General features: G+C 34.4%; 5 protein-coding genes across 8 annotated transcripts; 3 read left to right on the top strand and 2 right to left on the bottom strand.

Annotated features, from left to right (window-relative positions):
• The first annotated feature begins 30,198 nt into the window (after positions 1–30,198).
• Positions 30,199–32,102, top strand: LOC139872447 (uncharacterized). Its single transcript, XM_071860327.1, has 3 exons — positions 30,199–30,735; positions 31,034–31,140; positions 31,691–32,102. The coding sequence occupies exons 1-3, from the start codon at positions 30,497–30,499 to the stop codon at positions 31,861–31,863; spliced, it is 519 nt and encodes a 172-aa protein (XP_071716428.1). The 5' UTR covers positions 30,199–30,496; the 3' UTR covers positions 31,864–32,102.
• A 1,774-nt stretch (positions 32,103–33,876) lies between these two features.
• LOC139872419 (probable starch synthase 4, chloroplastic/amyloplastic) lies at positions 33,877–43,933 on the top strand. 4 transcript variants are annotated; one of them, XM_071860296.1, is made up of 16 exons: positions 33,877–34,063; positions 36,286–36,490; positions 37,127–37,208; positions 38,124–39,165; positions 39,240–39,291; positions 40,436–40,558; positions 40,646–40,721; positions 40,984–41,168; positions 41,249–41,443; positions 41,535–41,606; positions 41,717–41,926; positions 42,456–42,581; positions 42,759–42,908; positions 42,991–43,052; positions 43,133–43,208; positions 43,382–43,933. In XM_071860296.1, the coding sequence occupies exons 1-16, from the start codon at positions 33,915–33,917 to the stop codon at positions 43,562–43,564; spliced, it is 2,988 nt and encodes a 995-aa protein (XP_071716397.1). In that variant the 5' UTR covers positions 33,877–33,914; the 3' UTR covers positions 43,565–43,933. The 4 variants fall into 4 exon arrangements, with proteins under 4 accessions (XP_071716397.1, XP_071716416.1, XP_071716403.1 ...); XM_071860315.1 differs by lacking the exon at positions 33,877–34,063 and having other exon boundaries at positions 36,395–36,531; positions 37,140–37,208; XM_071860302.1 differs by lacking the exon at positions 33,877–34,063 and having other exon boundaries at positions 36,397–36,531.
• A 518-nt stretch (positions 43,934–44,451) lies between these two features.
• LOC139872412 (chlorophyll a-b binding protein 16, chloroplastic) lies at positions 44,452–45,347 on the bottom strand. Its single transcript, XM_071860286.1, has one exon. The coding sequence runs from the start codon at positions 45,314–45,316 to the stop codon at positions 44,516–44,518; it is 801 nt and encodes a 266-aa protein (XP_071716387.1). The 5' UTR covers positions 45,317–45,347; the 3' UTR covers positions 44,452–44,515.
• A 2,715-nt stretch (positions 45,348–48,062) lies between these two features.
• On the top strand, positions 48,063–49,036 carry LOC139886596 (chlorophyll a-b binding protein 3C, chloroplastic-like). The gene has a single exon (XM_071870452.1). It carries the CDS (start codon positions 48,121–48,123, stop codon positions 48,919–48,921), a length of 801 nt encoding a protein of 266 aa, XP_071726553.1. The 5' UTR covers positions 48,063–48,120; the 3' UTR covers positions 48,922–49,036.
• Positions 49,037–49,104: 68 nt separating this feature from the next.
• Positions 49,105–54,917, bottom strand: LOC139886597 (uncharacterized). Its single transcript, XM_071870453.1, has 4 exons — positions 53,981–54,917; positions 52,703–53,059; positions 50,153–52,135; positions 49,105–49,540 (listed from the first exon to the last, which is right to left on the bottom strand). The coding sequence occupies exons 1-4, from the start codon at positions 54,915–54,917 to the stop codon at positions 49,200–49,202; spliced, it is 3,618 nt and encodes a 1,205-aa protein (XP_071726554.1). The 3' UTR covers positions 49,105–49,199.
• Between the last annotated feature and the right edge of the window lie 17,172 nt (positions 54,918–72,089).

Raw genomic sequence — 72,089 nt, 5'->3', positions numbered from 1 at the left:
GTTGTTTCTGATTAAATATGTGTTGAAAACTTTTGTGGTCGGTATATATAATACTTTTGACCCCATATAAGTAGTGCCTCCAAGTCTTTAATGCAAAAACAACCGCGCCTAATTCCAAATCATGCGTCGTATAATTCTGCTCGTAAATCTTCAACTGTCTAGACGCATAAGCAATTACTTTCGTTCGTTGCATTAATACACAACCGAGACCTTGCTTTGAGGCGTCACAATAAGGTAATGACAATAGAGGTGTCGTAGTTAACTTTTTCTTTAACAATTGAAACGCTTTCTCTTGTTCATCCTTCCATTCAAATTTTTCTCCCTTTATGCGTTAATGCAGTCAAGGGTTTTGCTATTTTGGAAAAATCTTGGATGAATCTTCTGTAGTAACCAGCTAGTCCTAAAAATTGGCGTATATGTTTCAGAGTTTTCGGGGTTTCCCATTTTTCAACGGTTTCAATCTTTGTTGGATCCGCCTGAATACCTTCTTTGTTCACTATGTGACCGAGGAATTGAACTTCTTCCAACCAAAATGCACACTTTGAAAACTTAGCGTACAGTTTTTCTTTCCTTAATAACTCTAGCACTTTTCTCAAATGTTCTTCGTGCTCTTGGCCATTCTTTGAGTAAATAAGTATGTCATCGATGAAAACAATGACAAACTTGTCAAGGTATGGTCCACACACTCAGTTCATGAGGTCCATGAACACAGCTGGTGCATTAGTCAACCCAAACGGCATAACCATAAACTCGTAATGACTGTAACGCATCCTAAAAGTAGTTTTTGGAATATCATCCTCCTTCACCCGCATTTGATGATACCCAGAACTTAAATCAATCTTCGAATAAACCGACGAGTCTTGTAGTTGATCAAATAAGTCGCCGATTCTCGGTAGTGGGTAGCGGTTCTTGATGGTAAGTTTGTTCAACTCTCGGTAGTCGATACACAACCTAAATGTACCATCCTTCTTCTTGACAAACAAAGCAGGAGCTACCCACGGTGATGTGCTTGGTCGAATGAAATCACGCTCTAAAAGTTCTTGTAATTGGCTCTGAAGTTCCTTCATTTCGCTGGGTGGAGTCTGTATGGAGCACGAGCTATTGATGTAGCTCCCGGTACAAGGTCTATTTGAAATTCAACGGATCTGTGTGGAGGTAGTCCCGGTAATTCTTTCGGAAATACATCGAGAAATTCTTTTACGATGGGAACATCATTGATGTTCTTTTCTTCGGAATTAACTTTCTCGACGTGTGCTAGCACAGCATAGCAACCTTTTCTTATTAGTTTTTGTGCCTTCAGGTTACTAATAAGATTTAACTTCGCGTTGCTCTTTTCTCCGTACACCATTAAGGGTTTTCCTTTTTCTCGTATAATGCGAATTGCATTTTTGTAACAAACGATCTCTGCTTTTACTTCTTTCAACCAGTCCATACCGATTATCACATCAAAACTCCCTAACTCTACTGGTATCAAGTCAATCTTAAATGTTTCGCTAACCAGTTTAATTTCTCAATTTCGACATATATTATCTTCTGTAATTAATTTACCGTTTGCTAATTCGAGTAAAAATTTATTATCCAAGGGCGTCGGTGAACAACTTAGTTTAGCCCAAAAATCTCTACTCATATAGCTTCTATCCGCACCCGAATCATAAGCAGATTTATTGTCAATGAGAAACGTACCCGTAACAAGCTCCGGGTCTTCCTGCGCTTCTGCCGTATTAATATTGAAAACTCTTCCGCGGCCCTGCCCATTAGTATTACCCTGAGTTGGGCAATTTCTACTAAAGTGGCCCGGTTTTCTACATCCAAAACAAACTATGGCGGTGTTATTGGTTCCGACATTATTTGTTCCTTTAGTTCTGTTATGCATTGGTCCGTAGATTTCGCACTTCTTCGCGCTATGACCATTTCTTTTACACCTGTTTCAAAATATCGTGCAGAACCCCAGGTGATGCTCTTTACATCTTTGGCATGGCTGTTTTTGGTTTTTGTTGCCATTGTTGTTATTGAGATTGTTGTTGGGATTGTTATTATTAAGGTTGTTGTTGTTGTTATTGTTGTTGGGATGGTTATTGTAGTTGTTGTTGGGACGTTTGTTGAAGTTGTTGTTGCGATTGATGTTGCGGTTATTGGGATAGTTATTGCGCTTGTGGTTGTGATTGTTGTTGTTGTTGTATTGGTGACTCTTGTCATTGGTTTCTTCCCACTTTCTTTTGACTTGTTTCATGTTAGCCTCTTCGGTTGCCTGCTCTTTAATCCTTCCTTCGATCTGGTTCACTAATTTGTGAGCCATTCGACTTGCCTTTTGTATGGAGGCGGGCTCGTGTGAACTCACATCTTCTTGAATTTTTTCCGGTAACCCTTTTACAAATGCGTCGATCTTCTCTTCTTCGTCTTCGAACGTTCTGGGACACAATAGGCACAATTTTCTGAATCGTCGTTCGTACATGGTGATATCGAAACCTTGTGTTCGTAATCCTCTAAGCTCTACCTTGAGCTTATTGACCTCGTTTCTGGGACGATACTGCTCGTTCATCAATTGCTTGAATGATGACCATGGTAGTGCGTAAGCAGCATCTTGTCCTACCTGCTCGAGATAGGTATTCCACCATGTTAACGCCATACCTGTGAAGGTATGCGTAGCGTACTTAACTTTTTCCTCTTCAGTACACTTACTTATGGCAAACACCGATTCGACCTTCTCGGTCCACCGTTTCAATCCAATTGGTCCTTCGGTTCCATCAAATTCCAAAGGTTTGCAGGTAGTGAATTCTTTGTAGGAGCATCCTATACGATTTCTTGCGGAATTAGTTCCACTGCTAGATCCAGAGTTATTGTTATTTTGCATTGCAGCCTGCACTGTGGCTATGTTCGCAGCAAGGAAAACACGGAAGTCTTCCTCACTCATGTTCAAGTTCTGACGAGTCGCCGGTGCCATTTCCTTCAAAAATAGCCAAAAGAATTGAGTTAATCATATAGAATTTAAGAGTAGTCAATAGTATTTCATAGCATAATATGAACTTATTATAAAAGCTTTTTCTTCATATTAGTATTTTATAGTTTTAATTCGGGTAGTACCTACCCGTTAAGTTCATACTTAGTAGCTATTATACAATTCAACTACTACGATTCTATATGAAAAACTTATTACAATAATATTTCGCGTTCAAACTTTATACAATATTTTACAAACTTACAATACCGCTATTATACATATAGGATGAAATATAGCACATCATAACTTTGCTACTCGGCAGCTATGAAGGCTGATAGTGCTCCAAATGAACATATATTTAGTAGCAATATCCTTCCAATATGTAAAGTTTCCAGTTGCAATTGTTCTATTTTCAAGTAATATTCGTTTAATTAAATAAGTGCGAAGACAAAAGGCGAAAACGAAGATTCGAAGACAAAACCGTCCAAAAAGCTCAAATGTACAAGATACAATTCAAGTGGTTCAAATTATTGATGAGAAACGTCTAAAAATGACAAGAGTACAAGTTGCGGAACGCAAAGTACAAGATATTAAATTATACGAAAGGACGTTCAAAAATCCGGAACCGGGACCTGAGCCAACTATCAACGCCCGACGCAACGGACTAAAAATTATGAGTCAACTATGCACAAGAATATAATATAATATTTAAATAATTATATAAATTATTTATATATTATATATATAATAAATATAAATATGTCGACAAAGCTAGGATCCAAAATTTTGTGAGCTGGATTCTGAAGCTCCGCACTCACGGAGCTCTGAAGGCTTAAACCTCCACGATCGCGGAGCACACCAAGATCAAAATTTCCTATAAAAGGCACGAGCTTGCTGCCGAGTTCAACACCCAAAAAAAAACAATAATAATAATAGTACTCCTCTGTAATAATAAATATATATATATTATATATATATATATATATATATATATATATATATATATATATATATATATATATATATATATTATATATAGTATAGTATAGTTTTATATTAGATTAGTTTTGGGTTATGCAAAGGTTATTTTACGGATTTTAAAGTCGGAGCGCTGTCCGTGTAACACTACGCGATAAATAATCAATGTAAGCTATGTTCTCCTTTTTAAATTAATGTCTCATACTTAAGTTATTATTATGTTTATTTGAGCCGAAGTAATCATGATGTTAGACTAAATATTAAAGACGGGGTAATTGGGCTTTGGACCATAATTGGGGTTTGGACAAAAGAACGACACTTGTGGAAATTAGACTATCGGCTATTAATGGGCTTTATATTTGTTTAACTAAATGATAGTTTGTTAATTTTAATATAAAGATTTACAATTGGACATACCTATAAATAACCATATACACTCAATCGGACACGATGGGCGGGATATTTATATGTACGAATAATCGTTCATTTAACCGGACACGGGAATGGATTAATAGTTAATAGATTTATTAAAACAAGGGTGAAATTATGTACAAGGACACTTGGCATAATTGATAACAAAGTATTAAAACCTTGGGTTACACGCAGTCGATATCCTGGTGTAATTATTAAACAAAGTATTAAGACCTTGTTACAGTTTAAGTCCCCAATTAGTTGGAATATTTGACTTCGGATATAATAATAATTTGACGAGGACACTCGCACTTTATATTTATGACTGATGGACTGTTATGGACAAAAATCAGACGGACATATTGAATAATCCAGGACAAAGGACAATTAACCCATGAGAATAAACTAAAAATCAACACGTCAAATATCATGATTACGGAAGTTTAAATAAGCATAATTCCTTTATTTCATATTTAATTGCACTTTTAATTATCGCATTTTTATTTACTATCATTTTATTTATTGCACTTTTAATTATCGCACTTAAATTATCGTCATTTATATTTTTTATTAGGTTTTAATTGTGACTTAAAATATAAAATCGACAAACCGGTCATTAAACGGTAAACCCCTTTTATATTATTATTATATATAAAAATATATATTTTGTACAAATATAGTTGTTTAAAATATAGTGTGAAATAAGCCAGCTCCCTGTGGAACGAACCAGACTTACTAAAAACTATACTACTCTATGATTAGGTACACTGCCTATAGTGTTGTAGCAAGGTTTAGGTATATCTAATCTGTAAATAAATAATTAAAACTTGTGTAATTTGTAACGTATTTCGTATTAAAAATAATAACTATTTTGTATACACCTCACATCACATCAAGTTTTTGGCGCCGCTGCCGGGGACTCGGCGAAATGCTATAATTTTTAATATATATTTGTATAAATATTTGTATATAATTTTTAGAAAAACAATATAAATTTAAAAAAAAAACGTTTTAGCCTACATCTGAATCTGAATTTGCATTACTCCGCACTCGCGGAGTTCGTCTGTTAGGTAATACCGCACTCGCGGAGCAGTCTGTGACTGCAACATAGGATTGCATTAAATACGATTAGGGTTTAATATATTTATTATTATTATTAGGGTTTAATTATTATATAGTTTTAATATAATTTGTATTTTAAGTTTTAATTATTATTATTTACATATTTATATTAATACTTTTAAATAAATAATATTTTTATAAAAAAATTATATTTTTATAACTCTAATTTTCTTTTTATATTTTGTATCTTTTTATTCATTTAAATTCGTAGTTTTTAATATTTGTCTTTCGTAATTAGTTTTAAAATTAGTATTTTGCCGTAGTTACTTTATTTTTAGCTTTTAAGACTTTGCCGTAAAATCCCTTAAGTGCCTTTTCTTTAGACTAAGATTTAGGTGCTTTAGAATTTTGCGACACCATTTTAAAATTTCAGTACTTTTTAAGTTATTACCGTTTTGGATATAGAATTCCTTTTAAGCTTTAATACCTTTAGACTTAACTTTAAATATTTAGTTTTTAGAATAATAAGTTTCGACGCTTTATTTTCTTATTTTTATTTTTCGACTGTTTGTTTTTCGACATTTATTTTTCGACCTTTTATTTTTTTTCAACGTTTTTCGACGCGCTCTTTTTCTTTCATATTTCTCAACGCTCTAGTTTTTAGGACTTAGAATTTTTTCTATTTCTTCTCTAAAATTTCAAAATGAAAAATTATTTTAAGCGGTTAAATTGATAGACATCCAAATTTTCTGCTTCATAGTAATAGTTGGATTTGTTAGTGGCTGAGTTGTGAGCTTCCGATTTAAAGAGTTCTGGCTCCCTGCTGCATCTATTAGCTATTCGAAACGTGGGCAAAAGCAGAAAAGTCTATTAATTTGATAACTTATATAATTTTTAGTTTTATAACTAATAGGATAATTAGTAAATGCACCACATTGTAGCTAAAATTTGGTAATAAGCGCATTATGGAAAACCTCGATAATATTTTGGAAACTCTTTATGATATCCGAAATCAATTTAATCAATACTCTCAAATGGGTGTTGATGACAATTCGTTCGGTCAATCTTGGATCACGAATGACGAAACAATAACTGGTTGTGAAATCTGTGGAGATTATCACTCAACATGGGAATATTATTATTACGTTCCTATGGAAAATTATGCACCCATAGAACCTGAATGGAATGATTATGAGGAATACAATTCAAATTGGAATTATTCCCAAGAATATATCCAAACTCAACAACCAGAAGACGAGGAAAATTATGTGCCTGAAAATTCTTTAGATTATATGAAAATCAAACTCGAAGAACTTGATGCTCAAAATGAACAAATGAGAGAGTTTGTAAATCTGCAACCTGAAACTCTATCAGATTACACACCTGTTGATCTGAGGAGTATTGTGCAAGAAAATATCATATCATTGAATTTTGTTGAATTCGAGAGCTCCGAAATCACCAACTATCCCGATGATACTTTTTATTCAGTTTTACCAATTTCACAACATATCGACACATTAGCCTCTACCGACGAAATCATCGATCAATCAATAAATGAAGAAGAAGTAAGGGTGACAAATTGGTACGCTTGGGAAAACGATAACGTTGAAAACTTTACCCCCGAGACCAAAGTGGTGGGACCGATAAGTACTGTTAATGAAAAAGAATCTACTTCGATCTCGAAATTCACCATTCCACAACCTTCCAACCCAATATTCTCAATAGACGAGTCATCCATCGAAGATGAACTACGAGCTGTAATAGATATTGACACCTCGAATTTCACCCAATTGGATAATAAAGGTGAAACCTTTGATCCCGAGAATGAACGGAAGGAAATGTTAGGAATTGTCCACCCTATAGTATGTATGTCGGTGTATAACGATCCATTTGACCAAGAACCAGAAAAGAAACATATCCATTTACTAAAAGCTACACTTAAAAAAGAATTAAGTAGTGACAATCGGGTGATTCTAAACTTTAAACCCATTGATATATTATACACCACCCGAGATGTAAATAACTGGCTCGCTATTTTAATTCGTGGAACTTATTCTACCGACTTCAAATGTCGTCAGCTAAGTGTGGTGAAGTCTAACCCCACTTAACGTTAAATTAGGGGTTCGGGTTAGTGCATAACTCGTTAATAAACATGCATGATGAGTAAGGGTAAAAGACGCATTTGCAAAAATTAGCAAACAGTTCAGAAAAGCAACTGTTTTTGAAGAAAAACATGTGTGATAAAACAAGAAGGAATGAACGATGAGGCGCGCCATCTATCATTCGACGAGCTTTGTAATTATAAACTGGGTATTTTCAATCACTTTTCTACACTAATCACCCTCATGAATTTATAATTAGAGTCTGATTTCATGCAAATGAGGGCATTGCATGATCTCAAGTGTGGGGAAGGGGTATAAATTCTCTCGGGTTTATACTTGGGTTATTTTCTAAATATTGTGAAAATTTTAAAATTTTTCAACTAAATGAATTCAAAAGCATGTTTATACATATTTATGAACGATAAAACTAGGTGTTAATGCCGAAATTATTGTTACCTCGGAAAGGACATAAATTGAGAAACAACTAAAACGCTTGAATTTATTTATTAAAATATAAAAAGACGCATGAAAAAAGCCAAGTGTGGGGAGAATGTACCAAGTTATTCAATTAAAAACTATCTATCACATGTTTCTGTAAAGTTATTGCAGGTGCTTTTGTTTTGGACTAAATTAACTATTTTACCCGGTTTACTGTAATATATTTGAAAGAGAGATGGATCTACACGATGAATCAATTCCATCAATAAAAGGAAGTAAAGTCTTCCTAAAAAGACACGCGCTTCTTGATTTAGGTCAAGAAGTTGTCGTCCAGACCAGCTATAGGTTGACGAAAAATCTAGAAAAGTCATCTCTAAAATCAGCAGGAAATCCACGGACCACAGCATCAAATAGGGTCACCATGTGGTCAGACTTATCCTAACCATGAGAGGATCTGTCTCGTAAAATGGGGAGGGCGCCGTGCAAATTACCTTGATAAGACTAATGAATCAGACTCCCAGAAAGGATAATCTCCTTAAAGATTAAAAATCAGATTCTAAGCCTGATATTACTCAATCCTTGAGATTGACATTAAAGATTGAGAATTACAAACTCATGGAATTCAATGATATCTAAACTCGAGCTTGAACGAAAAAATATTTTGATCAAAATTAAAACCGATTTGTTTTCTAAAAACCTATTTTCAATGCGTTCATTACCATTGAACGTAAAATCCTAGAAATTCACCTGGAATTCATTAGGTCACCTGAACCAAATCGGGTGTCAACCGTAAGAACGGTGGTTGCATAGCATGGTCGAAGACAGGACCTTGTGCCAGACTGAAAAATCATAGGATGATCTTTACTATTGCTCCTACAAAGGATAGTAATAGCATCCGGCACGTTTTTGGACCATAATCAAATGCATGTCATTAGATATTGCCTTAACAGTTGCTTGTTCATCGCTTTCCTTTACAACTGGACGGTAGTTTGCCGAAAGGTAATATACGGGACAAGTAAACTGGACGTGTTGCTTTCCTAAATACAAGGTTAGCAAGTGGATAACACAAAACCGCAAGTGTTGAGCTAAAATTTTCAAATCTGAAACCCACAAAACCCACAAAAATATTTTGCAAACACCGGTGAAGGGTTATTCCGGAAAACTTATCTAGGGTAAAAGCTAGATTGAATTTTCAAAAGATCAAATGTTTTCATAAAGATCCAATTTCCTTAAAGGATCTAAATTTTTAATAGTCATGTGGGACTGCAAACCACACCGTTACTATCATTGTTTATATCGCCGTATCAAAATCACTGATGTATAAAGTGTGAAGAATAAAGAAGTGATTCGTGTGATTTAATTTCAAGTTCTGTATTGCTTGAGGACAAGCAACGTTCAAGTGTGGGGATATTTGATAGTGCTCCAAATGAACATATATTTAGTAGCAATATCCTTCCAATATGTAAAGTTTTCAGTTGCAATTGTTCTATTTTCAAGTAATATTCGTTTAATTAAATAAATGCGAAGACAAAAGGCGAAAACGAAGATTCGAAGACAAAACCGTCCAAAAAGCTCAAATGTACAAGATACAATTCAAGTGGTTCAAATTATTGATGAGAAACGTCTAAAAATGACAAGAGTACAAGTTGCGGAACGCAAAGTACAAGATATTAAATTATACGAAATGACGTTCGAAAATACTATCAACGCCCGACGCAACGGACTAAAAATTATGAGTCAACTATGCACAAGAATATAATATAATATTTAAATAATTATATAAATTATTTATATATTATATATATATATATAATAAATATGTCGACAAAGATAGGATCCAAAATTTGGTGAGCTGGATTCTGAAGCTCCGCACTCGCGGAGCTCTGAAGGCTTAAACCTCCACGATCGCGGAGCACACCAGGATCAAAATTTCCTATAAAAGGCACGAGCTTGCTGCCGAGTTCAACACCAAAAAAAAACAATAATAATAATAATACTCCTCTGTAATAAACTAATAATAAATATATATATATATATATATATATATATATATATATATATATATATATATATATATATATATATATATATATATAGTGTAGTGTAGTTTTATATTAGATTAGTTTTGGTTCTGCAAAGGTTATTTTACGGGTTTTAAAGTCGGAGCTCTGTCCGTGTAACACTACGCGATAAATAATCAATGTAAGCTATGTTCTCCTTTTTAAATTAATGTCTCGTACTTAAGTTATTATTATGCTTATTTGAGCCGAAGTAATCATGATGTTAGACTAAATATTAAAGACGGGGTAATTGGGCTTTGGACCATAATTGGGGTTTGGACAAAAGAACGACACTTGTGGAAATTAGACTATCGGCTATTAATAGGCTTTATATTTGTTTAACTAAATGATAGTTTGTTAAATTTAATATAAAGATTTACAATTGAACATACCTATAAACAACCATATACACTCAATCGGACAAGATGGGTGGGATATTTATATGTATGAATAATCGTTCATTTAACCGGACACGGGAATGGATTAATAGTTAATAGATTTATTAAAACAAGGGTGAAATTATGTACAAGGACACTTGGCATAATTGATAACAAAGTATTAAAACCTTGGGTTACACGCAGTCGATATAATGGTGTAATTATTAAACAAAGTATTAAGACCTTGTTACAGTTTAAGTCCCCAATTAGTTAGAATATTTGACTTTGGATATAATAATAATTTGACGAGGACACTCGCACTTTATATTTATGACTGATGGACTGTTATGGACAAAAACCAGACGGACATATTGAATAATCCAGGACAAAGGACAATTAACCCATGGGAATAAACTAAAAATCAACACGTCAAACATCATGATTACGAAAGTTTAAATAAGCATAATTCCTTTATTTCATATTTAATTGCACTTTTAATTATCGCATTTTTATTTACTATCATTTTATTTATTGCACTTTTAATTATCGCACTTAAATTATCGTCATTTATATTTTTTATTAGGTTTTAATTGTGACTTAAAATATAAAATCGACAAGCCGGTCATTAAACGGTAAACCCCCTTTTATATTATTATTATATATAAAAATATATTTTTTGTACAAATATAGTTGTTTAAAATATAGTGTGAAATAAGCCAGCTCCCTGTGGAACGAACCGGACTTACTAAAAACTATACTACTCTACGATTAGGTACACTGCCTATAGTGTTGTAGCAAGGTTTAGGTATATCCCATCTGTAAATAAATAATTAAAACTTGTGTAATTTGTAACGTATTTCGTATTAAAAATAATAACTATTTCGTATACACCTCACATCACATCAAAGGCAATTCTAGTTAATACGCAAGTTGTTCAGCAAAAGAAATAAAGACACATAATTCATAAGTCCAGAAACAAGTCATGCATTCAGGTTTTACTAAGACGACTTCCCATCCTTGATCTTGTGGAAAGTAACCGTTATGACCATTGGCTAGGCATCATGTTGTAATGTCATCAAAAGGACGAGGGTTTTGTAATGTCCAACAGCCCCGTAATAATCTAAAAACCTTGTTTCTCACCCCAACTACTGAATCCGTCACTTGTGGGAAGGTTTTATTTAAAAGTTGTAATCCGATGTTCCTTTTATCACTTTGGTAAGAAGCGAACATCACTAACCCGTAAGTATAACATGCTTCTTTATGTTGCATGTTAGAAGCTCTTTCTAACTCACGAAATCCTATGTTGGGATATGTTGAGTCAAAATAGGTTCTTAACCCGTAGCGTAAAATTGCATTTAGGTTCCCCGCATTTAACGCTTTAAAGAAAACATGGCGTAACTTACGGTCTTCCCAATGTGATATAACCCACCTATCAAAGGAAAGCCTTTTATAAACTAAGGCATTTCTGGAAAGTCTTTCAAATGTTTGACAAGTTAATTTCGCCATAACTAAATGTGCTGATGAATTCTGACCGACTCTAGACAAGATTTCCTCAATCGTATCCCCTGGTAGGTCTTCTAAAATATTCGGTTGTCTACCCTTACCGTCCATTTTGTTTTTATACTGTAAAATAGACAAGGATTAGATTCGTAAAAGATAATTAACAAACAATACAAGCAATTTTTACATAGAACATAAAAGGACAAGCACACTACAATACATATAATACACAACATGATTACAACCCTCTAATCTAAATCACTGGTTTCTTCTTCTTCGGACTTGGTTCATTTTCCTAATTTTCTAGGGATATATGGTGTTCCTCTGATACGAGCCGTTGTTTTCCACAATGGTTTAGAAAAACCTGGTGGTTTAGAGGTTCCCGGGTTATTGTTACAATTTAGGAAATACGGACGTTGCCGATACATATAAAGTTCATCGGGGTTGGAATCAGATTTCTCTATTTTTATACCTTTTCCCTTATTATTTTCTTTTGCTTTATTAAATTGGGTCGAGGTAATTTCTATAACATCATCGGAATCCTCATCGAGATCCGATTCATCGGAAAATTGGTAATCTTCCCAATATTTTGCTTCCTCGGTGGAAACACCATTGACCATTATTGACTTTGGTCCGTTGGTTGGGGATTTTCTTTTATTTAATCGATTTACAGTAGGTATCAATATTTCTTCCTCCGAAACCTCTTCTTCTTCGGGTTCCTCCTCTTCTGGTTCCTCCTCTTCTGGTTCCTCTTCTTCTGGTTCCTCCTCTTCCGGTTCCTCCTCTTCCGGTTCCTCTTCGGGAATTTGTAAATCTTCCCAAAGTATATTCGACTCTTCATTATTATTAGGTGAGTCGATGAGATTTGTACTAGTGGTAGACATCTATCACACAATATCAAATACATTAAGAGGTTAATATATCACATAATATTTACATGTTAATAATATATAGTTTTCAACAAAAGTGTTAAGCAATCGTTTTTAAATAAAACACGGTCGAAGTCCAGACTTACTAATGTATCCTAACAAACTCGATAAGACGCACTAATACAAATTTCTGGTTCTCTAAGACCAACGCTCGGATACCAACTGAAATGTCCCGTTCATATTGATTATAAACATTCCATATTAATTGATTTCGTTGCGAGGTTTTGACCTCTATATGAGACGTTTTTCAAAGACTGCATTCGTTTTTAAAATAAACCATAACCTTTATTTTATCGATAAGGTTAAAAGGACACCATCTAGATTATCAAAAATGATAATCTAAAAATATCACACTTACACACTACCAATACATATTGGTTTACAATATTAATATGTTACAATAAAGTAAATTTCGAATGCAGTTTTAAACAATATTATACAAGCATGCTGACTCCAAATCTTGTCCATATATTAGCATGCAACAGCGGAAGCTCTTAATAATTACCTGAGAATAAACATGCTTTAAACGTCAACAAAAATGTTGGTGAGTTATAGGTTTAACCTATATATTTATCAAATCGTAATAATAGACCACAAGATTTCATATTTCAATACACATTCCATACATAAAGATAAAAAATATTCATATGGTGAACACCTGGTAACCGACATTAACAAGATGCATATAAGAATATCCCCATCATTCCGGGACATCCATCGGACATGATATAAAAACTCGAAGTACTAAAGCATCCGCTACAACGGATGGGGTTTGTTGGGCCCAATAGATCTATTTTTAGGATTCGTGTCCATTAGTAGACTGGTTTACTAATTCTTAGGTTACCAAGCAAAAGGGGCATATTCGGCTTCGATCATTCAACCATATAATGTAGTTTCGATTACTTGTGTCTATTTCGTAAAACATTTATAAAAATTTCGCATGTATTCTCAGCTCAAAAATATAAAGGGTAAAAAGGCAAATGAAACTCACTTTCACAGATTTTTACTTCGTCGGGAAGTAAGACTTGGCCACTGGTCGATTCACTAACCAATAACAAATATGTACATATATATCAAAGTATGTTCAAAATATATTTACAACATTTTTAATACGTTTTACTGTTTTAAGTTTATTTAGTCAGCTGTCCTCGTTAGTAACCTACAACTAGTTGTCCACAGTTAGATGTACAGAAATAAAGCAATATGTATTATCTCGAATCAATCCATGACCTCGGGTATACAAGCCTCAGGCTAGATCATAACTCAAAGTATATAATATTTTGGAATCAACCTCAACCTTGTATAGCTAACTCCAACATTACTGCATATAGAGTGTCTATGGTTGTTACGAAATATATATATATAGATGGGTCGATATGATATGTCAAAACATTGTATTCGTGTCTATGGTATCCCAAGATTACATAATATATTAGAATACATGTATAATATAATATGATTTAGCTAGGATATGATTAATATATATTTGTTACCAATTTTCACGTAGTTACAACAAGCAAAAATATCCAATCTTGTTTTACCCATAACTTCTTCGTTTTAAATCCGTTTTGAGTGTTTCAAGTTGCTATGGTTTCATATTGATCTTAAGTTTATGAAACTAAACAGAAAAATTATAAGTTTATAGTCGGAAATATAGGTTACAAGTCGTGTTTGTAAAGGTAGTTATTTCAGTCGAAAGAACGACGTCTAGATGACCATTTTGGAAAACATACTTCCACGTTGAGTTTAACCATGATTTTTGGATATAGTTTCATGTTCATAAGAAAAATCATTTTCTCAGAAGAACAACTTTTAAATCAAATTTTATCATAGCTTTTAATTAACTAACCCAAAACAGCCGCGGTGTTACTACGACGGCGTATATCCGGTTTTACGGTGTTTTTCGTGTTTTCGGGTTTTAAATCATTAAGTTAGCATATCATATAGATATAGAACATGTTTATAGTTGATTTTAAAAGTAAAGTTAGAAGGATTAACTTTTGTTTGCGAACAAGTTTAGAATTAACTAAACTATGTTCTAGTGATTACAAGTTTAAACCTTCGAATAAGGTAGTTTTATATATATGAATCGAATGATGTTATGAATATCATTACTACCTCAGGTTTTGTGGATAAACCTACTGGAAATGAGAAAATTAGATCTAGCTCCAAAGGATCCTTGAATGGCTTGAAATTTCTTGAAGCAAAATCATGACACAAAAACAAGTTCAAGTAAGATTTCCACTCGAAATAAGATTATTTAAGTTATAGAAATTGAATCAAAGTTTGAATATGAGTATTACATTATATTAGAAAGATATCTTACTGTAAATAAGAAAGATTTCTTGAGGTTGGATGATCACTCAAAGTGGATTTGCAAGATTGGAAGTAAGCTAGCAAACTTGGAAGTGTTGTTGGTGTGTTCTTAAGTAGTTGTTTTATAACTTGGTTTATGTATGGATTTATGAACTAGATTGAGCTAGATTTTGTTGAAGATGATGAAGAACACTTAGAACAAAGGAAGAACACTTGAGAGAGAGTAATTTGATTCAAGAAAATTGCAAAGTGAATGTGTTTGTGTACACCAAAGTTCACGTGAATATTGACTCATCATATAGGCTCCATTAGTTTGTTATTTTGTGAGATATTTCATACTAGATGTTAAATGATGGTTCCCACATGGTTAGGTGACTCACATGGGCTGCTAAGAGCTGATCATTGGAGTGTATATACCAATAGTAAATAGATTTAGAAGCTAGGTATTGTACGAGTACGAATACGGGTGCATACGAGTAGAATTGTTGATAAAAATGAATGAGGATGTAATTGTAAGCATTTTTGTTAAGTAGAAGTACTTTGATAAGTGTCTTGAAGTCTTTCAAAAGTGTATGAATACATATTAAAACACCACATGTAAATACATTTTAACTGAGTCGTTAAGTCATCATTAGTCGTTACATGTAAATGTTGTTTTGAAACCTTTAGGTTAACGATCTTGTTAAATGTTGTTAACCCAATGTTTATTATATCTAAAGAGATATTAAATTGTTACATTATCATGATATTATGATATATAATATATCTTATTATGATATATATACAGTTAAATATCGTTACAACGATAATCGTTACATATATATCTCGTTTCGAAATCATTAAGTTAGTAGTCTTATTTTTACATATGTAGTTCATTGTTAATACACTTAATGATATATTTACTTATCATTTAACATAATTAACCAAGTGTATCAATATCTTAATATGATTCATATGTACTTAGTAAGACGTTGTTATAACAATAATCGTTATATATATATATCGTTTTCGAGTTTCTTAATTCAATAGTCTCATTTTTATGTATATAAATCATTGTTAAAATACCTAATGAGATACTTACTTATCATAATATCATGTTAACTATATATATAACCATATATATGTCATCGTATAGTTTTTACAAGTTTTAACGTTCATGAATCACCGGTCAACTTGGGTGGTCAATTGTCTATATGAAACCTATTTCAATTAATCAAGTCTTAAAAAGTTTGATTGCTTAACATGTTGGAAACACTTTATCATGTAAATAACAATTTCATTTAATATATATAAACATGGAAAAGTTCGGGTCACTACAGGCTGGGCAGAGGTCAACCTTGGGTTATGAGGTTGGGTTCAAAGTGTTACTATTCGTGTAGTATAGTATTGAATAACGCATCCCCTGCATTCAGATTACTATGCAAGGGAGACATTAACAGTAACTATCGGTAAACTATGGCCCGATCAGCTAAGTGTGGAATGGACTGTACTACCACCGGTCCTCTGTTACTGTGCTGATTATTTATTTGCTGTTATGCAATTGTGCTTAGCTTGATGCTAGATACCTATGACTGTTAGGATAATTCCATTCACTTAGCTTTATGCTAACCCTCCACAGTTCCTCCCTTGCAGGTTAAGCTTTGCATGCTATAGTTTTGGGAGTGGTTGCTTTTGGATATGTTTGACAGGCTACACTCTGATGTCTGTATTTTGATACTATTAAGTTATGGTTTTGTAATAACGTAACACCTGGTTAGTGTAATAACTGTGCTTTGGGTTATTACTTAAATATGTTTGTAAGTATAATATAGGTTTATGTTTCCGCTGTGATTTTAAAAAAAATGTACGGTGTTACAACTACTGTACGGTTTTACTAAGAAATTTCTGTGCTTTTGCTAAGGTGAGTCTACAGTCCCATTTTCTTTACCATTTTTGGGATGAGATAACATGCTATTTCAAATGTTTTACATATTAGGCACGAGTAACTTAAACGAATATACATATGAGTTCAGATCAAAAATCCCTTAGTTTGATTATATTAATTACTTTAAGTAAGCTCGACTTATATGGACGGTACTGTTAGGTTTGACAAACCTCGCCTCAACGTACGGGGTGCTTATTCTATTGTAACTTGTACACCTGATCAGTGTATGCTTAGAAAGGGTAAAAGGAAGACGCGTAGCGACTTACCTATCCGCATGGTTAAAGCCTTATAATCAAGTTCTCATGATAAATGTATACTTTTACGAAGCTTTTCAGAAATCTCGTGGCCTAACTTACGATAAATGTTACTTAAAATTGATGTTTACGAACTTGAAACTAGACATGGTAATGTCTACAAATAGATGAAACAAAAAGAACTTTTTGATGTCACCCACAGTTGAAACTTGACATTGCTGATTACAAACAGTTTAACACTTGGCATTTGCTAAACGCAAACTTTTGAGAATTGATTTTCGACAAATGATTTATGGAAACTGTTTTACGAAACATATGATGAACTATTTACTTAAACCTGTAGATTAACTCAACTTTATGTTGACCCATTTTGCATGTTTTATCTCAGATATTAGTGCTTCCGCTATAGAACATTGATGTTACGTAGAAGTTAAGCCGAGCACTAGGACCAGAGTTAACATTCCGTTAATAGATTTTGACGGGTTGTTATACAAGGGGAAGGGTAAGCTTGGAGATTAGGCGATTGGTTTTGCGTGTAGAATATTGCCTTGGTTGGATGACTTAGGTTTGGTAGTGAATTTCCAAATGCCAGGCTCGCTTCCTTATTTTGGTCAGAATTGTCACTGTTACTTTGTATTGGGTCGTGCAATACCCAAGTTGTGTTTGACTCAAAAATGTTGTATTTTGTTGGTTAAAACCTGTGGTGTTTGTATTATGCTTTTGGTGTCATTTGGGTAACTTGTAATGGATTGAAAAGGTGTTTTAAAACTGGAAAACTGAAGTATCGGGTATGGTGCGCCGCACCAGTGGTAAGGTGCGCCGGACCATTGTGTGACGAAGCTACTGACTTCAAAAATAAAAATTTAGTTATATGGTGCACTGCTTTGCCCCTTTAGTGCGCCGCACCAGTGTTGTGGTTCTCCACACCAGTGAGGAGGTGCGCTATACCATGTGTTGCCTTTTAAAAAAAATCTTGTCATTTTTCGAAAATGGGTTTGAGTCGTTTCAACAATTTACTTTCCTAATCTAACTCCAGAAGGCCAAAACATTTTTGTTCAATAATTCACTAAGGGTGTGTTTGTTTACCTCTTAAATGAATGGTTCAACGCTGAAATGCTGAACCATTCAGCATTTAGTGTGTTTGTTGTTCACCTCTGAATGACATATGATGTAACATCCCGCCTTTTTCCATTTACTTTTCCGTTATACTAATATAAAGTCCGTTATATAGTTATAACATCTTTCGTTAATACGCGTTTTAAATTATCTCGATTAGGTAATTCACGCACCCGATTCAAACTTGAGGGACTAAAATTGACACGGGGCAAACTAGTTGACTAGGTCAACTAGTCCACCCCAATCACCACCATTCAACCATCTCCATCTCTCCCTCTTTCTCTCTAGCAAGAACACACACACCATTACCAAATTCATTCAATCATCATCTAAATCCGATCTAGGAGACTTACAACAAAATAAATTACATATTCGTGATCCTCTCTTCATCCTCTTCATTTTGGTACCAACTTCACCTCATTTGGGTAACATTTCTAAAACTCTAGATTTCTGTAAATTCGTGTTTTTGACTTGAAATGGTGTTAGTTAGTGTCTATGGCTCATTGTGATGTCGTGTATGTAATTTGTATGCTCGATCTCGTTGTTTTAGTATAACTAGCATGAACTTGAATTTTGGTGTGTTGTTCTTGAATTTTGGATGATCATGTGTTGTTAGATGTTAAAAGTTCATGTTCTAATTGTGTTCCTAGTATCACTAGCTTCAATTTGATGTGTAGGTTGCTTTAGAAAAGTTCATGAACTTGATTTATGATTTTAGTGAATTTGGGTTAGGGTTTGATGAACTTGAAATGGACTTTTGATGCATTGAATGCCATGGATTATGGTTGGTAAGTGTTTAGTTGGATTGTATGCTTGATTACCTTCGAAATGGCATATCATTCATGTAAATTGGTTGCCCGAATCATTGAATTGCATTTATGAACTTGTATGCGATTAATGTTGAGCATTAGATGCGGTTTTGGTTGTTATAATAGGTAGATTGATTGATGAAATGTGTTTAGTTGTCTTCCTCGTCAAATTACCTTCCCAACGGTATAAAATACTTGACTTGATTGTTTGTGGATCATAAATTGAGTTTATTTGGGTTTTGGTTCGTGTACTTAGAAACTTACTGCATCAGACTGGAATACCAATCTGGACGCCGTCTAGATCCCTGGACGCTGTCCCAGATTACAAAGCTGGACGCCGTCCAGATCTTTGGACGCCGTCCCAGCCTTCAAAGCTGGACGCCGTCCAGACAATCTGGACGCCGTCCAGATACGCTGACAGGCCTCTGTCTTCGTTGGTCATTTTTCAAAAAATGTTTGCTATGCTATGGACCTCCGATTCACATGTAACTTGTTCTAACATGCTCATATATGATTAAAAACCTCAGAAAATAGTTCGGAACCCGACCCGAACGTGTTGACTTTTTCGTTGACTTTGACCCGACCCAAGTTGACTTTTAATCAAACTTAACCAAATATTTGTGCAATTGTTCTAACATGTTTTTATACTTGTGCCTTGCATGAAACATGACAATTTGATTCACATGCTATTATGATCGAGTCTTAACGAGCCATAGGACTAATTGAACACTTTGACCTATCGTGTTCACCGATATTGATATAAACCTATTTGTTTAGGTCAAGACTAGCATTGTTCTTTGCACACGTTTACTTGTTGAAGTACTTTACTACTCGTGCACTCAAGGTGAGATCATAGTCCCACTTTTACTCTTTTTGAACTTACATTTGGGATGAGAAAACATAAACATTTCTTTACTAAGTGAACACAAGTACAGGAAAACAAACATTCTACATACGAGTTTAGAACAAAATCCTCAATTCGATTATCATTAGTTACACTTGCCGGGTGTAAGCGAGAACTTATGTTGTATGGATCCATATGGGTTTGACAAACCCTCATTCAAACGGTTCGCTACCGTTTACGAATGAAATATATTTTCGAGAAACAGTGTATGTTCTAGCACTAAGTGATGGGGTTCTATGGAAGGAATGTTAAGCATTGATAATTGGGTGCTCGTGAAACAAACTTTTGGAATGTATTACTATTATTTCATTGATGCAAATATTGTGGTTCACTTGTACTTACTTACTTAAACCTATGATTTCACCAACGTTTTCGTTGACAGATTTCTATGTTTTTCTCAGGTCCTTGAACGTTACATGATACATGCTTCCGCTCATTATTTTGATACTTGCATTGGATGTCGAGTATATATGCATACATGGAGCGTCTTTTGACTACTTTTAAATTGTGTCGCATAAGTTTCATTTGTACTTATAACTTTGTAACGTAACTTGTGGTGGAACTATTCTTGTAAACTTTGAACAATCTTTACATTTGAAATGAATGCGACATATCTTTTGGTCAAACGTTGTTTTAAAGACTTATGACCACGTAACGGGACCTAAGTAGACGGCGCCGTCAATGACGATTTTGCCGGGTTGCTACAGATGGTATCAGAGCGTTGGTTGTAGGGATTTAGAGTTCATTGGTGTCAACATCGAGTCATAGGGTACATTGGTGAGTCTAGACTACAACCGGCATATAGACTTGAAGTAGGAATTACTTGACTACTTGTGCATTTATACTCGAACGCTTCTACTCATATCTACTCTTAGTTCAACTTAATCTCACGTTGTTTAATTTGATTGACACGCCACCTTGACTTTATAGAATAATGTCGAATGCACATATGAATCAGGGTAATATAATTGCCGGGATTATATTACGGTGACTCATATAAACGTTCCGACATTATGACATAAAGAATTTAAGGCGAGTCGAGGAAAAACTTCTCTTTATCTTTATTCTATATCACGGTTAGTATTATTGAGAATACTAATCAATGATATTCTTGTGTCTTGAAGGAACAATGGCTCCTCGTCGTGTACGCTGCAATGAAACTCCCGAACAAGCTCTCGAACGGATGATAGCCACCGCCGTAGATGCGGCCATGGCCGGTCACTCATCCAACAAAAATAATAATAACAACCACAACAACAACAACAACAACAATGGAGCCGGAAACTCAAACGAGGGATGCTCCTATAAAGCTTTCATGGGGTGCAAACCTCACACTTTTGATGGAACCGGGGGACCGGTCGTGCTCACCCGATGGTTTGAGCAAACGGAAGCCGTCTTTAGCATAAGCGGTTGTCGGGACCAAGACAAGGTCAAATACTCCACTCACACCTTTGCCGGTGTCGCTCTTACATGGTGGAATACTTATGTACAATCGGTGGGTACCGATGAAGCTCACGCCCTCTCTTGGGCCGACTTGAGGGAAAAGATGATTGTCGAATATTTCCCTCGTGAAGAAACCCGAAGGCTCGAACAAGAGCTAAGAACTTTAAAGGCGATCGGAAATGATCTCAAGGCTTATAATCAACGATTTTCCGAACTAGCCTTGATGTGCCCAAATCTTGTGAACCCCGAAGCTTTAAGGGTTGAACTTTACATGGATGGTCTTCCAAAGAGCATCAAACACGGAGTAATGTCATCCAAACCCCCTAATCATCAAGAAGCTTTGAACATGGCCCGCAAATTGATAGAGACAGTGGACGAAATCGTAGTACCGGCACCTAAAGCCGAGGACAAGTCGGGTAACAACAAAAGAAAATGGGAAGCTCCCCAATCAAGCAACAACAACTTTGCCAAGAAATCTTTCACCTCCGACGGCAAGAAGGGTTATGCCGGAATTCTACCTCTTTGCAACAAATGCAACAAACATCACTTTGGCGAATGTAGTAAGCTAATTTTCCATCGGTGCCAAGGAATTGGTCATAAGGCCAACGATTGTAAAAGTGCCACTCCCGTCGCTCGAAAGTGGCCCAATGCACCAAAGACGGGCACTTGTTACGAATGTGGCCAAACGGGCCATTATAGAAATGCATGCCCGAAGAGGAAAGATAACCCCAATACGCGCGGCCGAGCTTTCAACATCAACACCGAGGAAGCCCGGGATGACACTGAACTAGTCACGGGTACGTTTCTTCTCAACAATTCTTATGTCTCTTGCTTATTCGATTCGGGTGCCGATAAATGCTTTGTATCCAAGACTTTGACTCATTCTTTTAGTACTCCACCTCTTCCATTAGATACCACTTATACCATTGAAGTGGCTAATGGGAAACTATTAAGTGCCGACACATATTACCGGGGGTGTACGTTAAACATTTTGGGTAAGGAAATTGAAATTGACTTGATACCCATGGAACTAGGAAGCTTTGATGTAATAATCGGTATGAATTGGTTAGTCAAAACGAAATCTCACATCCTTTGTGATCTTAACGCAATCCGAATTCCTATCGAGAATGGTGAACCTTTGATTGTTTATGGCGATAAGAGTTGCACCAGACTCAACCTCGTTTCGTGCCTTAAAGTTAGAAAACTACTCCGTAAGGGTTGTTTTGCGATCCTTGCTCACGTTAAGAAAGTCGAGTCCGAAGAGAAGCACATCGATGACGTGCCAATTGTTAGTGACTATTCCGATGTATTTCCCGACGAATTGTCGGGTCTTCCACCTCATCGACCGGTTGAATTCCAAATCGATCTTATTCCGGGAGCCGCACCCGTAGCACGTGCACCGTATAGACTTGCTCCATCTGAAATGCAAGAATTGCAAAGTCAAATCCAAGAACTACTTGACCGTGGTTTTATCCAACCTAGCCATTCACCTTGGGGCGCTCCGATTTTGTTTGTTAAAAAGAAAGACGGATCCCTACGAATGTGCATTGATTATCGTGAACTAAATAAATTGACGGTTAAGAACCAATATCCTCTTCCTCGCATCGATGACCTCTTTGATCAACTACACGGGTCTTGTGTATATTCGAAAATCGATCTCCGCTCGGGTTATCATCAATTAAGGGTTAAGGGGGAAGATGTCTCCAAAACCGCTTTCCAGACTCGTTATGGTAGTTATGAATTCCTTGTCATGCCATTTGCTCTCACTAACGTACCGGCGGTGTTCATGGATCTTATGAACCGCGTGTGCAAACCGTATCTCGATAAATTCGTTATTGTGTTCATCGATGACATATTGATCTATTCTAAAAATGAAGAAGAGCACGAACAACATCTCCTACTTGTGCTTGAACTCTTGAGACAAGAATGACTTTATGCCAAATTCTCCAAGTGTGAATTTTGGTTGAAGGAAGTTCAATTTCTTGGTCATGTTGTAAGTGATCAAGGTATTAAAGTCGATCCCACGAAGATCGAAGCCATTAGTAAATGGGAGACTCCTACTACTCCTACTCACATTCGTCAATTCTTGGGTCTCGCCGGGTACTATCGTAGATTCATCGAAAACTTCTCTTTGGTTGCACGTCCTCTAACCGCATTAACTCACAAGGGAAAGAAATTCATTTGGGCGACCGAGCAAGAATCCGCGTTTCAAATCTTGAAAACGAAGCTAACCACCGCTCCTATCTTGTCACTTCCCGAAGGCAATGATGACTTTGTTGTATATTGCGATGCCTCGAAACATGGTTTTGGGTGTGTATTGATGCAACGAACGAAAGTCATTGCTTATGCTTCTCGACAACTCAAAATTCATGAACGAAACTACACGACGCATGATCTCGAACTCGGAGCCGTTGTCTTTGCACTTAAAATATGGAGACACTATCTTTATGGAACCAAGAGTACTATCTTTACCGACCACAAAAGTCTCCAACACATTTTCGATCAAAAGCAACTAAACATGAGACAACGACGGTGGATTGAAACTTTGAACGATTACGATTGCGAGCTTCGTTACCATCCCGGGAAGGCAAACGTAGTAGCCGATGCCTTAAGTCAAAAAGAAAGAGCGGTGCCTCTTCGTGTCCGAGCTTTAAACATCACCATTCACACCAACCTCAATAGTCAAATTCGTGTAGCCCAAGATGAGGCCCTCAAGGATGAAAACCTTTCACACGAGCTCTTGAACATTCTCGTCTCTCGATTCGAAATTAGGGAGATCGGACTCCGATATTACGCTAGAAGGATTTGGGTGCCTAGTTATGGGGACCTACGAAGCCTTATTTTAGATGAAGCCCATAAGACACGATACTCGATTCACCCCGGTGCCAATAAGATGTACCACGACCTTAAACAACTATATTGGTGGCCGAACATCAAAAGGGACGTAGCTACTTATGTTTCCAAGTGTTTGACATGTTCCAAAGTCAAAGCCGAACACCAAAGACCGTCCGGACTACTTCAACAACCCGAGATCCCACAATGGAAGTGGGAAAGAATAACGATGGATTTTATCACCAAACTACCAAAAACGACGGGTGGTTATGATACCATTTGGGTTATTGTTTACCGTCTCACCAAATCCGCACACTTCCTTGCCATGAAAGAAACGGACAAAATGGAGAAACTTGCACAACTTTACATTAAGGAGATCGTAGCCCGAAACGGTGTACCTTTATCGATTATCTCCGACCGAGATGGCCGTTTCGTTTCTAGATTTTGGCGTACATTGCAAGAAGCGTTGGGTACGCGTTTAGACATGAGCACCGCATATCATCCTCAAACCGATGGACAAAGCGAACGTACAATTCAAACCTTAGAGGACATGTTACGAGCTTGCGTGGTTGATTTCGGAAAAGCTTGGGACAAGCACTTACCTCTCGCCGAGTTCTCTTACAACAATAGTTATCACGCGAGTATTAAAGCCGCACCTTTTGAAGCGCTATATGGCCGAAAATGTCGTTCACCTCTTTGTTGGGCCGAAGTAGGCGACGTACAAATCACCGGACCCGAACTCATTCACGAAACCACCGAAAAGATCGTTCAAATCCGAGATAGGCTTCGGACGGCCCGGAGTCGTCAAAAGTGCTATACCGACAAAAGACGCAACGACCTTGAATTTCAAGTCGGTGACCGCGTCATGTTAAAAGTCGCACCTTGGAAGGGTGTAATCCGTTTTGGGAAACGCGGGAAGCTAAATCCGCGGTATATTGGTCCTTTCAAAATCTTGGAGCGTATTGGAACCGTTGCTTATCGTTTAGATCTTCCGCCTCAATTGAACTCCGTTCATCCTACCTTCCATGTATCTAACTTGAAAAAGTGTCTTGCCGAACCCGATATCGTCATCCCTCTCGAGGAACTTACTATTGATGACAAACTTCATTTTGTGGAGGAACCGGTTGAAATTGTGGACACCTCCGTCAAGACATTGAAACAAAGCTGAATCCCGATTGTTAAAGTCCGTTGGAACGCCAAAAGGGGACCCGAGTTTACTTGGGAAAGACAAGATCAAATGCAAAGGAAGTATCCTCATCTATTCGTGAATTCGGAAACGCAAGATCTCGAGGAAGAAACAACGACTACTACGCCTACTTAAATTTCGGGACGAAATTTCTTTTAAGGAGTAGGTAATGTAACATCCCGCCTTTTTCCATTTACTTTTCCGTTATACTAATATAAAGTCCGTTATATAGTTATAACATCTTTCGTTAATACGCGTTTTAAATTATCTCGATTAGGTAATTCACGCACCCGATTCAAACTTGAGGGACTAAAATTGACACGGGGCAAACTAGTTGACTAGGTCAACTAGTCCACCCCAATCACCACCATTCAACCATCTCCATCTCTCCCTCTTTCTCTCTAGCAAGAACACACACACCATTACCAAATTCATTCAATCATCATCTAAATCCGATCTAGGAGGCTTACAACAAAATAAATTACATATTCGTGATCATCTCTTCATCCTCTTCATTTTGGTACCAACTTCACCTCGTTTGGATAACATTTCTAAAACTCTAGATTTTTCTAAATTCGTGTTTTTGACTTGAAATGGTGTTAGTTAGTGTCTATGGCTCATTGTGATGTCGTGTATGTAATTTGTATGCTCGATCTCGTTATTTTAGTATAACTAGCATGAACTTGAATTTTGGTGTGTTGTTCTTGAATTTTGGATGATCATATGTTGTTAGATGTTAAAAGTTCATGTTCTAATTGTGTTCCTAGTATCACTAGCTTCAATTTGATGTGTAGGTTGCTTTAGAAAAGTTCATGAACTTGATTTATGATTTTGGTGAATTTGGGTTAGGGTTTGATGAACTTGAAATGGACTTTTGATGCATTGAATGCCATGGATTATGGTTGGTAAGTGTTTAGTTGGATTGTATGCTTGATTACCTTCGAAACGGCATATCATTCATGTAAATTGGTTGCCCGAATCATTGAATTGCATTTATGAACTTGTATGCAATTAATGTTGGGCATTAGATGCGGTTTTGGTTGTTATAATAGGTAGATTGATTGATGAAATGTGTTTAGTTGTCTTCCTCGTCAAATTACCTTCCCAACGGTATAAAATACTTGACTTGATTGTTTGCGGATCATAAATTGAGTTTATTTGGGTTTTGGTTCGTGTACTTAGAAACTTACTGCATCAGACTGGAATACCAATCTGGACGCCGTCCAGATCCCTGGACGCCGTCCCAGATTACAAAGCTGGACGCCGTCCAGATCTTTGGACGCCGTCCCAGCCTTCAAAGCTGGACGCCGTCCAGACAATCTGGACGCCGTCCAGATACGCTGACATGCCTCTGTCTTCGTTGGTCATTTTTCGAAAAATGTTTGCTATGCTATGGACCTCCGATTCACATGTAACTTGTTCTAACATGTTCATATATGATTAAAAACCTCAGAAAATAGTTCGGGACCCGACCCGAACGTGTTGACTTTTTCGTTGACTTTGACCCGACCCAAGTTGACTTTTAATCAAACTTAACCAAATATTTGTGCAATCGTTCTAACATGTTTTTATACTTGTACCTTGCATGAAACATGACAATTTGATTCACATGCTATTATGATCGAGTCTTAACGAGCCATAGGACTAATTGAACACTTTGACCTATCGTGTTCACCGATATTGATATAAACCTATTTGTTTAGGTCAAGACTAGCATTGTTCTTTGCACACGTTTACTTGTTGAAGTACTTTACTACTCGTGCACTCAAGGTGAGATCATAGTCCCACTTTACTCTTTTTGAACTTACATTTGGGATGAGAAAACATAAACATTTCTTTACTAAGTGAACACAAGTACATGAAAACAAACATTCTACATACGAGTTTAGAACAAAATCATCAATTCGATTATCATTAGTTACACTTGCCGGGTGTAAGCTAGAACTTATGTTGTATGGATCCATATGGGTTTGACAAACCCTCATTCAAACGGTTCGCTACCGTTTACGAATGAAATATATTTTCGAGAAACAGTGTATGTTCTAGCACTGAGTGATGGGGTTCTATGGAAGGAATGTTAAGCATTGATAATTGGGTGCTCATGAAACAAACTTTTGGAATGTATTACTATTATTTCATTGATGCAAATCTTGTGGTTCACTTGTACTTACTTACTTAAACCTATGATTTCACCAACGTTTTCGTTGACAGATTTCTATGTTTTTCTCAGGTCCTTGAACGTTACATGATACATGCTTCCGCTCATTATTTTGATACTTGCATTGGATGTCGAGTATATATGCATACATGGAGCGTCTTTTGACTACTTTTAAATTGTGTCGCATAAGTTTCATTTGTACTTATAACTTTGTAACGTAACTTGTGGTGGAACTATTCTTGTAAACTTTGAACAATCTTTACATTTGAAATGAATGCGACATATCTTTTGGTCAAACGTTGTTTTAAAGACTTATGACCACGTAACGGGACCTAAGTAGACGGCGCCGTCAATGACGATTTTGCCGGGTCGCTACATATGATGATAACTGGTTTAGCATTCAGTGTTGAACCATTCATAGTTGAAACTATTGAAGGTGTGAAGAATTTGATTAAAGGAACAAGGATTCATGTCAGACTTATTCTAGGGATTTTGTTGTCTTATTTAGTTCTTCTAGTAGGTTGAAACATTGGAACAAAAAAGGAAACAAAAGAGAAATAACTTGGAGATTAAGTTAAGCTTGGAAGACAAGTCAAGCTTGGAAGACAAGTTTACTTATGGAACAAGGAGTTGATTTTTTATGGAATGTTTCTTGTACTTGAAGGTTAAGTTAACTTGTTCAACAAGGCTTTAGGTTTGATGCTTCTCGGGTAGGTGTGGTTTATTTCTTACTCGTACAATGGGAGCGTGCTTGGGAATGAGATGATGTGTTTGTGAATTTCATAGTTATGAGGTGGATCAGTGTACCAACGAGAAAAGTTCAAGGTGTAGATTTCAAGGTTGTGATTGTGTTCTCATTGGAGCCTTGATGAATGTCTACAAAGGCATATGTTGGATTTTCTGATTGTTGGGAAAGAAAATCAAAGATAGACAGAAATTTTGTACGAGTGATCGTTGACATGGATTTAACAGGATTGGAAGTGTCTAGAGCGATGGATGAGTCGGTGTTGTCTGATGGAAGATTCCTGTAATTGAAGTTTCGCATACTTTAGTTAATCTTCTTGTGTAAGAAGATGATGGTGCAAGAAATCGAGAGTACCCATGTTAGTAACTGGAGATCTGGTTGAAGCTTAGAGGTTTTGGTGTCGAAAGACTTTCTTTCGTGAATGGAAGTGCAAGATGATTCAGATGTTTGATTCCGGCGGCATCAAAAGTCATAGGTGAGATGAGATCGGGAGTTGCTATGTCACATTGACAGTTGAGGCGGTGGTTGGTTTCTAGTTCCGACAAGTAGTGTCAAAGACCTTGTATCGAAAGTCTGGTCGTCCAGCGATGTTGAGCTTGCGTGTCCAATGTTTGATTAGTGGTATAACGGTGGTCTGACTTTCTTGGTTGGAATGGAGATTAATGTGCGGGTTTGCTCAAAATCTTCAATTGGGAGATTGTTGAGTGTTGAAGAGTTTGCTCAAAGTCCTCAAGTGGGAGATTGTTGAAGGTGTGAAGAATTTGATTAAAGAAACAAGTATTCGTATCACACTTGGTGAACAAGTCGTAGGGATGTTGTTGCTTATTTAGCTCTTCTAGTAAGGTGAAGCGTTGTAACAAAAAAGGAAACAAAATAAAATTAACTTGGGAATTAAGTTAAGCTTGGAAGACAAGTTTACTTAAAGAATAAAGAGTTGATTTTTTATGGAATGTTTCTTGTAGTTGAAGACCAAGTTAACTTGTTCAACAAGGCTTTAGGTTTGATGCTTCTCCTATATTTTGTAACCCTTAGCCTCATTGTAATGTGCACACAATAATAAAAAAAAGTTCTCTCATTTGCACCCGTGGAGTAAATCCTACTTCGTGTAAGGAGTTGTGATATAACCACGTTAAATCCTTGTGTCCTTTATGCTTTACATTTATCGTTTATGCTTGTTCATTATCTGTTTGTTGTTCGTAGGTTATGTGATTGGCGATGCCACAATCACATGTTCTTGTTAGGGTGCACTACCGAATTCCTAACATAAACGCTCTCTTAACCATTAAGCGCTTAAATTTTCCGTAATATTCTACTTAAATCATATACAGAACACTTAACAAACACGTATAATTATTTTTTTATTTATCTAACACGTTGATAAGGTAATTTTACTCAATTGTTATGGTTCATTCAAAATGATTATCGAAAAGCTTATTTTTTATTCAGAACCAAGGTTATTCAGAGACTTGGAATCATTCAGAATATGAACCACTCGGTGTTAAGCCATTCATTTTATCAAACGCAGTCTAAGCCCAACAATCTCTCACTTGAAGTTTGAACAATACTAGAACACCGATCTCCATTTCAACGTTGTCAAAACCCTCTTTTATAATGCCAATCAAATATGGAACACGCAAGCACACTCCAACTACGCGAGCAAACTTTCGATGAAAAGTTCTCTAAAAATCTATTAATATCGGAAATAAACCACCTTAACTGTCCACATTGCTCAAACATCCGCAATCAACTGATTAAAACTCCTTTGGTACCGTCAGCTAAACTTTTTGGATCACGCCTACTTATACACCCGATTTTTTCAAGAAAGAAAGCCATTTGAAAAAGAAAAAAAAGAAAAAAAAATCCAATTTCAATTACTAGCTTTGTTCATCTCGATTTTCTCCACCACCACGAGAAAATCATCTTGTTCGGTCACAGGCACAGATCTCTGAAAACTATTGTGTTTCTATCGCACATGTTTAAAGCATTGAATTTGTTGTAGGTCTGAAAGAGGTGAATGACGAGGTTAATTTCGACCACATTCCGATCACTCAAACCTCATAATTCCCAATTTCGAAAATCTCCGGCTATTTCATCACCAACAAAGTCAAAGTCAAAGTCAATTCCATCACCCTCGGTGGTCTCCTTTGAATCTCAATCACAAAATCTGATTAACAATTGGTCTGTATACCTCATTCTTTCTACCAATCCCCCGATCAAAACTTACGTCGGCGTCACCAACAATTTCTCTCGTCGGTATGTTAATTTTAAATTTGTTTGATTAATTATGTAAGTTAATTATTATATATAGTTTAATTTAAAAAGCTGTACAATTTGGACAAAATCCTATTTTGCATCACATTTAGGTTTCATCAGTTTTGATTTTTGATCATTTCAAAAAAGGAGTAAAAGTTTAATTTTTATTAACAATTAGAAATTTGGATATCTTTTCATTTACCTTTTATGAGTAAAATCGAACATTGCAGTAATTAGAGATTGTAATGTGTGGGATTCATTTCTAATATTATCCATTTTCGCTGACCTTCTATTGCAGTTTAAGACAACATAATGGTGAACTAAAGGGTGGCGCTAAAGCGTCACAGGCTGGCAGGCCATGGATCTGTGCATGTATTATTCAAGGTTTTGAAAATAAAAGTGAAGGTAAGAATGTAGATCTTTATTGACAATTGTATCATCAGTAGTCCAATATGTAGATGAGTGCATATGTCTGATGTGTATGTGTGTGTGTGTGTCTATGATATTGCTTACCACTTTAAACAGACACCCTACCGTGTGAATTTTTTTTTTTTTTTTTTTTTTTAACGGCGATATCGACATTGAATGCTCTCATTTGTCACCCAACACGCGTTAGTATGAAACCCAAATCGCGACAATATTGGCAGTAACATCGAAGGCTAGGAAAAAAAAACCCAGAGACCTTCCCAAATCGCATTGATGTTGGCAGTACCATCAAAGGTTGAAAACTCCATGCTTGGAGTGAGAATCGAACCTAGGTTGGCAGTATCCCAAGTTGGATCCCACCCACATACCACTCAAGTCAAGCTTCGATGGTCTACCGTGTGATTTTGAATTAGCATCATTCAATTATAATGTTTGTTGTCCATATCTTGTTTAGTTTTGTACAAAATATAAAGATACACACGTACTTACATATACATATGTGTAAAATCCATTGTTTATTGTGTTGCAGCATGCAAGTTCGAGTATAGATGGAAATATATATCAAGTAAAATGTCACGTAAAAAGAAATCGGAAGAGGGAGGGCTTCATTTGTTGCAGCATAGAGATGCAGCACTGAAGAAAGTGAAAGATTCAGTCGACTGTAGTCACTTGGAATTTGACTGGAAATTAGCCATCATATGAGCGCTCTTACATCTTAATTTTTTTAGTAATGAATTAGATATTATATTATTTTACAGTGTAGATCTACAATCTTGTTTAGCTTAATAATATGTATAAGTACAACATTTGACAAAAATGATGTAATTGGGAGATTCTGGATAACTTGCTCATTTGATCACCACATTTGATCCGTGACATGCTAACTTGCCCAATTTACAACCTTTTTGTTGGCTTTGTTCATGTTACGGTTTCGTATTCGTATTACCAAATAAGATATTAAATTTAGTCGTAATTACCTCTGTAAACGTATGTGCTACTCTTGAATAGCCATACTTAATTAGTTGATTCAGAATTGCATGTTGATTGATTTAAGTTGTTGGGAACACCATGAATGGATGTCTCGGGTTCCTTAAAATTATAGAGCAACTAAAAATTATATACCTGCTTTTCCTAATTTTGCTAAATGGGATATTAGGTATGCTTGTATCTCTCTGTACATTGTGTAATGCTAAAGGATCCAATTTGGATCGCGTCTTTCAGTTGTTCCTTTTGCCGCTTTGAAGGAAACTTGCAAGTTGGTGGAGATTATAACTTCAAACACCTTCAATTATTTTCGAATATTAAGGTATTCCCTTTCCATGTATTAATCATGTCCACACCTTAAAACTTGTCTTGGGTGTCTTTGGTTTTTCAAGATTGCTCCCCATAAAAAAAGTCTCTCTTTCTGTCCTGAGTCATAAGCGTTCAAATATGAGGATATCGCAATGCATCATCCGACTAACGGGCGGAACTATATGGAGGCAAAAGAGGGCTACCGCCCTCCTAAATATTTGGGTAGTAATGTAAATAGTTCGGTTTTAAGGGTAATGTTTATGTGTGCTATCTTAGTTGCCTCCCTTGACAGCCAATCTCAAGGCTTTATCTATTCATTTTCACCATAGCAACCTACCCTTATAATATCTGTCAGATGCAACTTTTTCAAATTTCATAGTTTCATAGTTCCATATCACCACATCTTATGTCTTGCAATCTACGGAGTAATAAAAACTTTTTAATATAATACTAAAATCATAAATTAGGCTAATAATAATTTTCTTTTATGGTAACTTTTAGTTAATTATCAAGAGTATATACATATGATAATCCATGCATAAATAAATTTATAGTGTTATAATAACGTTGTTTGATCTATATATTCGTATTTCAAATTGTCGATGAGGTTTCTCACAGTGAGTTTACGAAGAGTAATTTTGATGTTAAATGAATTTTAAAATTGACATTGTTTGCGGAATTGCTGCTACTCTAACAAAAGTATTGAAGTTCCGCCACTAATGATTGACATATATAATCAACTGTGTGGTTTACTACGTAATCACAAATCAGTTGTGACTAGAGTAAGATCACATCTGATTAAGACGAATGTGTATTTTTTAATCCAAACACAAATTGATTTTTCTAATATGTATGGTTTAATCCAATAACTCGGATTGATTTTTCTTAACGTATGTATCCACCTTTCAAATTACTATTAACATGCACAAAGTATTGTGTAATATTTGTATAATTTTTTATTTTTTTTAAATGTAACATGAAGTCATGAACAATTAACTTATTTACAATAGGTTGAGAATAATAATAAATTGGAAAGTTGAAGTAATGGACTTGTATTTACGCCATCCTCACGTTCCAGTTAGAACCTTAAATCTTTATGCCTACGTGGCAGTAACCACCCCGCTGGTATTCTTGAGATCCGAGAGGCTTCATTGTAAGATACGTACCAAAAGCAAAACTCTAAACACTGTACGCTCCACATTAATCCCATCATCCTACACCTTCCTTTCTCAACCGTCCGATTAGATCTCTTTACATCATCTATTTATCTTCCCATCTCACAAAACCACCATCATTTCGCTACCGTCCGATCACCAACGTCCCAAAACAATACCTACACCCTCACACACCAGATAATTACTTTCCAAGACCTCTTTAAACCAACTGAAATAGATAAAATCACACTTTCCGTTTTCCGTCGTCTTCTAAAGACAGAGTTCTGGAGAATTTTTTGTGCTTCGATGGCGGTGAAGCTGTCGACGAGCTTTTTATGCCATCAATGGAGCTGTTCCACTGTATATGACTCTAATCATTTCAATCTGAGATTTTACTCTTTGCGTCGTCCTCGATTACTTACGGTGTCTTGCAAAATACGCCAACGTAACTCTAGGTATTCTTATCTTAATCTCAATTTAAGATGCATTTGTAATTTGAGTATATAATTTCTTTAATATTGTCTAATACATGTAATTTACATCATGTTTTAGTGTTTAGACCTTGCATTGTGCTTGATGTGTGTAGCTTAATGAGTAAGATCACACTTCATTTGAGGAATTGAAAATTATCTGATTTAATTGATTTACGTTATAAATGTGCTTAAAAATGTTATTGTCACTAAAAAACTTTGATGAAAGCAGTGAGATTATGGCTTCCATCTAAATCGAAATATTGGATTATCTTAATGAAATAATTTTAGTTGGAACTAGAGATAAATCGGCCCGTGCGATGCGACGGAATCTTTCGGATTGCATATTCATATTTAACGTAGCGTTATGTATTTACTGAATTAAAAACGCGTTGTTGCTGGTGTGTTTGGATATACGTGAGTAGTACCTAGTATACATAATGACGGGCGCTTTTTTGACGCCGGGAAAATTGCGTAAAAAAGGCGGACGGAACCATCGATATGATATAGTTAGTTTGGGTTGTTTATCATACGTGTATGCATATGTACGACAGATAGCCCGAAATGTTTAACCTTTTTTAGAATGTGTCTGTTTCGCGTGTAGTTAGTTGCGCTGCGTTCGTGAAATTATTTCGAGTTAAACGGTGGTGTCGGAGAAATGTAACTCTTGGCGAGCGGGAAGATACGGCACATTAAAAATTTTGGTGGAGTTTGTTCAAGTTTTTTTAATAAAATATTTTATTTACATTTTTTACCCCTAAAGATTTTGCACTTTGAACATAATTTAGAGGGGTGTTTTGTAATTTGTTTTTGTTGTCGTTTCAGACTTATCAAACGACCAAAGTCTGTTTGTCTGTTTGTCTGTTTGTGTTTCAGTATGTATATATATATATATATATATATATATATATATATATATATATATAGAAATAGAAATAGAAATAGAAATAGAAATAAGAACTGTTTCGGAAATTGTTTTTATGATAAAGGAAAATGGCATCATACTATGTTGATCCTAATAACTTAAAAATTAACGGTCCGAAAACAGTTCAGGTAGTGCCTAATTTAATGCAAGGGCATCAATCATAACACAAAAAAGGAATAATTACATCCAATATCCAAATTTGTCAGGGTATCAGCTTTCAAAAGTTATTGGTTATAGTTTTATCTGTGAGTTACTGCTCTAGGTCTTGATTGCTCAATTTAAGACTCAAATTTAGTGGTTTTGTTAGTTTAGCAGAATTGGCTATTAGTTAGACAAGTGATCAGTCAATTATATTATACAACAACAACAACAACAATACCCAATTCCACTGAAGTGGAGTATGGGGGAGGTTAGATGTAAACAGTCCTTTCCTCTACCCTAAAGTAAAAGGGAAGTCATTCCTCCACCTAGGATACCTATCGGTCCCCAGGTAGAGGAAGTCGTCCCTCCCTATTCTGTAGAGCAGAGAGGCTGCTTCCTAGGGACCTCCGACCAGAAAGAACCATGAAAACCGATATGTAAAAAAAAAAAAAAAAAAAAAAAATTGATAAAAAAAAACTTCACCATGAATAAAGTATACTCCAATACGATATTATAGGTAAATAAAGCATATAACAATATAATGTAATATAGCATATAAGTAAAAAATGTGAGTGTCAAATAAGTAATTATAACAAGTCATGTAAGTACAATAAGTATACGTAAACATGTTGGTAAGAAGCATTTAGGTAAAGTATGCAGTATAAAATAGATGGTATACTATGTAGGCATAGACAAATAAGTAAACTATGTTAACATAAAAACATGTGATATGTAAGTACGTATAAATTAAATGTTATATAATGTAATACAAACATGTAACCATATAGAGCAACAAAGCATGTGAAAAAGCTACAATAAGTATAGATATATTATATATACGTAAAGTCCCACGAAAAAAAAAAAAAAAAAAAAAAGATATATGAAGGGCACACAAGCGAGTAGGCAAGAAATATAATATGAATATATAAAATAAAAAAAAACCATATGTAGAACCTAGTGAGGTTTAAAATATTAATCTATGTGAACTTTCCGTTTCTATGTGAATTGCATCTAGGTTCTACATATGGTTTTTTTTTATTTTATATATTCATATTATATTTCTTGCCTACTCGCTTGTGTGCCCTTCATATATCTTTTTTTTTTTTTTTTTTTTTTTTTTAATATGTTCAAATTGTTGCAGCGAACCACAGCCTAGGAGGCCAAATGCTAAGAAACTCGTGCCTGAAAAACTTCCCCAAAATGATAACCTTGTATCAGATGGCAGTAGACACACTGATTCAGAAAATGAGGACGACACCTCAGCCTATTCTGAACATTCTACATCTGGTGATATTGTAGCAATTCAACGTTTTGAAGATGGGAATACAAGCATTACACTGAACCCGGTATGCCTCAAGATTACTCATATATGATGGTTTTAACATAGGTATTGTGTTACTTCTGTTTCCTAGCTATTTTCAGCTTCTCAAAGTGAAACATGATTGTATTGAATTCTTTTAATTGTTTGTGACGTTTACTCACCATTTCCCCCCATCCATATAGCTTGAAGTTAAGTGGAGTATTTTTGTCCAGTATCTCTTTTCTTTGAGTCTCCCTTATTTGGGAAGTTATCTGTAGATCTCTAGATGATCTCTTTTTATTTATGTTTTCAAGTTGTCTGATCAAAACACTGAGTTCTTTAAGTAATCACTGTAACAAAACGGAATATAGTATAATGTCACTCTCATCTCCTCTCAAAATTTTCATTCTCTACCCTGACTTTGGCTTAATGTAGCTATCTTCTACTATGTCATCTTCAAACCTAATTTTTGGTGTTGCTTCGCATTGTATTTTCAGGTATACACTTTGTGTGCCATGATTATAATCCTTATGTATGTACTAATTTCACATCAATTATAAAACTTCCGCAAAACAAAAGCTTATTTTCTTAAATTTTTACGCGTGTTTCTGATGTATTGGATCCGTTTGCCTGAGAAAATAGCGCTACTATTGTTATTTATCTAATTCTGTTATCTTAACAGTCTGTTCGTGCAGATAAAGTGGACAAGCTTTCATCTATTAGTCTTCAAGATGTAATAGGGATGATACGGAATGCAGAAAAAAGTAAATCATTTTCCCTTTGAGTGTAAATTTTATGGCTTAAATGCGTCAAAATGTATCAAACTGTGGTATGACATTCTAAGCCTGTATCAACTATTCGGGCTTCCGTTTTGTCTAATGAACTTTAACGTTATTGCTATTGTATGTAGTTTAATAACGTGACAACTTGTAAGGGTGCCACGCGTCACTTATATAAATGACACGTGATTAAAAGTTACCTAAAATACACACAATAGCAGTAAACAATAAGTTAATACTCCCTCCGTCCCATTTATGTCTCATAGGATCTTTTGCTTGATTCAAGATGAATTTGACTTAATTTATTTAAGAAAGAAATGATTGAGAGTAATAAATGAAGGCAAAATGGCGAGTTTAATGATATTTAATAGTTATTTCTGCAATTAAACAATTCATTTGGGATAGATAGTAAGGTGGACACTTATTTTGGGACGGATGGAGTTCACAATCAGACCTTAGTTTGATAGATTTTTAAAAATTACCCGCTTTATTTGGTAGTGAAATGAGATGTTTTTCCAGTGACTTCATTACAAGCAACACATGTTTTTTTAACGGTGGTTAGGAGTCACTGACGGGGTCTGAACGTGATGTCGGAACCCACCCACCCGATCATTTTCTTGTACGAACCATTACATTCCTACCGCCCCTTAGGAGGACACACCTACGTCGAATCCATACGGACATCGCGTGTGGTAAAACCCCTCGGGCGAGGCTCGGACGCATAGATGTTCGAAACCTCCGAGGCCCATGAAATGGGTGGGTAAACACAGGGGAATTATTTTTGCAACTCATGGGAGTTGAACCCTTGACCTCAAGAGAGGGAAGTCACCAATATGCCAACACCTTGCGGTTAGCAACACATGTAATAATATTTATTTTACACCCTTATTTGTTTTCTAGATATTCATATTTTAAACCAAGCTCGCATCCATGCAATCGAAGATTTAGAGAAAATTGTTAGTGAGAAAGAGGACTTACAAAGGGAAATAAACAATTTAGAGGTGAGACTGGCTGAAACTGATGCACGAATCAGAGTTGCTGCACAAGATAAGATACATGTGGAGCTATTACAACATCATTTAGAGAAACTTCAAACAGAAATGACTAACAAGAATGAAACTCAGGATATTGTTCTCCGGTCTCCTGATCGACAAACCCGTGCTCTAAGCGAGGAGCTAAGTGCGTTAAGGAATGAGAACATGTCCTTGAAAGATGACATAATGACACTTAAGGAGCAACTTAGTGAAATTAAGAGAACAGATGAACGTGTTGAGATATTGGAAAAAGAACGCACAGTTTTAGAGTCTTCACTAAAGGAGTTGGAGTATAAGCTTAATCTTTCCCAGGATGATGTACAACTTTCAACTCTAAGATCGGAATGTGAGACCCTGTGGGATAAGGTAGAACATTTGCAAGGATTACTTGATAAGTCAACTAGTCAAGCAGATCAAGCTCTTTTGGTATTACAACAAAACCAGGAGCTGCGGAAGAAGGTTGAAAAGCTGGAAAAATCTCTTGAAGATGCTAGCGTTTACAAGTTATCATCCGAAAAGTTGCAACAGTATAATGAGCTAATGCAACAGAAAATAAAACTTCTTGATGAAAGACTTGAAAAGTCTGATGCGGAGATACATTCTTATGTACAGATGTATCAAGACTCAGTAACAGAATTTCAAGATACATTAGATAAATTGAAAGAAGAAAGTAAGAAAAAAGTATCAGGAAAACATGTTGATATGCCCTGGGATTTTTGGAGTCGTTTGTTGTTGATGATTGATGCTTGGTTTCTTGAAAAGAAAATTCATGATGACGAGGCTAAATTGCTAAGAGAAATGACATGGAAGAAGGATGTACATATTCATGATGCTTATATCGAATGCAAGGATAAAAGTGAACGTGAAGTTATTGCAGCGTTTCGCAAACTGATATCTTCATCGTCTGGGTACGTATATTAATATGCAGCGATTCATTTTTCGACATGCTACTGTATAAACCAATGTTTTTTGTTCATTGTAGTCCAGGATTACATGTCATTCATATTGCTGCTGAGATGGCACCAGTTGCCAAGGTAAACCTTCTTACTAAATTTCATCTTTGATGTGTTTGTCTTTAGTTTTAAGAAGCTGGAAATTAATGGAAACGTATATCTAATAGCGATACCTAGATTACAACCATCACATATTAATTGTTGTGGCTTTATAGTTTAGTTGGTGTTTAAAATTCCTATCTTAAAAATGGTGGTAAATTGCTATAATATATCAGATAGACTTGTATTAATAGCTGAGATGTCATCCACATTTTCTGGATCACTATCTCTACTTCCATCTGATACGAGGTTGTCGTTTTGAGTAAGTTTTGCGGGTGCAGTTTTTTTTTTCATACTGAAGGAAATCAAAGTTAACCACAAAAGATAAGAACATAAGGATATGACGTATAAGAGATCTGTTAAAGTGAAATTGATCTATATATATTCCATTGACATATTCTTACCATGTCACTGAATGATGAAAATTATTATTATCAATAAAGTTTAGCTGAACGTAATTATAGACCAATATTACGTATCTCAAGCCCCACTACTAGACTAGTTATAGTCAGTTCTAATATATTAATCCTTGGGTACCTATGTGTAAGCCGTAGCTCTATAAATATTGTGCTATTGTAATACCTATCTATTATGGTTGATTATAAATACTCTAATACCAGCAAACCTTATTCTCATATTTTCTCAAAGTTATTAAATTTGAGTGATCACAATGTCTGACAAGGCCTTTGGATGGCCAAAATAGAAAATTGAAATGAGGAAATTTGTAGATTTTTAACAATTGCGGTTGGTTTATTATGCCCAGTTTTTATGAAGAATTGGGTTTCGGATGTCCTGCTTTTGCTTCCAGCTTAGCTCACTGCGGTTAGGTGACCTATATTACCGAGCATAATTTGTTCCATACGTGTTTATCCTCTGTTTCATTCTGTGGATATCTCATTCTTTAGCAACTTCTCTATTATTCGTTTGCTCTGTGCTTTATTTTCTGAGTCAGTCAGCCCACATATACAGTTTTTTTTTGTAACTTTCATTTTTTCTGTATCTAATGCAGTGATCATTGTTTTCATTAGCAACATACCTGGATATATCATTAAAATCAACTTCCATTTTATACTTGGTAACTATTTCAAATCCTGAATGTTGCCTAATCGTTATTTGTATACTCTAGGTTGGTGGTCTAGGGGATGTGTTGTCTGCTCTTAGTAAAGCACTACAGAAGAAAGGGCATCTCGTGGAAATAGTTCTTCCGAAATATGATTGCATGCAGTATGAATGTATTCAAGATTTGAGGGTACGCTTTTTCACTCTTTTTTAAAAAAAAAAATGATAAATAGAAATATTTTTTAAAGATTTCTCATGTGACTTCCTTTTTTTACAGGTCTTGGATTTAATGGTGGAGTCATATTTTGATGGTCAGTTGTTCAAAAATAAAATATGGGTTGGTACTGTTGAAGGTTGGAAGTTTTTTCTTTAAAGATTTATATACGCATTATTATTATTATTTTTTTTTTTTTAAGGCAAACCCACCCACCCACCCACCTAGTACTAACACGAGTATATACACCACGAAATGTCCTAAGCAGGACTCGAACCCTCAACCTCAAGGTTGTAAGGGTGACCTCGATACCGCCAAGCCATTGGCTCTTTGGTATTTATATACGCATTATTGTGTAGGATGACATAGCATCTGATTGTATTTTCATTTTTCATTTTTAGGGCTTCCTGTTTATTTTATCGAGCCTCTTCATCCTGCTAATTTTTTCTGGAGAGGGAAAACCTACGGGGAACATGATGATTTGAAGCGCTTTTCGTTCTTTAGCAGGGCAGCACTTGAGCTGATACATCAAGCTGGAAAAAAACCAGACATCATCCACTGTCATGATTGGCAGACAGCTTTTGTTGTATGTGGATCACGTCTTGTTTTATAGTTTTTCTAGTTCTATCTATAGTTTCAGAATGATGATATTTGCTTGTTACTCAGGCACCCCTCTATTGGGATATATATGCACCCAAAGGACTAAATTCAGCTCGAATATGTTTCACTTGTCATAATTTCGAGTATCAAGGTACTGCACCTGTTGCAGAAATAGCATCTTGTGGTCTTGACATTCACCACCTTAACAGACCAGATAGAATGCAGGACCACTCATCAAATGACAGAATCAATCCTGTTAAGGTTTGCACTGTTTTATTTATCACTTATATTTCAGCGTGAACTTTATCTTGTATATATGTGTACTTATTAGCATGTTAATCTCATATTTTAGGGTGCAATAGTGTTCTCTAACATAGTCACAACAGTATCACCAACCTACGCACAGGAGGTGCGAACGCCACAGGTATCGATGTTTCATTGAATAATGTCATGAAATATGTCTTCCTTCGTATCACATTTTAGTGAAAAAAAAATCTTAAAGAAACGCTAAGCATATTTTCTTTTATTATACAGGGAGGACAAGGGCTTCATGCAACCCTAAATGCTCATGCTCAAAAGTTTGTGGGGATTTTGAATGGAATTGATACTGATTCTTGGAATCCTGCTACTGACAACTATCTTAGATACCAGTATAATGCCAACGATCTTGAAGGGAAAGCTGAGAATAAAAAGGCTTTAAGAAGACATCTTGGGCTTTCAATTGCAGATGGTAGCCGGCCATTGGTAACTCTCTTTTCTTCTTGAATTCCGTGCATGGTTGCAACGGTGGTTGCAGCGGCCGTTGCCGCGGTCGTTGCAGCGGCTTGGTGGCTAGCCCATCCCAACTCGGGCAACGTTCAAAAGTCAGGTCAACGTCGGTCAAAAGTCTGACTTTTATCCTGTCCTTGTTTTAGTGTGAACGAGAATCCCAAGTCAGCCGGTAAAAACACCGACTTTCATGGTATCATTTAAATAAATACACTATAGTTACAGAAAACGTTACAATAACCTATATATTATTTAAACTAACATCACATTGTCTTATATGTAAATCATTTATTATTTATAATATTTATGTTTGAAAAAATTTATATTCAAGATATTTATATTTAGAAGTCAACTTTGGTCAACGTGACCTTTCAAGGTCCTGATCAATTCGTTTCTGTCTCGTCTTTTTCAATGTTGATGCCCGTGTGTACAGCTTTAATTTGTGATCTCTGTTTTTCTATCAGTTCATAGAAATATAGATACATTAATATATATCATCTGACAGGTTGGATGTATAACAAGATTGGTGCCACAGAAGGGTGTGCATCTGATCAGGCACGGGATATATCGGGCATTGGAACTAGGAGGGCAATTTGTATTGCTTGGTTCGAGCCCTGTGCCAAATATTCATGTAAGTTTCTCATCTTATAGTATGACGGGGATCTTGTTTCTTATCTTTCTCACTTTTGTATCTGATTATTTGAATACTACTGCATTCGTATAAGGTTGAAAATCTATATTACTTTTTGTCCCTGCAAGTAAACAAATTTCTAATTGCTACTAATTGTACACCATGATGTTACGATAGAGGGAATTCGAGGAGATTGCAAAGAAATTTGAAACTCATGAGCATGTTCGTCTAATTCTAAAGTATGATGAGGCTCTTTCACACTCGATATATGCGGCATCAGACATGTTCATCATACCATCTATATTTGAGCCGTGTGGCTTAACACAGGTGAACTGCATGTCAATTGTTTTTAATGTACAGTAGCATTTTAACAGTGAATCTTGACAATTTGATTCCTATATAATTTCAGATGATAGCCATGAGATATGGTGCAATCCCCATTGTTAGAAAGACAGGGGGTCTAAATGACAGGTGAGATTGCTAATCCATCTTTGACTTCTAAAAGGTTAAAATTATTGAGATTTGATCCTCTTGAGCTATTTGTTTTGCAGTGTTTTTGACGTTGATGATGATACGATTCCAATCCAGTTAAGAAATGGATTTACATTTGTAACACCAGATGAGCAGGTAAACGGTTTTCTCTTTTTTTTCTTTTTTTATTTAGACATATAATTTCCTCTATAGAAAATACTCTTTCTACTTTATGTGATACATCAACAACATCATTTATAATTTCATTTCCTTTTCGGTTAACTACTTGGGGATTTTGATAAGATTGTTTATTCAAATAAAACACTCAGGGATTCAATGGAGCTTTTGATCGCACATTTAACCACTACAATAATGACATCGAAGGTTGGCAAGAGCTAGTGCAAAAGGTCATGAATATAGACTTCAGTTGGGACACATCAGCATCCCAGTATGAAGAACTTTACCAGCAATCCGTAGCCAAAGCTAGGGCAGCTCGTCGTGCAGCCGGCTAATCCTATTTGCTAGACAGGGTTTTCTCTCAAATTATACACTTTGCGAGTGAACTTGGATCAAAGGGCTTCGTAGACTAAATTGCACTGCAATGTTACATCCGCAACACAAGAGAACAACCATATGGTTGATACCCAAGAAAGAAATTTGAGGCCATGTGTTACTTCTCACAAAATATGAGTTATACAACATGTAGTCTCCCTTTGTCCATATTAGGGATCATAATATTTATTCCATTGTAAATTATGTCCATATGTGGTTTTACATAAAAATATTGGACAAAATGTACACTATGAGGTTTTCCATGGATGTACGTGGGGGAAACATTTTTTCAATAAAATGTACTGATTGTTTTGGACACAAATTGTGCCTCAACTCAATTGTCCTTTTCATTACTTGTGTACGGTGTGTTTTTATAACAGTTATAATGAACTTGCTTCCAAATACTCACATATATGTTTGTTTATCCAATTGTTGATGACAGACACAAACAATGAGGTGAATGATATGATCAGAAGGATCCAAATGCAGTGGAAAATGGGTGGGTCAGGAGATTGAAGCAGTCCAGGCTCAGGTCAATTAATAGTTTAATACCCATTGTCTTTCCAATTTCTATTCAATAATTTAATGATACCTGAATTACAAATTATATCATTTGAACAATTCTCTAATTTGACATGTTTCACTAATTTAATTAGTTATAGGGTTAGTTGTACATTGCTTTTTCAGAGTTTACCATTTGAACTATCGTATATCGCAAAAATTAACAATAAATGTTTGCTTAATGTTCATACTTCACAGGGCTAGTACTGCTACCTAGTCTTTAGTCAAGGTGAATCTTTTTTTGAGTTAAAATTCACAAATAGTAAAAAACAAAACATGCATAAAATGCTCAAAAATGACCATATATTAATTCACATAGCATAAGCATATTACATCACATTTCATTACATTTACTTTCCAGGGACAAAATTTGTAGCATATGACCAAGCGTTGTTGGCAACAGGGTCAGCAAGGTGGTCAGCCAAGTTCTCCAATGGTCCCTTTCCGGTCACAATGGCTTGAACAAAGAACCCAAACATAGAGAACATGGCTAGTCTCCCATTCTTGAGTTCCTTCACCTTCAATTCAGCAAATGCCTCTGGATCATCAGCAAGACCCAATGGGTCAAAGCTACCACCAGGGTAAAGTGGGTCTACAACCTCACCCAAAGGCCCACCAGCAATTCTGTAACCCTCAACCGCACCCATCAAGATCACTTGGGTAGCCCAAATTGCCAAAATGCTTTGAGCATGAACCAAACTTGGGTTTCCCAAGTAGTCAAGCCCACCTTCACTAAAGATTTGGGCTCCAGCCTTGAACCATACGGCCTCACCAAACTTCACACCGTTACGGGCCAAAAGCTCTGGGAAGACACATCCTAGAGCTCCAAGCATGGCCCATCTAGAGTGGATAACCTCGAGCTCACGGTTCTTGGCGAATGTTTCTGGATCAGCTGAAAGCCCAGCAGTGTCCCATCCGTAGTCACCTGGGAATTCACCAGTGAGGTATGATGGGGCCTCACCGGAGAATGGGCCCAAGTACTTAACACGGTCTGGGCCATACCATGGGCTTCCTGAAGGTGCAACTTTTTTAGGTGCAGCAGTTTTCCTCATTGAAACCTTTCCGTTTCCAAGAAGCTCGGAAACGGATGGAGCCGCTTTCACGGCTTGTCCGGCAAAAGGAGATGACAGAGCCATTGTGGAAGAAGCCATTGCTTGAGGTAGGTTAAAAGATGTTTTGATATTTTTGTGTTGTGAAGGTGTGTAAATTTTGTCTGTTTATTTATAGCATGAAATGAGTAATCCTTTGTTATCTTAAAATATTTTTATCTCAACTGTGATTGGTCACATAAGATCCTACTTGTGTTCAATAGAATTAAATGCAAATGTTTTTATTGTGAATGGTTGGCTAATCCCATGTGGCAGCTCTGTGTTCCACAAGTATTTGATATTTTCCTACAATTGACAATAGCCATGGAAATGTAAAATATCATTTTTCTTGTACCCATGTGGCAGCTCTTTTTCTTTCGATCACAAAGCTTGTTCTGTGAATGCCGTTGATTATTCTCATGCAACAAAGACTTGTACCTTGTTCTTTGTATATTGTACATATGTTTGCCATTCTACTATGTATCTTGGTTACCCATGTGTTCTAGACCATCATCCTCTTATGCTTTATAATTTCTAACATTGAAGAGGGTGGTCTCTATTGCTTTGCTTTGCTACCTTTCATTGCATTAGTTGTCTTATATTTCTTCGTTCTCTTTAAGAAATTGAAATTTTCTTTGTATATGAAGCTCAAGGTTTAGTTCCTAACTTGATACAATATTAAAATGTATTTATTCAATCGGAAACTAATTCAGTATAACCGAATTGGATTACATAATTTTCAACGATGCTGCTATATATGAAATTTTTACGTTCTCCAACTGATTGGTTATAATCGTGAATCGATGATGGCAGTATACTGATCTACCGAAAACTTGGGGATGCATGAAGCATATATGATAGCGGAGAATGTGAAAACGAAGGTTTCTCTTGCGAGTAGTGTGTAAATGTTAATGTCTTTTAGATGAAAATTTGATAATCTAAAAGTTTTAAAATAGCTTGCCTGGGATATAAGTAGTTCAATATTTGAATGGAGGGCTCAAATCAAATGCCTTTTAATAAGGTAGTAAAGATATAGATATATTTGATGTATAATATGTATATGTAATATGTATATATATAAAAAAAAATTGCACTAGACAAACATAAAGAACACTCCTGATTTATGCCATACTGAAAATTTATGTATATGGGGAGTACATTCTGTACTAAAAGGTTTAGTTTTAAATGGATTATGGATCATTAATATTTAATTTACTGTTGTTGCTTCTGAATACCATAACATAAAACAATCTTTCAACATTAAATAATTTGGTAACATTGTCTAAAATCAACACATATTATAGCTTTAACTTCATTTAATTTCATTTGGTATCATGTACTATCAGATATAGATGGGCAAAAAAACCGGATCCAGATCCGATCCGGTGACCCGATCCGGAACCGGATCCAAGCAAAACCGGACACAGCAAAAATCGGATCCGGATCCGAGATCCGATCCGGTTCCACCCGGATCCAGTTTTTCAAGAAAACCGGATTTTTTCCGGATATAAACCGGATTTTATCCGATCCGGTTTGGATCCGGATCCGGATCCGATCCGGTTTTTCAAAAAACTTTTTTTTTTTTTTTTTTTTTTTTTTTTTTTTGCAGTTTCAGCCTTTTTTTTTTTTTTTTTAGTTTTTTTTTTACCATTTTAACCCCACAAAGTCCATTATAAATACATGGTAATGCCTTGGTTGAAAATGTACCAACAAACATTCTCATATTTATTATGGACTACAACCGCGATATAGCAATGTAAGTCGTTCTACCTTAAGACGTGACGCCTTTAAATTATGGAAAAAAGCTAAAACTGAAATAATTGAAGGTTTTCGAACATATAAACATAGGGTTTCTATAACTTGTGATGTTTGGAGCGCACCACATGGAACGGCAAATTCTTATTTAGCCGTTACCGCTCATTGGTCGACAATCAAACCCAATTGTTGACCAACCCGGATCATCTTCTCGAAGGAGCCGAGACCTCAAAATAAGTCTTTTTAACTTGGTACGTGAAGACGCTTCCAAACGCGCACGAACATCGGCACCCACAAGCGAGTTGGGAAATTATAAGATGGCAAACTTTGCACTAAACATGAGTGAAGAACAATTTAACAACCTTGACATTTTAAAGTGTTTTTATTGTTCGAATAAAAGTGCTTTTATTTTTATTATTGTATCGTTCGAATAAAAGTGTTATTTATATAATTGTATTGTTCGAATATTGTTATTTATATTATCTATTGTGTTGAGCACTTGAGCGTTATAACTTTTCTTTATACCGATTATATTATTGTTGTCAAACGTTAAAAAAAATAGAACCGGTAAAAATATAATTCGCAAAATCGAATCCTAGTCCAAGAAAAATCCGAAAAAATCCGATCGAGATCCGAAAAAGAACCGGTTCCGGAAAAAAATCCGAAAAAAATCCGACGCCGAGAACCGGAACCGGATCCGGAACCGGTTCCGAAAAATCCGGACAAAAAAATCCGGTTTTTTTATTTGTCCGAATCCGGTTTTTTATCCGATTTGTGCATCTATACTATCAGATACATGTTATGGCGGGGATCCCTTAAGCCACATGATTCTTGTAGTGATCATCAATCTAACTTTCTAGCTTTTTATGGATTGAAAATCTTGATATGAATCAAAGATGTACACATGTCTTCTGCTTATTGGTCCATGGTAATCATCATTCTTAGCCATCAAAAATATCAACCACCAATCATAATCAACAAACATATCTTGAAGATAACTCAATTACCCCTATATATACAAGTTTGAAGAAGCCATTCAAACTCAAGCAGTCAACCTCCAAACTACTAATTCTCTCATTATATCCTTACCTTCTACTTTGAGAAAATATTCAATGGCTGCTTCTACCATGGCTCTCTCATCATCTTTTGTCGGACAAGCAGTGCAAACCGCTGTATCCGGTTCCGAGCTTCTCGGAAACGGACGTGTTTCAATGAGAAAAACCGCAACACCCAAAAAGGTTGCACCATCAGGAAGCCCATGGTATGGCCCAGACCGTGTAAAATACTTGGGCCCATTCTCCGGTGAGGCCCCATCATACCTCACTGGTGAATTCCCAGGTGACTACGGTTGGGACACTGCTGGTCTTTCTGCAGATCCTGAGACATTCGCCAAGAACCGTGAACTTGAGGTCATCCACTCTAGATGGGCCATGCTTGGAGCTCTTGGATGTGTATTCCCAGAACTTTTGGCCCGTAACGGTGTGAAGTTCGGTGAGGCCGTATGGTTTAAGGCTGGAGCTCAAATCTTTAGTGAAGGTGGACTTGATTATTTGGGAAACCCAAGTTTGGTCCATGCACAGAGCATCTTGGCCATTTGGGCTACCCAAGTGATCTTGATGGGTGCGGTTGAGGGTTACAGAATTGCCGGTGGGCCCTTGGGTGAGGTTGTAGACCCACTTTACCCTGGTGGTAGCTTTGACCCATTGGGCCTTGCTGATGATCCAGAGGCATTTGCTGAATTGAAGGTGAAGGAACTCAAGAATGGAAGATTAGCCATGTTCTCTATGTTTGGGTTCTTCGTTCAAGCCATCGTGACTGGAAAGGGACCATTGGAGAACTTAGCTGACCACCTTGCTGACCCTGTTGCCAACAATGCATGGTCATACGCAACAAACTTTGTCCCCGGAAAGTGATTTTTAAAAATCATAAATTGATTGTTAAGGGTTTGAGAACATGATGATTTCCTTGTATATTTATATCTATTTTGTAATTCATTTTCTGTATGAAAAAGTTTCTCCTTTTCTGTAAGCCAGCTTACTTATTTCTAAAATCATGTAATGCAACAAACAATTCATGGTTTTCAAACTGCCATTAACAAATGCAACTTTTATACATATAATGTTCCCTTAATTTATCACATTATGAAAGGCTAGTATGATTGTCAAGTTACATACAAAAAGAAACAGATATATTAATTATTTTGTAGGACATTTTTATAGATTTTGGATAGCCTAACCACTGTTTCTTCCATGTTTATCCTCCGAGAAGATAAATCAGATGTGCAATCCATTGCCAAATTGAAAATAGATGCTAGAGATTCCTCCTCCTTGGTTGATATATTCCCACTGATCAAATTCGTATCAACAACTTCAAAGATTGAACGCTGCGTTGCTTCAAGAACCCAGCTTCGCAAACGTAACTCTCCACAAAACATCTCGTCAGTGGGCTTTTTCCTTGTAAATGTTTCCAGCAACAGAATCCCAAAACTATAGACGTCGCATCCAGTCGATACAATTCCTTCCATCCCATATTCTGTGCACAATTAAAAAAAAAAAAAAAAAAACTATATCTGTTAGTGATAAATGATGTTTATTTATTGAAGGCGGTCAATAAATTCAAATTCCAGAAATGTATTGCTCCGTTCTGGGTGAAAAATTGATCAGTGGCACATGTGGTCATTTCCCTAAAAACCTAATTAACAGTTCCATTAGATTCATTTCATAAAATCAGAAAATGGATATCATAACCCTAAGCAATATACAGAGTATGTGGTTACAATTAAGTATGCACAGATTCAAGGTCACATATGTAACCTTACTAACAAAAGCAATCATATGAAAAACTACTAGACAATCAAGAAGCAGAGATTAACATATCATATTAGAAATACAATCAATCTATGTTCAAGACCATCATCCAATAAACATAATGACACTAAACAACAAACTTAAGTATCTCAACTTTTACATTTAAGAAAACAACAATAATCAAACAATCAATACTAGCAAGGACCATGAATAATATTATAGTAACTAATTAAGGTCCATTAATGGTCAACATATTTTCCGTAAAAACTGATATAATTAATTATTTTACAATATAAGAATTATAATAAGAAGAATCAAATGATTGAATGAGTCATACCTGGAGCCATGTATCCTACTGTTCCTAAAGTTGTTGTTCTTAACATGAGTTCTTCATCACCAACAATTTTTGCAATACCAAAATCACAAACGTATCCTTTCATATCTTCATCAAGAAGGACATTGCTCGGCTTCAGATCACAATGAATAATAGGTGTTGCATTACCATGATGTAGATACTCAATGGCTGATGCAACGTCTATCATTATCTGTAGTCGTTGCATGAGACTCAAAAAATAGTTATGTGAATACAACCACTGCTCCAGGCTCCCATTCGGAATGTATTTCAATACTAAACATCTAAAATCCATGTTAGTGCAACTGCTAATTATACTAACAAGATTCCTATGGCGAATATTGCGTAAAACTTCACATTCACTATCAAAACTCTTTACTGCACGTTCCGAGAACAAATTAAAAACCTTGACTGCAATATTTACCCCGTCCGAGAGCTTTCCCTCATATACCGATCCATAAGCCCCCTTTCCAATCAAGTTACTTTCATCAAATGAATTTGTTGCTCTTACGATTTCATAATATGAAACTCTTTTCCAATTATAACCCGTTGAAGGGTCCACATTTGTTTGGATGCGTTTTTTGTGTCTTCTCAACAAGTAAACAGCAATAACAAAACCTATTACTGATAGTACAATAACTATGGGTAATACATACTTGAGAGATGACAAAGCTTTTGACTTGTGATGTTTTCTTCTGCATGATAAGACTTTGTACTTTGGTGCACCACAAAGATCTTTATTATGCGTAAATGAAAAAGCGGTGAAATTACTAAATTTCCCCCCATTTGGGATTTCTCCTTGTAGTCTATTGTAAGACACATTAAAGGATTCAAGGTATCTAAGTGCTTCTAAAGATGTGGGAATTACACCAGATAGATTATTTTGTGATAAGTCCAAAAGCTCCAAACTTATCAACATGCCAAGCGACTCGGGAATCGTACCTTGTAGGTAGTTACGGGCCAACGAAAGTTTCTTCAACATTTGGTAACCACCGATGCTACTTGGAATAGCACCTGAAATCTTATTTGATGACAAGTCTAAAACGGTAAGAAGCGGGTTAGAGCTTCCAATACTTGATGGTAAGTTTCCGATCAAGAAATTCGAGGACAAATTTAGAGCCACAAGCGATTTATGGCTCCAAATTGTGGACGGTATGGTATCGGTGAACGAATTTGAATCCAAGAATAACCATGAAAGCGAACCAATATCTCCGATGCATGTTGGTATAATCCCTGAGAGCCGATTGTCGCTCAAATACAATTCGCCCAAGTTTCGCAAGAGACAAAATTCTTGTGGCACCTTTCCTTTTATTCTATTGCTTTCGAGATACAGCTGGCCTAAATTTTGAAGCTTCCCGAGTTCGGTTGGGATGTTTCCAACTAACTCATTCGTATCCAAAGCCAACGTTCTCAAATTAGTCAAGTTGCCAATTCCACTTGGAATATTGCCTTTGATTCCGCTTTCGAATGCTTGAAATAGTTCAAGAGATGTAGAAAGGTTACCTATAGAAGATGGAAGATTTGCGTTCATTAATGGATTTTGAGCAAATGCTAAAGTTCTCAACTTTCGACAATTTGTCAATGATGATAGAAAAATTAGTTCCGAACCCTCAACGGTGAAATTGTTTTGTCCAAATAATAGTCGCTCCAACAATTCTAATCTACCTATTGTGATTGGTATGGACCCACTAAATGAGTTAGTAGATATTTCTATTTCATAAAGTTTGGAAGCATTAACGATTGAGCTTGGAAGAGTTCCTCGAAATAAATTGTTGCGCAAGTATAGTCTTTCGAGATTCGGAAGCCAAAACCCGAACTCTGCAGGGAGAATACTAGAAAATGAATTAACACTCAAGTCCAAAACTTTTAGTGTTGAGATGTTGAATCGAATGTTTCCCTCGAGGTCATTATCTTGTAAACCCAAAGTGTCCAATGATGGAAGGTAGTTGATCTCGTTTGGAATAATTCCTGTTACAATGTTTGATACCACAAGTCTAGATCAACACGAGTGAAACTTCAAGTAGTTGATGCAATATCATCAAATGCATAATTGGTTTTGAATTACACATGATACATTTTGGGTTATATTTAAAGAAATTTACAGTCCCGAAGATTTTAAGTACCTAGAACGAAATAAAAAAAAAAAAAAAAAAAAAAGGACCCTTAGGCCATAAGGAATAATGCAAGTTATTTAAAAAACAAGTCACTTAAGCCCTAACGAATAATATAAGCTATTCAGAATAAGGCCCTTTGAGCCTTACTAAAATGCTAGTGGACTTTGATTTCTTTTTTTATAGAGTTTTTTATTGTTGATTTTACGCCTATTATGCTTCGCCTTCGCTGCTTCAGTTGTGTTTCCCTAGTTCTTCTATTTCTCAAATCTCCGATTGTGTCTGTTCATATAAAAAAGATGGGCCCTTAAAAACTTTGGGCCCCGAGCGATGGATCACGTTGCTCCCCTCCGGGCCTCCCATGCATAATAACAACTATCTATATATATCGCATGAAAGTAGTGATAATTACATAGTAAGATACCTGTTAATCTATTACTTTGTAAATAGATATGCGTAAGGAGTGTCAAATTCATGACATCAGAAGAAATGCTTCCTGTAAAGTGATTATTTGATAAATCAATCCGTCGAAGTCCTTTCAATTTCCAGAAACCAGAAGGAAGTTGACCCGTAAACTGATTATAAGAAAGGTCTAATTCTTCAAGCAGATTGATGTTGTAATTCGAGATCGGAAGTTTGGAAAACAAGTTTTTTCTGAGATTAAGTACTCTGAGAGAAGATATGTTGAATACGACTTGAGGAACATGACCGACCAAATTCCCATCAGGAATGGATAATGTCGTCAACCTTTTCAAGTTCTGTATGTCAGCTGGAATTAAACCTGTTTAAACATTCAAAAAAATCGTCACTTGTAATATATGTACAATATCATATTCGAGGTAATACATATACATATATGGGTAAAAAGTGTAAAAAACTAAGCAAGTTGAAGTTTAAGATAGTCAAATGAATCCCACACTTTAACCGTCTGCCAAATATTACTCGGATGTATACTACCTTCCAAATTGTAAACGTTAAAAAGATCATTAAAAAAAGGATTAACGTACACAAAAAATAATTCAGAATAATATGCATATAAGTGCTGACGGGTCTACTCATTCCATTTTAACTAATGGTAAAAGTTTGTTTCTTTTCAGTTTACTTGTGATTCGTAATGCAACCCGTCTAGTCTGGTCGTTTTGTGATCCTTATAATACTGCATTTGAGACTGGATATGACGGTAGTGTTGGAGATAATCAGTTAAAAGGTGGAAGTCAATGTCCCACGTCGATTTGTTTTAGAATACTAAGGAACTTAGTAGGCTAATATGTATGACATGTTGGGCGAAAGTGATCCTACAAATGGTATATGAGCTATGGTTGAAGCCCGGATGTGGATGGCGTTACACCTAAGCAAGTCAGCAGCAAGACAGAAATAGCAAGCATGTAGTAAGTAGCATGTAACGATAAACTGGTTAACAGGGTGATTAATGGAGATAATCAATTAAAAGGTGCAAGCCAATGTTCCACATCGGATATTGAAAGAAACAAATGTATGCTTATAAGCTTAAGGGAACCTTCCTCTATCGTTTTACAGTACTAAATTACTTAATATGTAGGACATGTTTACATGTTGTTGGGCTAAAGTGATCCTGTAGGTAGAACTTAGTATGACCACTGTTAATTAAATACCATTTGGGTGAAATCAAGTCAGTAAAACCTGAAACAACACCTCAATGAGGTAGACAGGAAAAAATACATACCTTCTTGTAAGTTATTGTAGCCGAGATATAACTCTTCCAAAAGCGTCAAATTCCAAATACCCCTGGGTATAACACCATTAAACTCATTCAAGGAAATGGATAAATAACGAAGCTGCTGACATTTTTCGATGAGTGACGGAATTGATCCCGTGAGTTTATTCCCAGATATATACAACTGAATGAGATAAGCAAGCTGATTGCACATATCGTCTGGCAGAGTCCCAGATAGACTATTAAATGATAAGTCAGCCCTTGTCAAATAAGACAGATTGAAAAGTGTTTGTGGGACTAAACCAGTAAACTGGTTATTATTCAGGGACAAAAATCTCAGTCTTGATCGGTTACCGATTTCATCCGGAATATTTCCATAAAAAGAGTTATATCTTAAACTCAGAGTCTTGAGACTTGGCATACGATCAAGAAAAACAGAAGACAGAGTGCCTGTGAGATTATTGTAATCAAGAAACAAAATTTCAAGTTTTGGCAGGCTTTTAGAATACGACAATGGTAAGTCTCCTGTGAGATCATTGTTTCCCAAGTACAACTCTTCCAAATGGCGCATTTGCATGATTTCGGGAGGTATTGAGCCATGAAAACTGTTGTTGGTGAAGTCAAGTGAAGTGAGGACTGAAAGATTACCGATATGCGGAGAGATTGTTCCTACGAGACCCATGTTGGAAAGATCTAGAACAGTTACCCTTCGAGTTTGAAATGGTAAACTGCATGAAACACCTCTCCAGGTACAGATGGAGGTGTTTGAAGTCCAGTTTTTCGATATAATGCCAAATGGGTCAGTAGTGATTTGGGCTTTGATTTCTTCAAGAGCAAGTTGATCCGTTCTTAAACTGACGCCATCCTGGGAAGTAGAAGTGCAGTAGAAATTTAGACTCGTGAGGGTTATCACAAGATTAAACATGAAGGTATTAATCTTATTCATAGTTGTTTGTGTGATGTCATAAGTGATTTTGCTTCATATAATAAAGGTCAATACTGGCAAACTATTCAACCAAATAGCAAACTATTCAGGTTACTATAAATTTATAATATCAAATCCAAACAATTTAGAATTATTGGAGATGATATCTACATTTATGATTGCATACCAAGTTGAAAGAGACAATTACATTTATTATGTTTGAGTATTGTTATAATCAATTTAGGGTCCTACTTACAGTATGACCTACCATGTTGTACTTCACATACACATTAGACAAAATTACGCCAAGTCCTTGTGTTGGTCTAAATTGTTAATCCAGTCCAAAAGTTTCTTTCGACTTGGAGAGTACCTACATTCAGTGTTCTCGTTAGTTCTCTCCGAGATCGGAAGGCAGCCGAGACGAGATGTCCATCTCCCGAGATTTCTCAGTCAACAGGGTCAAACTTGGTCAAGGCCACGATTTCTCAGATTTAGGATTTTCTCGTCAAAATCTCGGATTTTCTCGTAAAATCTTGGGAAAATGTATATAAATATAAATATATTTATATAATTTATATTAAAAAAACTAAAAAGCCAATGTAAGTCAACGTCCCAGATCTTCCCGAGATTTCGCGAGATGGCGAGATCTCCCCCAAAATGTTCAAACGAGTACGGTTTACCAAAGTTGTGTGGGGAGTCCAAATCAAATTTCAACCCTAACACCGATAACATAACTAAACACATCTGCAAATTGCTAAACACACAATTGAACTCAGGGTGTAGTTTGCTAAACACGCCTGGAAACTTTAAACCTGAACACATCTCTACAACCAGATCAACAAAAACAAACAAAATATTGATAGGACCACACCTACTTAATCAAGTTTTTTTTTTTTTTTTTCGAAGGGACATTCAAGGCATTCATCATCACCTGTATATCTATAATAATAAGCATTTGATGAAATGAAAAAACTTAAAGCACCTTAGTCTCGTGTCCAGTAAATACTAGAACCACAATGAACTAGTCTGTATTACGATGACTGCATCCCTGAAAATCATGAACAGGCAGAACAGAACAGCAATATCAGAAAGATACTATTTTCTTCTTATCGATACAATTTCATAAAGAGGACTGGAAAGATGAGAATCACCGATCTCAACTCCGGCGGCTACTCTCGCCGGATTACCCCAAATTAATTGCGAAAAACTCTCCAATCCTCTCATCGTGTTCCTCCGGCCAGACGAAGACAAACAAAGGAGATGGACTGAATCGAAATCTGATGGATTTCGGAAACGATGCAATGGCATCCAAACTGGGAGCAACTTAGAAAGTGTTTAAATATTATTTTGAAAATGGTCATGGTTACCCTAAATAATCAGCAACTGTGGGATCAATTTGTCCAAAGTAATCATCAAAAGTCAATTAGAGTTGTTAATATTATTCCCTGGGGTGCATTGTAAAAACTAATCCATTCAATCTTGAAATCCATCTAATTGAAATGAAAGTTGATATTGATAACAATATAAACAAATTGAAGGCTATAAATAAAAGCATAGTAAACATATTAATTATTCATCATATGTATTGTGAAAGGATCAAATCAAAAATGAGTGGTGATTTGCGGGGAATGGTAGTACAGGTTTAGGCAGGGGATGAGCAAAAATCTTGAAAAGCAGGAATAGTACTGACGGGTACTATCCCTCTCAATCTATGTGGAGAGTGGTGTTAACAAATAAATAAATGTACTATCCTCTAGTCATTTACTTTCTATTCCTTTCCGATTAAAATAAAAACTCGAGAATCACTATTATTTTTTTAATCAGTCTGTTTCCTTTTTTTTTCATTAAAAAAAAATCTCGAGAATGCAGAGTAACTGAAAAGATATTAATAACTGAAAAGATGTTGACTATCATTTGATTTTATCAAATTATACGCTGATATTAACTAGTTCCATTTGTTTTAACATATCAGTTCAACACATAAAACCATTTAGTAGGCCCATCAATCTGCATAATCTTTGACTAACATACCCCGCAGTCAAAGCCGGAGGTTGCCGGAGGTTGAGACTGTCTCAAAAATCAACAAAAAAAAAAGACGCGGTAGACGGTGACCCATTTAATATTACAGTTTTTCTTAACAATAAAGTTTCTATTAGATTATCAAAAGACCATACTAATTACTTATATGTAAATTTAAAGAAGACAATTTTCGTCTACGGGTCCCGCAACTGCTTTCCACAAAAGCATACGTAAAAAATCAACGTAATTGATGTTGTTGAAAATAAACTTTAGTAACGTGTTATTTGTTAGTTTGATGTTGTTTAAAATAAAATTTAGTTGTTGTGGCGCATTTATAGTGTAAACTGTCCCCTCTCAGTGGCAGAATCTTCAAACAACAAAAATGCGCCCCATGCATCTCCAAAATACGGTGCACCAAATCATTCCCATCGCGCCTTAATGGGGTGTGATCGTTGAAAAAAAAAACCGAAGGTGGTGTATAACAATGGTGTATAACCTTCTCGGTTAAACAATTAAGAAATGATCGTGGCTAAACGAAACTTGAATGGATAAAACAAACCTTCACGGTTTGGAGGAAAAACCTTCACGGTTCTAACTTTTATTATCAATAGCAATATAATTCAAAAACTAACTTTTCAATCTCCACAAAACAAGGTATATAATACGGGATACTAACTAAAAAATAGGAATTTTAAAAATGGATAAAACCTAAAGAAACAAATTCCATGCAAACTCTTATCCATACTCTCTCGTGTCATTTAATTCAACCAATTCCCTTCTTCCAAATCTTCGGTATGTTGGTGTTAGTTAAACTATCAACATAACTTAATTTTTTCTTGAACTCGACATCCAAGCCCATTAAGAAACCCAAGGTAGTGGGCCAAATAGTAGTTGAACCATCGTTCACATATGCATCATTCTCCCCTTCTTCGAAAAGACTCGTCCTCGAGTCTACAGCATCGCCACTATAACCGACAAAAGATGACAAATTAGCAACCTTAAAAGTGGCGAATAAATTATAATGAACCGGGATTTCAATCTTGGACGTGTTGTTGTTAATTTTTTCTAACACACAAAAAAGACCATCAATTGTTTCTTCGTCACGATCACAGGTGATTGGCGACACCAAAGATGTCAAGCGAATGTTCACCTCATTTTCTTGTGCCTCTTCGTCCTCTTCCTCACTGTCGGTATCATAAATAGGTATGATGTCTTCAACCACACAAGGTTCGGGAAGATACTCCATATTAAAAACTTGATCAACGGAATCAACAAAGTCATCCGATTGAGCCTCTTTTAAAAATTCAAGATTTGCAAGTTTCATCTCTATATTACGCAAGAGATTATTCATGTCTTCCAACTCTTGAATTTTGCGATTCAGTCTCTCGATCTCAGCTTGTTTAGCCATGCCTGGAATCTGATACCAAATGGTGTATAACCTTCTCGGTTAAACAATTAAGAAATGATCATGGCTAAACGAAACTTGAATGGATAGAACAAACCTTCACGGTTTAGAGGAAAAACCTTCACGGTTCTAACTTTTATTATCAATAGCAATATAATTCAAAAACTAACTTTTCAATCTCCACAAAACAAGATATATAATACGGGATACTAACTAGAAAATAGGAATTTAAAAAATGGATAAAACCTAAAGAAACAAATTCCATGCAAACTCTTATCCATACTTGCTCGTGTCATTTAATTCAACCAATTCCCTTCTTCCAAATCTTCGGTATGTTGGTGTTAGTTAAGCTATCAACATAACTTAATTTTTTCTTGAACTCGACATCCAAGCCCATTAAAAAACCCAAGGTAGTGGGCCAAACAGTAGTTGAACCATCGTTCACATATGCATCAGAAGGCGTAATGACCTCATCACTGATCCTTTATGTACCGATCATTTCTAGCAAAATTCATAAACCCCACAAAATATAACCATATTAAACTATTGGGAAGAATTTTTTTTTTATTAGTGTGATGTTTTTGGGAACAATTATTTTCCTGGGAACATAACCATATATTAGAGATTTTGATTCGTTAATTAGCCATTCTTTCAAAAAAAATTACTGTGATTAGTGTGATATTTATACTTTTTATCCGGTTCAATTACATAAATGAAATTGCTTATTTACATGATCTGTGTTTATTTTTACACATGAAATATTAACCAATCATCCGTATAAATCATTAACGAAAATACCGGTACCGAACCGATACCATTAATTCGGTACGGTATTCTGTTATAAGGATAAGCAAAAATCCCAAAATACCGAAACCATACCGGTACCCGTATCGAAATATCATACCAATGGTATTCGGTATCGGTATCGGTTCTTGATTTGAGACGATTTCGGTACCGGTACCATTCGGTACGGTACCATTCGGTATCGGTACCATTCGGTACCGTACCCATGCAAATTACTTCATACAACTTTCACACTACGTTCTATTTCTCAAAATACCATGAAATCCTTGTCAAAGATATATTTGTGAATATAATTCAAAAAGTATAACAATATTAGTTGTGTGACAAAATTGTTTGGGTGAATTGAAAAAGAAAAGTTGTAAAAATCGAAAAAAATGTAAATTCGGGAAAAAACGGCTATAATTCCAAAATACCGATACCGGTACCGAACTGATACCGATTTCGGTATTCGGCACATAATTCGGTTCTCGATTTTCCTTATTTTCGGTATCGGTACGGTACCTGTACCCATCTCATCCCTATTCTGTTCTGTTCTAGATTTTGTAAAAATTCGGTATCGAAATTTTTGATTTCGGTACGGTACGATACTAGTACCGAAACCATCCCTAGTTTAGGCTCATTTTATATGAGAAAATCCAAAAACGCGATTTTTGTCAATAGCTTTAAGGATTTATTAGGGTGAGTTTGATTAAACATTTTATTTAGTGTTGAAATACTTTCTTGAATTTTATACTTTCTTAAACATTAAACATTAAGCATTTAAATTATATATAAAGTATTCATTTTAAATTATATAAAGAACGCCATTTAAATAACTATATTATTTTTTATATTTATTCAAAAGTGAAAAAGATCGAAAATATTATCAAATATGTTATTATCATTTAGAATCAATTTCATTCAGAATTTTCAAATCATTCAAATTATAGATTATTCAGTTTTATCAAACACACATTTCATCTCTGCCATGAAGTATCCACCCATGGCACCTTTCCCATATCGTTTGTGTGTGGGGGGGGAGGGGGTAAAGGGGAGGGGGTTTTACTTGGCCGTGCCCTTGGATCGGATTCAAGGTTTCCTCCCGGGCAGCGATGGGGGCGGGGTTTATCGCTGCATCGACATAGTCGAAACGGGAGATGATCGCAACGGGTGGTTAAAGTCCCCCTCGGGTGATCCTGATATCGGCTAAAAAGTCACGTTTTTACCCCCAATATTGAGCCCTAAAATCATAAAGTTCCAAACTTTATCGCTAAAATAATCACTTTGTTGGTTAATTTGGTAGATTTAGTCATTACAAAGGCTATATTTCAAGAATCACTAAAAACGGATGAAAAACGAGGAAAAACGAGCAAAACCGGCTAAGACGATTAACTCGCGTTTAAATAACTTATTTTATAATTTTTTGAAAAGTTTATTTACTTAATCTCATGTTGTATGATATTCAATTACGAACACATGGGCGCAAGAATCGTCAAAAACGGAGCTAAAACGAAGATTCTAGAGCGAAAACGGTGAAAGACAAGTTCGATCCAGCAAACGGCTTGCCTGGCTTGCAAACGGCCTGCCAAACGGCTTGCCAAACGTCCTGCCATAAGGGAAAACAACTTGCCAAACCCCTTGCCAAACGGGCATAAAAAACGGCTTACCATGGCAAACGGCCTGCCAAACGGCCTGCCAAACGGCCTGCCAGCCGTTTTCCAGGAAAATTTTGCCTATTTAAAGAGCTTTTTGCCTTCATTTCAACACACACAAATTCTTCACTTCTCTCTCTAAATATCTCTCTATAGTCACTCTCTAGTGATCTATAGGAGATTAGTTCTCTCTCTACTTTCTCTCTCTAGAATCTAGAGAGAGAAAAGTACAGAGATTAGAAAAATAATTATCTCTCTATTGTCGCTCTCTAGTGATCAATAGGAGAATAGTATGTAGTTAGTAGTAGAAGCTATCAAGCATTGTAACGCTATGAATATTATGAAGAAATACAAGTGTTATTCTGCCGACATTATTCGGTAACATCTATCCTTTCTTTTATTAATTTATTATAATATTCTTGTTTGATGTTGTGATTTATTAATATTAGAAATGCTTGTTGCCATGATGTGTGAGTAATTGCTTGATTGTTTGTCATGATTTAGTAGGGATGATTAACGTTAGTAGGGAAGAAGTAGGGATGATTTATTGGGTAGATTTAAGTAAGGGCTGGTTTATATCATAAATGGAAATTTAATGCACGACAATACAAGCTAAGCTTATAAATCTTTAAGGATGACTGAGAACCATCAGAGGTTCTAATTTGTCTGCAACCCCTTAGATTTTACCAAACTATTGACATAAAGAAATTCGAAACACAATCATAAGTTCATAACCACTCACTTGGGTGATACACTAAGGTGTTAAGAAAGGTTGGATATTCTATATATATGGCTATGCTACTCTATTCGTGCACCCAGGGTATGCATTGCATCCAAGATGGGTCGCTTATATCCTTAAACTAGATAAAGCGTCGGGAGTTGAGCATAGTCCATCCGATCAGAATCTTCAAAGCCTAGTTCCTCGTGACATGCTAATCGGGAAACCACTTAGTAGGGAATCTAGTGTTCACACCAAGGTATATCTATCTAAGGAGTGTCTCGCAATCATCCCGACACTATGTTATCTTAAATCATGGTGAACCACGTCTTCTTTGTCCTTAGCTGTTGCATGCTAGCTAGCTTATTTTAATTATATTGCTTTAATATTTTAAATACAATTATAAATCAAATCAACCCAACTATTATCTTTACACAATTTGATATTCCGGATAAAGTGGTGTCTAGAATAAACTGGTTGGACTTGGTTGTTGGATTTTCCGAACAGTCACCAATTTATTGTGACCAAAAGGATCCTGCCTCTCCACACAAGGTGTACCTGGCCACTAGTCTTGGATACTAAATTGTGTACAAACCCAATCTTAATTACTAGATTATCTGAATAAGCTCCGCTTCAAATTCGACCGCTCAAGGAATGACCCTAGGTCATATTTGCCCTTGCTAACCCATAGGAAGGAATAATAGATTTAGGCCCAGCATATATAAATTAAACAATCAACTTCTTCTGTTGATATCCTGAATTGACGTTTTGCGACCTAACGACACCGCATAAATAAACCGTCTGATTCGGGCATATCAGGGAGTAGTTAAATTTTTGGCGCCGCTGCCGGGGAGCGGTAGTACGATTTGGAGCCTGTTTAGATTAGTTAGTTTTTAAGAGACCCTTTTGACTGAGAATACCTTTGTCAGAAGTTACTAGTTTACCGTAGTTAGGTTAGATAATTTAGCTTAATTTAGATTAATTAAAAAGTTTAAAATGGACTTCCTTATTAATGAACCTTTAGGATGGTTTAACCTACTTAGACCGCTAAAATTCTTCCGACACATCCTTTCTTCTATCCGATATCATACATTGTACCCATCCGACGAGATCCACACTTACCTGACGATAGTTCAATGATGGTTGAACGCATCACTCTCGCTGAAATCACCAAACCCTCGTTAGAAGGACGAGGAGGACTGTAACGACCCGTCAAAATCTCTATTGACGCGATACGTTATTCATTGATTTCATAATGAGGTTTTGACCTCTATATGATACGTTTTGTAAACATTGCATTCTTTTGAAAACGCACACCATAAATGAATATATAAATCCAAGGTTTTCGACATATGATGATTTCTACGTATAGATAATCACCGTAAACAATAGTTTACAATACTACATCCGTTGACAATACAATCAAAATAAGTTACATGGTGATGATTTTGTGAATGCAAAGTTTTCTCGAATAAAGCATGTATGACTCCATGCACATAGCTTGTATAACGTATAAGCAAACAGCGGAAGACTTCTAGGAACCTGAGAATAAACATGCTTAAAAGTGTCAACGCAAAGGTTGGTGAGTTCATAGTTTTAATGTTGCGCATAATCTGTATATAAAGGTGGATCACAAGATTTCAGTTGTGAAGCGACCCGTCCTAATCCATAAGGACGAATACAATAACTATGGTTACATCACGAGGTACTTGACCTCTATATGATACATTTTACAAACATTGCATTCGTTTTTAAAAGACAAACTTTCATTACATCGAAAGTTAACAGGCATGCATATCATTTCATATTATATCAAACTATCAATGACTTAATAATAATCTTGTTGAACTCATCGAATCGAATGCAACGTCTTTTGAAATATGCCATGAATGACTCCAAATAATATCTCTAAAATGAGCAAATGCACAGCGGAAGATTTCTTTCAAACCTGAGAATAAACATGCTTTAAAGTGTCAACCAAAAGGTTGGTGAGTTCATTAGATTATCATAATCGATCATTTCCATAATTTTAATAGACCACAAGATTTTCATTTCCATTTTTCATAATATACGTCCCATGCATAGAGACAAAAATAATCATTCATATGGATTGAACACCTGATAATTGACCTTAACAAAATGCATATAGAATATTCCCATCATTCCGGGACAACTTCGGACATGATAAATTCGCCATCATTCCGGGACAACTTCGGACATGATAAATTCGCCATCATTCCGGGACAACTTCAGACATGATAAATTCGCCATCATTCCGGGACAACTTCGGACATAATAAAAAGGACATATTCGATTTCGATAATTCAACCATAGAATGTAGTTTCGATTACTTGTGTCTATTTCGTAAAACATTTATAAAAGCAGCTCATGTATTCTCAGTCCCAAAAATATATATTGCAAAAGCATTTAAAAATGGAGCAAATGAAACTCACAATATTGTATTTTGTAGTAAAAATACATATGATGACATTGAACAATGCAGGGTTGACCTCAGATTCACGAGCCTATATCATTCATATATGTATTAAAACATATATACTTGTAATCGAACTAATATATATATATATATATATATATATATATATATATATATATATATATATATATATATATATATATATATCATCTGTGTATTAATAATAGTAGTTATTATAATATCAAAATAATACTAATAGTGGTAAAAATGATAATAATTATAATACTTATTATTACTAGTAAAGATAATAATGTTAATAATTCTATTAATGATAATAATAATGATATTAATAATAACTGTAAAAATGTTAATTATAATGTTAATGGTAGTAATGATAATGATACTTAATAATTTTAACAATAATAATAATGATCAAACTAGTTTTAATGAAATTATAGGTGTAAAATAATGATACTTTTAGTAATAATGATAATAATAATACTTTATAATAAAAATTTACCACTAATCATAATCATATCAACAATATTAATAATAATAATAATATTAATACATATGTTAATGATAACAATAATAATTCTATATATTTTTGAAATGATACTAATAATTATGATACTTGTAACTGTGATAATAATAATAATAATAATCATAATTCCAATATTAATTATAATACTAGTAACAATAATAATACTACAACTTAATAATAATGATGATAATAATACTAATAATAATAATAACAATTTTAACAATAATAATTAATACTAGCAATACCAATAACAGTAACAACAACAACAATAATAATAATAATAATAATAATAATAATAATAATAATAATAATAATAATAATAATAATAATAATAATAATAATAATAATAATAATAATAATAATCGTTTTTTTTTTATTTAGGAAACTACCTCCAAAAGCTTTCTTCAAAAAAAATGCCTCAAGCCGGGCTCGAACCCGCGACCTCCCGCTCGACCGAAACACCCCTTAACCAATACGCTATCTCAGTTTTTCTGTTTTATATTGGATACCTATTATTTTAAACCCATGTTTCTGTTTCCCGTATTCATCTTCTTCTTCAAAACAAACTAAACAACCAGAGAACCCATTTAATGGACATCACGGTTAATTTAAGGCTTGGGTTGGGACAGGAACAATGTAATGATGATTTAGATTACCAGACACGAAAAAAATAAAAATAACTTTAAAGAACAGTCGCTGTATTCAAAAAAATAAAAATAAAAACTCAAATCATGATTTTGAATTTGAGACTGTTTTGACTTACGATTATAACATGAAACAGGTTATAAATCATTCATGGAAATTTTATGAATCTTTAATTTAAGTTGAAACATAAGGAATAACTTGAATTTGATCATAGAACGATGTTTGACTTTTTATTTCAAAAACTTTGACTTCGAAATTAGAACTTGTTTTGAAGAATTGGGAGCTGGAACTTTGCAGATAGTTTGAGTAAAAGATTTCAAACAAAACTTTATTGTTACATTTTGAAATAAATTTCGAAATCAAGCCTTGGCAAAAAAGAAAGCAATAACAGAGCCGTTGCCTGGTTCTTCTATTTCTTTCTGTTAATTTTAATCAAATAATGGACGTAATGGTTTTAATTGATAATGACAGTGTATAATTGGATGACTTCATGAATAACATTGAGTAATTCAATTGATTTATAGTGATTTAAGGGTCGACAATAATATTCTTCAGTACAAAAATATATATATAAAAAAATAAAAGGCAAATCGATAGCTAACTGCTTTTGGACGTTTTTAGTGATTGAGATTCGATTTGTAGACAAGAAATAAAGATTAAAACAGTATGATTGTGATATGAAGCTGAATCTGATTCCAAAAACGTACGTGCGAATTTTATATATTTATTAATAATTAATAATTATAATTATATTAATACTAATAATATTAAAAATACTAAGAATAATAATAATAGAATTAATAATAATGTTAATATCAAAATAACATTAATAATGATGATAAAAGTAATAAAAATAATGATAATAATAAATTAAGATAAAAATAAGACTTTTTAGTAATAATAATAATAATAATAATAATCTTAATAATAACTAAAATTATAATTTGCCTACTAATTATAATAATAATGATATTAATGTTGATAGCAAAAATATTACAAATAGTAATAATAATATAACAAATCAAATGTATCATTTTCATACGATATTTTATATATAGTGATATTAATAATTATTCTAATAATAGTAATGAAAGTGATAATGATAATATTAGCAAAGATGACAAATTAAATGCGTTAAATTTTTTATCTATGATAATATAACTATTATTGATATTAATTATTAATATTAATATTAGTATTAAAAATAATGAAAGTAATAATAATCTTATTATAACAACTATATTTTAATTTGTTAATAATATATTATTAATTATGTGATATTTAGCAATCATATATATATATATATATATATATATATATATATATATATATATATATATATATATATATATATATATATATATATATATATATATATATATATATTAACTTTTATTGATTCTTTATTATTTATAAAGTTATATATATTATAATATACATATAGAAATTTTACATAAAAATCATATATCTATATATATAAATTTATTTTAAATTACACTTAATTATTTTGTATTTTATCTCACATTTTAAATTTTTATTTTATCATTTCAAGTTATTACATATATTTACAACTATATATATTTACAAACAATTGTTCGTGAATAGTCGAAAATAATCAAAGGTTAAGTGAATTTATGTAAACAGTTCAAAGATTTTAAGACTCAACATTACGGACTTCGCTTATCGTGTCGAAATCATATAAAGATTAAGTTTAAATTTGGTCAGAAATTTTCGGGTTGTCACAGTACCTACCCGTTAAAGAAATTTCGTCCCGAAATTTGATTGGGATGGTCATGGATGACAATAAATATGTTTTCATGACGCATACGAGCTAAAAATTAGAGTTTTATCATCAGTGAGTAATATGGATAAAACAATATGTTTATGCGAAGCGTACGAGTGAAGTTATCACAAAAGAGTGAAATGAATAAATGCAGATTCGTCTTAAATTTTGACGTTGTCTTGGTTGAATTCTGGAATTCAAGGGATTTAAAGAAAATCTTCGAAATCTAAAAGATTTGATTCACCATCATTTCGGGACAACTTCAGACATGATAAATTCGTCATCATTTCGGGACAACTTCGGACATGATAAATTCGCCATCATTCCGAGACAACTTCGGTCATGATAAATTCGCCATCATTCCGGGACAACTTCGGACATGATAAATTTGCCATCATTCCGGGACAACTTCGGACATGATAAAAAGGACATATTCGATTTCGATAATTTAACCATAGAATGTAGTTTCGATTACTTGTGTCTATTTCGTAAAACATTTATAAAAGCAGCGCATGTATTCTCAGTCCCAAAAATATATATTACAAAAGCATTTAAAAAGAGAGCAAATGAAACTCACAATATTGTATTTTGTAGTAAAAATACATATGACGACATTGAACAATGCAGGGTTGACCTCGGATTCACGAACCTATCATTCATATATGTATTAAAACATATATACTTGTAACTGTGATAATAATAATAATAATAATAATAATAATAATAATAATAATAATAATAATAATAATAATAATTCCAATATTAATTATAATACTAGTAATAATAATAATACTACAACTTTATAATAATAATGATAATAATACTAATAATAATAATAACAATTTTAACAATAATAATTAATGCTAGCAATAACAATAACAACAACAACAACAACAATAATAATAATAATAATAATAATAATAATAATAATAATAATAATAATAATAATAATAATAATAATCGTTTTTTTGGCTTAGGAAACTACCTCCAAAAGCTTTCTTAAAAAAAATGCCTCAAGCCGGGCTCGAACCCGCGACCTCCCGCTCGACCGAAACACCCCTTAACCAATACGCTATCTCAGTTTTTCTGTTTTATATCGGATACCTATTATTTTAAACTCATGTTTCTGTTTCCCGTATTCATCTTCTTCTTCAAAACAAACTAAACAACCAGAGAACCCATTTAATGGACATTACGATTAATTTAAGGCTTGGGTTGGGACAGGAACAACGTAATGATGATTTAGATTACCAGACATGAAAAAAAAATAAAAACAACTTTAAAGAACAGTCACTGTATTCAAAAAAATAAAAATAAAAACTCAAATCGTGATTTTGATTTTGAGACTGTTTTGACTTACGATTATAACATGAAACAGGTTATAAATCGTTCATGGAAACTTTCTGAATCTTTAATTTAAGTTGAAACATAACAGATAACTTGAATTTGATCATAGAACGATGTTTGACTTTTTATTTCAAAAACTTTGACTTCGAAATTAGAACTCGTTTTGAAGAATTGGGAGCTGAAACTTTGAAGATAGTTTGATTAAAAGATTTCAAACAAAACTGTATTGTTACATTTTGAAATAAATTTTGAAATCAAGTTTTGGAAAAAAAGAAAGCAATAACAGAGCCGTCGCCTGGTTCTTCTATTTCTTTCTGTTAATTTTAATCAAATAATGGACGTAATGGTTTTAATTGATAATGAAAGTGTATAATTGGATGACTTCATGAATAACATTGAGTAATTTAATTGATTTATAGTGATTTAAGGGTCGACAATAATATTCTTATTACAGAAATATATATATATAAAAATAAAAGGGAAATCGATAGCTAACTGCTTTTGGACGTTTTTAGTGATTGAGATTCGATTTGTAGACAAGAAATAAAGATTAAAACGGGTGATTGTGATATGAAGCTGAATCTGATTCCAAAAACGTACGTGTGAATTTTATATATTTATTAATAATTAATAATTATAATTATATTAATAATAATAATACTTATAATATTAAAATACTAAGAATAATAATAATAGAATTAATAATAATGTTAATATCAAAATAACATTAATAATGATGATAAAAGTAATAAAAATAATGATAATAATAAATTAAGATAAAAATAAGAGTTTTTAGTAATAATAATAATAATAATCTTAATAATAACTAAAATTATAATTTGCCTACTAATTATAATAATAATGATATTAATGATGATAGCAAAAATATTACTAATAGTAATAATAATATAACAAATCAAATGTATCATTTTCATACGATATTTTATATATAGTGATATTAATAATTATTCTAATAATAGTAATGAAAGTGATAATGATAATAGTAGCAAAGATGACAAATTAAATGCGTTAAATTTCTTATCTATGATAATATAACTATTACTGATATTAATTATTAATATTAATATTAATATTAAAAATAATTAAAGTAATAATAATCTTATTATAACAACTATATTTTAATTTGTTAATAATATATTATTAATTATGTGATATTTAGTAATCATATATATATATATATATATATATATATATATATATATATATATATATATATATTAACTTTTATTGATTCTTTATTATTTATAAAGTTATATATATTATAATATACATATAGAAATTTTACATATATATATATATATATATATATATATATATATATATATATATATATATATATATATATATATACATATATTAACTTTTATTGATTCTTTATTATTTATAAAGTTATATATATATTATAATATACATATAGAAATTTTACATAGAAATCATATATCTATATATATAGATTTATTTTAAATTACACTTAATTATTTTGAATTTTATCTCACATTTTAAACTTTTATTTTATCATTTCAAGTTATTACATATATTTACAACTATATATATTTACATAATTATTTACAAACAATTGTTCGTGAATCATCGGAAATATCAAAGGTTAAGTGAATCTATGTAAATAGTTCAAAGATTTTAAGACTCAACATTACGGACTTCGCTTATCGTGTCGAAATCATATAAAGATTAAGTTTAAATTTGGTCGAAAATTTTCGGGTTGTCACAAGTTGTTTCATCCAGAAACGTTTATCAAAATATTCTACAAGATTGAGCAAACTGGTAACTAAACTTAATGTATATATAATAAGTACCCCTGTTTTAATATACATGCAACTATTCACGCCCACCAGTTCTTATAACTGGCAGTTACTAGTTACCAAAGCTAAGGGATTTTCGGTTCAAACTCAGTGTAGAATTTAGTATGTACTTGTATCCATTGTGTTTAAAATAAAGTGCATGTATTCTCAGCCCAAAAATATAGATTGCAAAAGCAATTAAAAAGGGATCTATAAACTCATAATACTGTATTTCGTAGCAATTATGCACATGACGGCACTGAACAAGTGCAGGGTTGGCCTCAGATTCACGAACCTATATTAGTATATGTTGATCAATAACTGTCTAACAAGCTAGGTCAGGTCATAGTGTATCACAAATCCTAATGCTCGAGACTGACATGCAAAAGTTAACAAAAGTCATTTCAAAAAGTCAACTTTGACAATTGTTTAACAAAACGAGATGTGTCTTATATAAGAATTCATTTACTCGACTAGTAGTATTCAAAAATCCAATTTATTAATCTTATAAACAAGTTGTTTAAATATTATTTGTAGATTCAAAAGCAATTTCAATTAACGTCAATCATAATTCAGTTGACCATAACTTTTAATTCGTTCATCGAAATCACGCGATTTCTAAATGAAAATTTAGTAATTTTTCGCCAGCTTTCCAACAACATGCATATCATATACTTTATATCTAACGACGACATTTAGCATACAAGCATGTATAAACATATATACTCGAACATTAGACATGGATACATATTAATATATACTCCCTCCGTCACACTACAAGTGTCCACTTACTTTTTGCACACAGTTTTAGAAAATCCCACTAACTTCATTCTCCACCAATCAGAATTTTTCTCTCTCCAGAATAACCTCTTCTCATTGGTTGAAATACAAAGTGGACACTTGTAATGGGACATCCCAAAATAGAAATGTGGACACTTCAAGTGGGACGAAGGGAGTAAAATATAAGATATGAATGCTCACGTATCAATATTGTGATTCAATATTGCAGGAAAGTACGTAGACGCAACGGAAATGATAAATGAAAGGTTAGCCTTTGATTCACCCATGGTACCCACGAACATTACCCATAACCTCCATAGCTATAACCCATAATTTCCCTAGCTTCATCCCGCTCAAAAACCCGTTTTTGAAAATAACTCACTCATGACCTCGTCGTAGTATTTTATGTATAATAATAATACTACTAATATTAATATAATAAGATTAATAATAATCTTTAATAATAATAATAATAATAATAATAAAATAATAAATAAATCATTACGGAGTATTAAGATAGATAGATGGATTGTAAAATGAAAACTGAAACTAGAATCAGAATTCGTTCGATATATATAGAATAATTACAATAATATAATAATATAAATATAATATAATAATATAATAAAGTAATAATATAATAATAATATAGAATCAAACGTGGGATTTAAAAGTCGCCCATGTTTTGTCATTTCTACCGACAGTTTTCACGGACCGGTATTTCGTACTCTGTTGCTAATAATTGACGGGTAAAAGTATAATTAAAAAGAATTCTGCTTTTTATAATTGAATACATATATCTATTTGGTCTTAAGCTTTATAAAATTAGTTGTAAAAAGGTCCATTTATTTATAAAATTACTATATACGTTTGATGTAGAGTGTACGTACTAGTCTGCTGATCATTCTGTGCCACCATGAATTATTGAATTCGTTTAATTCAAACGAATTAACGAATTTTAATATTTTTAAAAGTCATATTTATTAAATACTTCAGGAGTATTTTATGTAACTTATAATTAATAATTTCTATCATATCGCTTTCATGTGAATAGTAAATTAATTAATTTCGTTTCATTTACTATTCATATGAATAGTAAATGAATTAATTTCGATTCAACTATTTAAGTTACGTTGTTGTACGTTGTGCTTTACAACTTGTACATCTTTGATTTAACTTCGTGTCTTTTTAAAAACTAAAAAAAAATATATCATAAAAATAAAACGATTATATACGTAAACTTTTTAATTCGAAACTGCA

The sequence above is a fragment of the Rutidosis leptorrhynchoides genome, chromosome 1 (genome assembly GCF_046630445.1).
Source record: "Rutidosis leptorrhynchoides isolate AG116_Rl617_1_P2 chromosome 1, CSIRO_AGI_Rlap_v1, whole genome shotgun sequence".
Lineage (NCBI taxonomy): Eukaryota > Viridiplantae > Streptophyta > Magnoliopsida > Asterales > Asteraceae > Rutidosis > Rutidosis leptorrhynchoides.
The sequence above is the reverse complement of the archived record's forward strand: the minus strand, read 5'-3'. Positions and strand labels throughout refer to the sequence as shown.

Excerpts from the sequence above, each read along its gene's own strand:
- LOC139886596 (XM_071870452.1), top strand. The coding sequence starts at position 48,121 with ATGGCTGCTTCTACCATGGCTCTCTCATCATCTTTTGTCGGACAAGCA.
- LOC139886597 (XM_071870453.1), bottom strand. The coding sequence starts at position 54,917 with ATGAATAAGATTAATACCTTCATGTTTAATCTTGTGATAACCCTCACG. Across the intron at positions 52,136-52,702 it reads ACAAAGTAATAGATTAACAG|GAATTATTCCAAACGAGATC; the intron begins GTATCTTACTAT and ends ACATTGTAACAG. Across the intron at positions 49,541-50,152 it reads AGTAGGATACATGGCTCCAG|AATATGGGATGGAAGGAATT; the intron begins GTATGACTCATT and ends AATTGTGCACAG.
- LOC139872419 (XM_071860296.1), top strand. The coding sequence starts at position 33,915 with ATGGCGGTGAAGCTGTCGACGAGCTTTTTATGCCATCAATGGAGCTGT. Across the intron at positions 37,209-38,123 it reads GATACGGAATGCAGAAAAAA|ATATTCATATTTTAAACCAA; the intron begins GTAAATCATTTT and ends TTTGTTTTCTAG. Across the intron at positions 39,166-39,239 it reads CTGATATCTTCATCGTCTGG|TCCAGGATTACATGTCATTC; the intron begins GTACGTATATTA and ends TGTTCATTGTAG.
- LOC139872447 (XM_071860327.1), top strand. The coding sequence starts at position 30,497 with ATGACGAGGTTAATTTCGACCACATTCCGATCACTCAAACCTCATAAT. Across the intron at positions 30,736-31,033 it reads ACCAACAATTTCTCTCGTCG|TTTAAGACAACATAATGGTG; the intron begins GTATGTTAATTT and ends CTTCTATTGCAG. Across the intron at positions 31,141-31,690 it reads TTTTGAAAATAAAAGTGAAG|CATGCAAGTTCGAGTATAGA; the intron begins GTAAGAATGTAG and ends ATTGTGTTGCAG.
- LOC139872412 (XM_071860286.1), bottom strand. The coding sequence starts at position 45,316 with ATGGCTTCTTCCACAATGGCTCTGTCATCTCCTTTTGCCGGACAAGCC.